Source organism: Trichosurus vulpecula, chromosome 1 (genome assembly GCF_011100635.1).
Source record: "Trichosurus vulpecula isolate mTriVul1 chromosome 1, mTriVul1.pri, whole genome shotgun sequence".
NCBI lineage: Eukaryota > Metazoa > Chordata > Mammalia > Diprotodontia > Phalangeridae > Trichosurus > Trichosurus vulpecula.
Window position 1 is genome coordinate 60761216 of NC_050573.1, and position 66954 is coordinate 60828169.

At 51.6% G+C, this 66954-nt stretch overlaps 2 protein-coding genes across 2 annotated transcripts; both read right to left on the minus strand.

The window, feature by feature from the left end:
* Positions 1-5155: 5155 nt before the first annotated feature.
* Positions 5156-23428, minus strand: MIDN (midnolin). Its single transcript, XM_036740993.1, has 8 exons — positions 23257-23428; positions 20596-21334; positions 18344-18431; positions 17364-17426; positions 12114-12494; positions 11197-11389; positions 10157-10411; positions 5156-7699 (listed from the first exon to the last, which is right to left on the minus strand). Exons 2-8 carry the CDS (start codon positions 20820-20822, stop codon positions 7416-7418), a joined length of 1491 nt encoding a protein of 496 aa, XP_036596888.1. The 5' UTR covers positions 20823-21334; positions 23257-23428; the 3' UTR covers positions 5156-7415.
* Positions 23429-50035: 26607 nt separating this feature from the next.
* On the minus strand, positions 50036-56900 carry ATP5F1D (ATP synthase F1 subunit delta). The gene is made up of 5 exons (XM_036749911.1): positions 56632-56900; positions 55110-55263; positions 53330-53418; positions 51302-51433; positions 50036-50218 (listed from the first exon to the last, which is right to left on the minus strand). Exons 1-4 carry the CDS (start codon positions 56794-56796, stop codon positions 51308-51310), a joined length of 534 nt encoding a protein of 177 aa, XP_036605806.1. The 5' UTR covers positions 56797-56900; the 3' UTR covers positions 50036-50218; positions 51302-51307.
* Between the last annotated feature and the right edge of the window lie 10054 nt (positions 56901-66954).

The window sequence follows — 66954 nt, forward strand, 5'->3', positions numbered from 1 at the left end:
CTCCCTCTGGCCTTACCAGGGAGGAGGTCCTCAGACCAGCAGTTTGCCTTGTGCTGGTGGCTCCAAGGGGCCCCTCCCAAGCCTGGACTGTGGAGGGAGGTGGGGCCTCCCACTTCCCCCTGGAATAGCTACCCTTCTCCCCAAGGGCCCATCCAGAGCACATGGAGGCCTGGGGTAAGGGAAGAGGGCACACATGCAGGCACATAGATGTGTACTTGTGAAAACATACAAAGACCCTCATGCAGACCCTTGATTACAAGCATGCTTGTGCTCAGACGCAGATGGGCACATGCATTAAAACAGAACACACCTGAGCACATAAACACAGACACACTTACCCAGAGACGGAGCCAGACCCGCCCAGAGGCAGCTGTATGTGATGTTAATAAATGTTTATAGAATGGAATCCCTCTACCTTGCCCCCCCCCCCCCACCAGCGGCCTCAACAAGCAAGTCAAGGCAGCAAGCATTTATTAAACACCTACTGTGTGCCAGGCACTATGATTACAAAGAAAAGCAAAACTACTGTGGTCCCTGCTCTCAAAGAGCTCATTGCCTCAGCAGTGGGGAACCTGAGGCCTCAAGGCCACCTGTGGCCTTCTAGCTCCTGGGGGGTGGCCTTTTTGGTTCTGAGAAATTTGGATTCCATCAAAGGGCTGCACTTGAGGACCTAGAGGACAGGCGGCCTTGAGGCTGCAGGTTCCCCACTCCTAGTCTAGCTCCTTGCCTTTAATTAATCCAAGGCCCCTCCCTGGAGTAAACCAACATCCTCCCCCAGGCCTAAAAGCAAAGAGCTTGTATTTTCAACCTTGTAATAAAAAAAAAAATGGAGCTTCCAAATGTAAAAATCGTAATGTAGAAATGCCCCAACAGATCTCAGAGGGAGATGTGGAAAGGAAATGAGATAGATAAAAGAAAGGTAGCTGGGGACACAAAGCCCTGGTCTGCGGGGCAGGTGACTTGGCATTTGGGTTCAGCCTCTGCCCCTTTGGGTCTGACTCACCTGGGGCAAGTTGGGGGGTGGTCCTGGCCTCAGTTTCCCTATCTGTCAGGTAAGCTTATTTAGTTAGGAGTCACTCATCTCCAATGTTCTTCCCATCTCTGATGTTCCAAAATTGTCTCCAGACTTTTAGGAATGGCTAGACACCTTCCCCAAACCCTCCTAATTCCAGTACCTTTCCTCTGTTCATAATTTCCTATTTATCCTATACAGAACTTGCTTTGCATATATTTGTTTGTATGGTATGGGGGTGGGATGGGGTTCTAAAGGCCTTCTCAGCTCTGACATCCTGAGTTCTAAGGGATCTCCCAGCCCTGACATCCTAGGTTCTAAGGGCCCTCCCAGCCCTGACATCCTGTGTTCTGAGGGTCCTCCCAGCTCTGACTTCCTGTGTTCTAAGAGTTCTCCCAGCTCTGACATTCAGTGTTCTAAGGGTCCTCCCAGCTCTGACATTCAGTGTTCTAAGGGTCCTCCCAGCTCTGACATTCTCTGTTCTAAGGTCCCTCTAAGCAGTTTGGGTAAATCAAAGAGGTCCTACGGCAGTCATATTAACAATCTATGAAAGAGAGAATTTGACACTTTGCCCAGGGGGAGAGTCCCAGTCAGACAAGATAGATATGGCTTCTCCCATCCTGCCCCTTGACCTCCTGGGGAAGCTTATTCCTCTACTAGGTTGTGAACTTCATGAGGACAGACTGAGCTTAATCTGTCATCCTCTAGGAAATGAGCAATATTGTGTAACAGTAGGCATAAATATTTGATGAATTCTTTTGTGATTGTTCTGAGTGAAAGGGACCTTTAAACACAGAACACAGAATGTCAAAGCTAGGATGGCCCTTAGAACAGAAAATGTCAGAGCTGGGAGAACCCTTAGAACACTGAATGTCAGAGCTGGGAGGACCCTGAGAACACAGAGTGTCACAGCTGGGAGGGCCCTTAGAACACTGAATGCCAGAGCTAGGAGAGCCCTTAGAACAGAGAATGTCTGGGCTGGAAAGGCCCTTGGGAAACAGTGTTAGCTCTAGGAGGTATCTTAGACTTAGCTCATGATATGTCAGATCAAGGTGGAACCTTAGAACAGAACGACAAAGTTGTAGGTTGCCATAGAAAGCAGAATGTCAGACCATCTAATCCATTGGGTCTTAACCCAGGCTCTGTGAACTTTTAAAAAATATCTATTTTGCTATTGGCATTTTGATAAAACAGGTTTCCTTTGGAATCCTCTGTATTTTATTTTATGCATTTAAAACATGGTTCCAAGGACAGGACTTGGCTTCACCAGATTGCCAAGAGGATTTAGTCAGTCATTCAATAAACATTTATTAAGCACCTACTATGTCCCAGTCACTAATAAACTCCGGGGATAAAAAGAAGAGACAAAGCCCTCAAGGAGCTTACAGTCTAACAGGGGAGATAACAAATATGGTCAAATAAGTTATATGCAGGAAAAATTTAAAAATAATGAAAAGAGCCAAAGGCACCAGGATGAAGAGAGCCTAGACAGAGCTTTGGGATTTTAGTTGACTTAAGATGAGATTTTAGTTGACTTAAAGAAAGCCAGGGAAGCCAATAGTTGGAGAGGAGGAGGGAGAGGGTTCCTGGCATGGGGGACAGGCAGAGAAAATGCCTCGAGTTGAGAGATAGAGTGTATTGTTTAAAGAACAGCCAGGAGGCCAGTATCATCGGATGGAAGAGTATGTGTTGGAGGGGAAGGTGTAAGAAGATTGGAAAGGTAAGGGGAGGGAAACTAGGTCATGAAGGGCTTTGAACACCAAATAGATTTTGCATTTGATCTTGGAGGTGATAGGGAGCTAATGCAGAATGTGGGAGGTGGGGAGAACGGGACATAGACCTACATCTTAGGAAAATCACTTTAGTGGTTGGATGGAGGATGAACTGGAGTGGGGAGAGACTGGAGGCAGGGAGACCTGACCCCCCCACACCTGCCCCCAGCAGTAGTCCACGTATGAGGTAATGAGGTGATAAGGGTCTGTACTAGAGGGGTGGTGGTGTCAGAGGAGAGAAGGGGCAGTATTTGAGAGATGACACAAAGGTGAAATCGACAATCCTTGGCAATAGATTGGATCTGGAGGATGAGAGATAGTGAGGAATCCAGGCTGGCCTCCAGGTTGGAAGGATGGTGTCCTCTACAGTAATAGGGAAGGTTTGAGTGGGGGAAAGATAAAGAGTTTGGTTTGGACATAATGAGTCAAAGATGTCTGCTGGACATAAAGATGTCCAAACATCTGAAAGGCAGTTGGAGATGTGAGACCAGCAAAGAAGTTGAGGCAGGGGAGGTAGATTAGAGAATCATTAGCATCACATCCATAGGAGCCTGTGGGATCACCAAGTGAAGTGCTATTGAGGGAGAAGAGAAGCAGGCCCAGGGACAACCTATGGTGGGACCTGGAGGAGGATCCAGACAAGGGGACCAAGAAGAAGCAGTCAGACAGGGAGGAGGAGAACTGGGGACCCCTGAAAATTTATCGAGAAGAGAGGAGGAAGGAGAGGGTGATCAGCAGTGCCAAAGGCTTCAAAGAGGAGGTAAAGAATGAGGATTGATCCAGGATGCTAAGAAGGCCCCTGATCTAATCTAACTCCTGTTTTATAAATGGGGATAAGGTCAAATGGGTTCTGTCCATAGTATCAAGGGTTTAAGGGGCATCTGCCTGAGTGGAGCCCTCCTACTGGTCACCCTAAGGTCTCAGATCTTGCTCAGGGGTGGGGGATGGTATCTGAGGTCCCCCTTGCCCTTCCTCTCCTCAATCCTCCACAACATCTCGGTCCTTCCCCCTACCCCATCAGCAGCAGCTGCCAACATTTCCTGTCCTGTACCAGGAAGGAAGGGGGCCATGCCTAGCCTGAGGCTCCCCTGTCAGCAACTTCCTGAGCCCTGACCCCAGCCCCATCAGCTAAGAACCTGCCTTCCCGGCAAGGCCGGCCCCTACACCACCCACACTAAGCCCATTTACTTCAGGCAGGCCACCTGGCCTGTTTCTGGTGCTCAGCAGCATCCCCACCCCCACATTCAGAGAAAGTGTGAGAACTCTTGGAAGGGAGGACCCCTGGCCTCTTTCTCGACCTCCTAACATCTGGCTGGACCCCTGTTCCAGGCCCCAGAAGTTTGTAGTGCCCTACCCCCCCATCCAAAAAGAGCAAAGGTAACACTGCCACCCCTCCTCAACTATCCCGGTGGTGCTGCTCTGTGCCAGCTGGGGGACCATGGCCAAATCACCTGCCAGAACGAGAGAGAGGGAGCAGAAGAGAGAAACTCCCAGTCTATCCATGTAAGTACTCCGAAGAAAGACCTGGATGTGTTAGGAGGTGTGTGGACTCAGTTTCCTTATCTATAAAACAGGGATCAGTCCTGCTTACCTCACGATGCTGCTATGGAAACATTAAAAGTGTTCAAGGAACAGGGAAACAGGAGTTGTTTTTCACCTGCCTTTACACCCAGATAACTCTGTTCCAACATCCCTTCCAACTCTGACATCCTGGGTTCTAAGGGCCCTCCCTGGTCTGACATCCCATATTCTAGGGACCCTCCCGGGTCTGAGATTGTATTCTAAAGGACCTCCCTGGTCTGACATCCTATGTTCTAAGGACCCTTCCACATCTGATATTGTGTTCTAAGGACCCTCCCAGCTCTGACATGCTGTGTTCTGAGGGCCACCCCTCCCCCCCCAGCTCTGACCTTTAATTTTGAGACCAAGCGTGACACTTGGTTCTGGATGCCCTGACTACAAGGGTTACTAGGGGGCTTCCGCACACACTCTGGGAAGACATTTGAGCCCCCTGAGGTTGTGGTCTGGGCAGAGCCCTGTGGGGGACATGGCCTGTTTTCAGGCACAGCTGTAAGTAGTAAGTAGAGATGAGTGGTGGCTGGTGTTCAAGTCATCCTACACCTGAGGAACCCAGACTAAACCTGATAGGATCCTTCTTAGGACTGTCAGGTATAGACAGGGAAGAGTGGACAATGGGAGACAGCATTAGCTTGCAGGCTCCCCCGATATCAGCTTAGTGGCTGTTGTTTTGATGGCAGGCCAATCACCTTGTCCTTGACCTCAGCGCTCCCATCCCAAGCCTGGTATGCCCCCCACCCCAAAGTCTAGGCCCCCTGAAGCAGCCAACCCACCCAAATGAGATGACTCCGGGTTGTGTTTCATGGTCTGTTTATTATCTTAAAATCATGGTGGGTAGTTTTCTCCTCTCACTGTCTGGTTTTCACATAGGTAACATGGACAAAGGGAGTGCAGGGGTGAGGGAAGGACGGTTGGGGGGCCAAAGGCTCTGCCCAAACCCACCAGGGAACACTGGGAAATAATGCTCTGCTCGTGAGCCCCCAGCCCTCATGGGCAAGGGACTGTGGCATGGTGTGTGCCTGCTCCCATCCCCCCCTCCAGGTACACCTTGCCAGGACAGGGGAGGTTTGTGAAGCAGGCATCAAAGGAATTCAAACAAAAACAAAACAAAACGAACGCCGGACATTTAAATAGAAATCCAAATCTTAAAAAAAAGAAAAAACACCCCACAAAGCTCGAGTTTTGACTTTTTCTCCCTTTGGAAAAATATTAAGCCTCGAGTGCCCCCCACCCCACCCCCAAAAAAATAATTACAAAACTACAGGAACACACGGATGCTCACATGTGGACATGAGGTGTAGTCACAAGACCAAGGGAAGGGGAGGGGTCTCTAGGCTGGGAGGAAGGCAGGGTAACGATCAGTGAGGTCCTGGCTTTCCCTACTGATGGGAGGATAAGGGGCAGAGAAGGAAGGGAGGGGGATGGGACACAGATGGGGGGGCAGGGTACGCAGGGAAGGACAGAAGGGGGCAGGGCCCAGACAGCTCAGTCCATCTCCGTAAAAAAGAAACAAGTGATTTAATAAAATAAAATCCATTGAAATGGCCCCGTGGGGAGGGAGACTGGGGGGGGGGAGAGAAGTCTCCTACCCCATCCCCATGCCCCCAGCCCTGGCATCTATTTGTCCCCCAGCAGGGGATGTGGCCACTAGGGCGGCAGCAGCGAGCTCAAGAGGGAGAGGGCTCTGAATGGGCCCTCGGGGGCTGGCCAGGCTGGGAAGAAACAGAGGGTGGGGGGGCAAAGGTGGGGCAAGGCCAGGAGGGGCCTGTCCCCTCCCCCAAATGGGGTTAATGCTACAAGGCCATGCCCCTCCCCAACTTGGGCTGGGTGAGGGGGGTTTCTCCCCAGGCCACCTCCTCCCATGGGTAGCTGGTCCCCCTGCCCCCCCAGGGGGAGGGGCAAATAGCAAGCTCCCCCCAAACACAGATCAGGTGAGCAAGAGGAGGAGGGGACAGACAGCACTCCTTCCTCCCCACTCCTTTCTCTCCCAGGGCCTGAGGAGAGGCTCAGATCTGAAACTGGCTCAGTCAGACAGTCAATTTACTCTATAAATACCCCAGCCCAGGCAGGGGGGTCAGAAAACAGGGAGGGGAAGTGGAGTCAGGGCAGGGAGAAGGGTCAAGGCAGGTGGCACATGGGAGAAAGGCTGAGGTGGGTGGGAAGAGACACCTCCAGCCTCCATTCCTGTCCTTTCCCCCTGGGAGGAGTGGAAGGAAGACCCAACTCTAGCCCCACCCCACCCACCTACCCAGGGCAGTACCCTGGAGGAGCAGGAGGTATAAAGGGGATGGGGACGGGTAGAGAGAACTAAAAAATCTCCCCCAGAAGGGAGTCAGTCCCAAGGGCCAGAATCTCCAGCTAAGGGCTTCAAAAACCAAAACAAACCAAAAATCCCAACCCCACGGCAGGACACCTAGGGATCCTGAAATGACCCAAATTTGGGGGGCCCTAGATGCCTTGGCCAGCGTGCGGTGGGTTTTTTGGTTTGATTTGGTTTAAACCTTGTCTGCGGCACTGGCCTGGAGTGGAGGCTGGAGTTCTGGGGAGAAAGCATCCCCCCCACCCCCTCCCCAAATCTGTAAAGTGCACTATGAGTCTGTTCAATTAGGTATCGTCTACTTAGACCTGAATGGGGTGAAGGGTGGGGGTGGGGGCGGGGGTTGGGGCAGGCAGGGGTGGGCTGCTGGTGGAGTCTGTTTAGCTCACTCAAACCATCTGGCACAATGCTACATATGTGGAGGGAGGGAAAGAGGGGAAGGGGCAGCCCCAGGGCAGGGGGGCAAAAGGGGAAAAGAGGAAAGAGAGGGAGGAGGCCAGCCAGAAGGACCAGCCAGTCTGTTGGGGAGAGAGGGGTGAGGCTGGATGCTGAGACCAGGCCTCAGACCGAGGGTCACAACCCTTGGCCCTCCGGCCTGCCAACCCCACCCCCTTTGCCCCTGAGAAATTAAGGGGACACTACTGGGGGCCAGGGGCAAAGACAGGTGGGATAGGTGGACAGAGCCAGCCCTCTGTCCGGACCTGGGGCCGGGAGGAGAATGCCGCTGGGGCAGACCCTAGGCCACCACAAACTCTGACTTGAGATCTGCCTTGACCTCAGGCTTCCAGAGTGAGTCCTCAAAATCGAGGTCTAGGCCTCCAGCATCGCTGGCCCCACTGCTGCTGCTGCCACTGCTGCTGCTGCTGGTTGCCCGGCCTGCCTTGCGGCCGGAAAGCCAGTGGTAGGGGCCTCGGGCATCCCGCCGGGCCTTCCGCCGAAGGCGTTTCTGCTGCAGGAGCAGCTGAAGACGCTCCACCTTACACCGAGTGGCCCGGTTCTCCGTCTGCCGTAGGCGGTCCCCTGTAAATCAAGGATCCAGGATGAACATAAGTGTTTGAGCTCGCCACAGGAGAGGCTTCGAGGGGACCTGGGAGTCAGGAGGGTGAGGGAAAGCTTGGCTCTGCCCTAGCGACTGTTACCCCAGATGGGTGGCTGCCCCTATTCTAAGCCTTGGTAGGATGAGCCTCTGGGTCCCTTCTAAATCTCTCAGCAGCAGAGATCAAAGATCCTTTTCCTGGAAGACTTGGCCAGGAGCGGGGATTATCAGCTTCACAAAACCTCAGGGACCATTTAGTCCAACTCAGCAATTTTTTAGATAAGAAAACAGGCTGAGAGAAGAGGATGCGATTTCTAAGACGCTTGCCCCTAAATGCAGAGAATGCCAGAGCTGGCAAGAAGTTTCAACAATGTAGGCTGTCACTGTCTGCCCTGGCCCATGGACATAACCCTAGAGCGCCCTACTAGGCAAGCTGGGTACTGAGTGGCTTCCCTGGCGCAAAAGCTAGGCCCTCTCCTAGCCCAGGGAGGAGTGGGGCTCTGGTGTGAGTGATCTCTTTGCACTCCCCCGCTCCTAGCCCTAAGCTGGGGAGGTGGGTGGTGGAAGAGGTCCCAGGCAGTCCCCAGAGATCGGCTCTATCTCCTGCCCAAGACAGAGGGCCAGAGGACCACATGGCCTCTCCCAGGGCCTGGGACTGACCCTAGGGATTCCTGAAAAAAGGACATTGGCCCTGTGGTGGGGGAGACAGGACATATCTTGCACAGGCTTGGCTGGGAATTGATGCTCTGTCTCCAAGCCTTGTGGGAGGGAGGGGGCACAGGGTGTTGGTGGAATTTAAAGGCTCTTTGAGGCTAGGGACTGTTCAGAATCAAGAACCTACCCTGCACAGGGTAGGCATTAAGTGTTGAATTTAAAAAGAGCAGCAGTGCTTGCAGTAAGAGATACCTGGGCTTTAATCACGGCCCTGCCACAAAGGAATGTGGCCTCGGATACACTTTCGGCCTCAATATCAATATGAAGATTGGGTCAGGTCAGGGATTCCCAAACTCCTCAAGACAATGGTGGCCCAATGAGTGGCCCATTGAGAGAATGGATCCTGGCATTTCAGTAAATCTGCCGGCCCCCAGACTGGGAAGCTAGTGACTCCAACATTTCAGGTTCATAGAATTCTAGATTTAGAGATGAAAGGGGCCTTAGGGACCATCTGGCTTTGACAGATCGACAAACTAAAGCCCAGGGAAGTGAAGGGCCTTGCCCACAAGAGCATCCAGGAAGGCAAGTCTGAGAGGGGGGATTGGAACCTAGGCCTTCTGACAACAGAACTGAGGCTCTTACCATTGTACAATGCTGGTTCCTCCCAACATTCTCTTTTCTAAGGTTCCTCTCAGCTCTGATTTGGAATTATCCCTTGGAGGTGATCTGGGCAGTCACCATCATTTTACTGCTTTATTGGACTAAATACAGAGTAGGTGCCTACTCAGTGCTGGGCACTGTTACTGGGTACTGGGGGAGACAAAGACCAAACTTGACCTAGAACATCAGGTGATCTAAGGGCTCTCTCAATTTTGCTGTTGTGTTCCAGGGTCCTTTCCTCTTCTGCCATTCTTTGTTCTAAGGGCCCTTCCAGCTCTGACATTCTCCTGTGAGCTAAGGAAGGAATTTTGGGGGAGGGGGGATCCCCTTTAATTCTTCCCTGGTGTAGAACACATCCTGTCTCAGAGAAAGGGCAGATTGTCCCTCTTCCTTCTCTTAATCCAGGCCCCCTCTGACTTCCCCTCCCCCTGCTGCCTCTACCCCCTGCCCCCCTCAATAGGACCTTTGTCTGGCCTGGTGAAGGTGGGGGTGAGGGGGCTGGAATTGGCCTCTCCTCAATCACCCCTGCCAGACACTAACACCCTTCCTCTGCCCCCTCCTTCTTGCACCCAGCACTATGGGGGGAGAGAAGGAAAGGCTAGAAATTAATATATGCAGATTAATTCTCTCTCCCTACCCATCCCCCATCTGAATATGCTCACAGTCCCCTACTGTGATGGGGTGGGGGGGGAGAAGAAAAGAAAAACGAAGCAGATGGGGGAAGGGGATAGAAAGGAACAGACTGGGGGGGGGGGAAGGAAGGAAGGAGGGAGAACCCATTCATAAAAAGCTTGCTAACTTACACTGTGGCCATCTGGCCCCAGGAACCTCAGAGTGTTAACCCCTTGGGGGATGGGGATAGGCTGGGACTTCAGCCCTACTTTCTAAAGGTCTTGAATGCAGGGGGCTGCCCTAACTAGGGAAGCTGACCCCCCTCTCCCCTCCCCTGTCAGGCCAGCTGCTCTCTACTCTGGCCTAGTCCAAGGAGCTCAGACAGAGGAGCCTCCAAGGACTTGTGGGTACCCCAGCTAGGGGAGGGGGAGCTAGTGGCCTCAGCCTGCTTCCTGGAACAGCTGGCCATGCTCTCAGAGACCTGACCCCTCCGGCCCAGGTGGGCAGGCACTCACCGCTGGGCTTGCACATCCGGATCTGGCTCTGGACCACAGAGTGCAGTGGGGACGTCAGCTTCTCACAAGAGGTAGCTTTGGTGGTGAGCTCGGGGGAGGGTGAGCACTGGGTCTGACATCGGAGCTGGGCCAAGGACTGGGGCATTCCCTGGTAGTGCCGTGTGGCACTCAGGAGGTCATTGAGGATCTGCAGGATGGTGCCAATGTCCCGCCGAGGGCGGCCACTGCTGTCCTGGCAGTTTGGATGCAACGTGCCTGTGGGAGGAAAGGAAGTAGATGTGTTGGACTGGACAAAGTCCTTCCCTGGTGCTAGGGAAGGGAGGTGGCTGGCAGAGCCCAGGGGCACAGAGGGAGGAGGTTCTGGGAGGTGGGGAAGGAGGGGTCTGTTATTTACAATCAGCTCACTCCTTCCTTCCCTGGGCCCTGCTTTCTTCCTCTGCAACAGGAAGGAATTGGAAAAGATTTTCCCTAAATGGCCAGGTGGTGACCAAAGATTATGTTCCTCAGGGAAACAGAGGAGCCTGGGAGAGAGAGAATATGGAGGAGGGCAGCTAGGATGGGAGTGTTCAAGACAAATTCAGTCGGAAGAGTGAGAGCCAAGTGGTTATGTGGGAGAAACTCTGGTTCCTCTGGATATCTTGGGGTTTCTCTTCTCCAGGCCTCAGTCTTTCCCTGTATAACAGGAGAGGCTTGGACTAGATCTTTAGGGGGCCCTCCCAGCTCTGACATACTGGGTTCTAAGGACTCTCCCAACTCTGGCCTTCTGGGTTCTAAGGGCCCTCCCAGCCCTGACGTTCTGGATTCCAAGGGCCCTCCCAGCTCTCACATCTTGTGTTCTAAGGGCCCTCCCAGCTGACATTCTCTGTTCTAAGTGCCTTCCCAGCTCTGACATCCTGTGTTCTAGGTTCTTTCCTAGTTCTCATTCTCCATCTTCACTTCTTCTAAGTTCCTATCTCATGAGGGAATGACTGGCTTGAAAATCTCTAGTTGGGGGATTGGGGAGTCCATGAAGCTCAGTGATGGCTAGTGATGGTCCATACCAGAGAAGGTCCCTGAGAAGACTCCTGGAGCATGGTTCACGAAGCTCTCTATGACGGCACCAGGTTTCCGGGAGCGTGTGCTGGGGGCTGGACTGCTGCTGGGTGGGGAGCTGGAACCCGAGGAAGAGGAGGACGAGGAGGAGGAGGAGGAAGAGGAAGGGCTGGTGCTGCTGCTGTGAGAGGCACAATCCACCTGCCAGGAAAGATGGGGTTCAGCTCCAGAGAGTCACAGTCCAACCCCCAGCTCCCAGACACCCTGGCCCCGATCAGGACCTGCAGCATGTCAATGTCTGCAATAGCTTTTCTTTCAACAGCCCTGTCCGATTCATTCAATCTGGCTGTTGCCATTTTACAGATGGACAATTGAGGCTCAAGAGTGAAGTCCCCAGAGTCAATCAGGCAGCAAATATTGAGGCTGGGATTTGAGGCTACTTGGGCTTTTGACTCCCAAGGCACCACAAGCTGCCTCTCTGGACCTGGCAGAGTGACCACAGAAGTCCAGGTTGGAGATGGTGGGGTAAAGATGGAAAGGGAAGTAGGAGGGAGCCAGAGCCAGTCTAGTATAGCAGGGAGAGCCTAGATGTAGAGGACCAATATTCAAAAATCCAGGCTCTACCACTTACTAGCTGTGTGACCTTGGGTCAGTCAATTCCCTCCTCTGGGTCTCACTTGCCCCATCTGCAAAATTAAGGGGTTATACTAGATTACCTCCGAGGTCCGTTTCAGCTCTAGATGCCAAGAGTGACCCCTATGACACCTGGAGTGGCCACCCCGGGCAGAGGCTAGGTTCCTACCCTAAAATGGTTCTAGACTTTTATTTAGGAATCTAAGCTCAGCATATGGGGGATAGGGCCAGCAGTTCCTCCCCCAGTCTTACTCTGCCCTCCCCCAACACTGAAATGTGGGCCCAGAATCACCTCAGAACAGGAGGAGACTGTGCCGCTGTTAACCGTTTGTGTGCTGGTGCCATGGGACCGGAACACACCGGCCGTGACGGGTGAGGGGTGGACAGGGCTGAAGTAGGCGGGTGTGCTGGAGGTGGTGGAGGGGCTGGGCGGGCAGGCAGGCACGGGGACTCGGGCAGTGGTGGCAGCGGTGAGGCTGGATGATCGGCAGGGTGAAGGGTTGCTGGTTGTGGCCCCCGGATCCCCACGCCCTGCGACGAGGTGTTGTCGATGCTGGAGCTGGGAACCTGCAGCTGCCTGCTGGGCAGCCAGTTGTAGCTGCACAAACATCATGTGGTCACCTACTCGGAGGGCCAAGGTGAGCGGGGAACGGCCCGAGAGGAAATCGCTGACCTGCATGGAGAAGGAAAGAAGGAAGCGGTGAGGACAGCAAATCCTGACCCTCCCAGCAAGCTGTGCCCCCTTCCCTCAGACCACAGCCCTTGCTAAAGCCAGGCCCAGGGACTCCACTCATTGGCCCTGACATTGAGAAAGGCCCACCTGGCTCTCAGATTTCCCATCTGTGCAATGAAGAGATTAGATGGGTCCTCCCAGTCCTGACATCCTGGGTTTGGTTCTAAGGGCCCTCCCAGCTCCAACATTCTCTGTTGTAAAGCCATTTTCAGCTCTTTTTTAGCTTCACAAGGTTCCGTCCCAGCTCAGATTTTAGGGTTCTAAGTCTCAATCTCAGAAGGGATCACTACCACAGAACAGTACAGTTCTGAGGGGGCAGGGGAAAAATGGGATAGAGCAAGGTCAGAATGTCCCTTTGGGTTCCCTGTCCTCCCGTCCTTCCTCCAGGGCAGGGCACCCCCATGAAGGTCAAAGCTCTGTGGCACTCCCAGGCCCAGGCCCAGTCACCCCAGACCCACCCAAAAGGAAGATAACCAGGCACAGCTGTTCCCCACTGAGGGCAAAAGGTGGGGAAACCCAAGAGCCAAAGTCCAGGCTGGGAGAGTGACTCCCCTCCATCCCATTTTCCTTTCCTGACTGTCATATTCCCAGACATTGCCAGAGCCAGGGGCCATGGGCAAGAATCTGAGCCTGGGAGGCAGCGGGCCAGGGCCAGCCCCATGCAGGAACACGGTCAATAACTCTACTCTTCTGCCCTGGGCTGCCAGTGTTTCCCTAGGAAGCTTTGTGCTCAGTGACCTCTGGTCACTAAAGGGCAGGAACCTTTCTCCACCCCCACCCCTCCCTCTCTACCCTTTGAAGAACAAGGCCCAGGCAAGACCTCAGACAGAATGCAAGAAGGGAAGGCCCAGACCCAAGGACCCCGGGGCCTGTGCAAAGGGGAACTATCCCATTATACAGAAGTAAGTCCTAACCATACCCATATTGCATCCCCAGCCACTCTCTAGAGGGGCAGGTGTCCCCTATACAATCCTCCTGGCTGATCCCCCAAAAAATCCATGCAGGGGTGGTGTGGGGAAAGAAGAAAAGGTAGAGAACGCGACCTTCTTGGAGGTGGGGGTCCCAGTGAGACAGGCAGATACATGTACATTCATTCACTCACTCTCTCTGTCTCTCTCTTAGATAGGAACTGGATTTATTTCCTTCCCTGACCCTCTCTCATCCCCAGCTCTAGACCACAAGTCCAAGAAGAGAAGCGCTCCCTTCCCCCCATCTATCTGCTAGTTACAGGGACAGGAAAGGTACCAGAGCTAAGCAGAGATAGACGCATTAGCCATTAGAAGCTCTGTCATACCTTCTGCCCTCCCGTACATCCCAGAGTTCCTAAAACCTTTCTCAACCATCTTTTCTGGAAGGGAAGGGAAGGGAAGGGACCCACCCGGTCCTCTTCCTAGGCCACAGAAGCCAGGAATTTGCCTCTTGGCCCCATCCTGGGAACCAGTGGTTGTCAAGGCAGGGTGGCCTTCCAGCCAGGAGGGGTAGCAAAGAGAGTGGGACAGGGGCCCTCTAGCTACCACCCCCTTTTCCTCTTCCTTCATCCCAGCTTCCCACCCTGCCCCCTCTTCCCCCAACCCTGGCCTTAGAAGCCAATGAGTGGGAGGGAAAATTCTTGGACAAATTCTTCTGTTCTAACCTTTGCTTCCTCAAGATAAATATTTATCTGTCCCAGCCTGGCTGAGGCATGGGGGTGTGTGTGTGGGGTGGTGGGGGAGGGCTGATAAATCTAGGCTGGGCTTTGGGGAGAAGTCTAGGACCCACACATAGTGGTCCCCAGACAAAGCCACTTGGATCACTAGGACTGGACACACCAGGCAGGGACCAGGGCAGGGAGTGGAAAGGCCTGTTCCTGGAAGGACCGGGCGTCCCAGGGCTGGCCATTATACTTTCTCTTTCCTCCCTCTCCTCAAATAGAATGGCCTGACCTCTGGTAAAGATCCTATTTCACAGTATATCTGATCCCTAGGAGACACCAGAGAGATCATCCAACCCCCTCATTTCACAAAAGGGGAGGCAAGAGCCTTATCCAAGGTCACCCAGCATACCAGTGCCAAAGACTAGTCTCCACAGGGGCCACAGCTGAACTGTCAGACTGCTCCCACCCAACTTCCACCCCTCAGAGGTGGACCATGTCAGGCAGTCTGAGTGCCCCGGGTCTCAATGCCCCCCCACCCCAAAGCTGGTTCCTGCCCAGGGGAGGGGGGTGGGGCTGGGGGGATAGAGCCCGGCAGTTGGGACCAAGGCAATTTCTTCTATTAGCATCTGCCTCATCTTCCCCAGGGGCTGGGGTGGGGGGGGGGAAGCAGCCCTCTGATTCTCAGAAGTGACAGAGGGGGATGACTCAGAGAACACAGCCTGCTCTACTCGCCTCCTCTGCCCTCCCTCCCTCCTTCCTTCCCTCCCTCTCTTCTGGTAGCTCTGACCAGGCCGGCTAATCTAGAGTGACCTCCTCTGAGGGAGGTCTGCATCCCTCTCCTCTTCCATCCCAGTCCAGCCCAGCTAAGCTTTCGGACAGCTCTCTAAGACCCAGATCCTCTCTGCCTTGGTCTCTCCACCCTTCCCCATCTGGGGTGAGCTGCCCAACTGTCTCACGGGCTGACCTCCACCAAAGAAGGTGCTGAAGCCAGCGAGGTGGGAGTGGGGTGAGGGTGTCCCCAGGTCACAGAGGGAGAAGTGCAGTAAGAGCCGAGAGGAGGCCCTTCTCAGGAACCTCCCTCCCTCCGGGCAGCCCCTGTCCTTCCCCAGCCTCCACCCTCACCCTGCTCACTGGCCTCCACAGCCCATTTCCTCCCACAGGGAGAGATGACACAGTGGCTGTCGGGAAAGCAGCCCTGAGGGAACCCAGTCACAGGCCCAGGTCCTCAGGCGCCTGGACGCTAGCGCACTCACCCCTCCCACCCCGATGAAGCCTGACGCAGGCACGGCTGGGCACGGCTGGAACGGATGTGATGGGGCGAGGCTTCCTCCAGAAAGCCCCCCCTCCCCTTTGCTCCTCCTGCCCTCCCCCTCCACCAGCCAGCGGGAACTGCACCCTGCCCCTGTTCACACACCCTGTGTGTGGTGGGGTGGGGGGGGGAGAGGGCGGAAGTCACCCCTCCCTTTCTCATCTCCTCAAAGACTCCTCCCTCTCCACCCCCAAGGCTGGGGTGCTGGGCCTAGGTCTCCTCTTTGTCCCTGGACTAGGAATCCACCTGGCGTGTAACCTGAGCCCCTTTCCACACACGGCCCCTCCCATTCCTGCCATCTCTGCAGATTACTTACGCCAGGCCTGCTGGCTCTCCCAGGAGGCCCCCCCCCCCCCCCCCCCCCCCCGCAACACAGGCAGAAGGAAGCTTCCTCTGTCCCCCTCCCCCCAACATGAAACTATGAGCCCTGGGGGGGACATGGTGGGGGGGCTAGGGGGAGAGAGGAGCCACTGATGGAAGCGGCAGAACGGGTTTGTGCCTGGCTCTGGGCAAGAAGGCCTTCTCCCACCCACCCACCCACCCCCTCCTCTCTACTTCTGCCTTGCCTTCCCCACCCCCAGAGGCCCTGGCATCCTGAGGATTTCTAAGCACTGTGTCAGCCCAGGCCTCCTCCTCCTCTCTCCCTCCCAAGAGGCTGGAGCCAGGGCCAAGAGGAGAGGGTGGGAGCCCCCGATTCCAAAACAACCCCATTTCCCAAAAGAGAGACCTTGGATACAGTCAGGCAAAACTGGGCACAGAGCTCCCAGGGCAAAGGCAGGAAGGAGGCCGGCCAAGAGAGAAAGGCGAGCCTCGCTGATTACAAAACATTTTCCTAACATCCTGTCCCTACCTCGAGCCATTTCTGGGCCTAGGCCACCCAGAGAAGCACCCAGACACCCAGTTTGGAACTCTGACCTCCTGCCTTCCTGGCATGACAGAGAAGGCCGGGTGGACAAGGAACTAGTTTCCCCCCCACTCCATACACACAGTAAACAAGGTCACAGAAGGGGTTTGGTTTGGGGGGAGGAGAGGAAGGGTTGCTCTTTGCTGACGCACAAACTCTGGGGGTGGAGACTGTCAACAGAGTCAGGGTGGTTGAGAGGGGAAGAGGTACCCTCCCAGGCATGGAGGTCCCTCCCTCTTCTTCCTCTCAGGGGAGGGCTTTTTGCTTCACAAAATTCTAGCAATGAAATCCTCCCAGAAGTCAACAGGAGCTAAATTGGGAGTGGGGGGGAGTAAAACGGGAGGAGATAGTCAATGCAATCCCAGTGGGAAGGGGCCAGACCAGAGATATCCTGGCCCTAGGGAAGAACCAAAGGAACCAGTCCAAGTCTTGGTCAAGAAGTGGAGAAGGGAAGGACTTAGCCCAGAGATATACCGTAACCCCAGAGGAAGAGAGGGTGACCCCCACATCCCAGACTGGCTGCTGAGGCCAAAGGCAGGGAACAAAAGAGACAGACGGGGGTGGAGGTAGTTCAGGACCCAAGGACAAAGGACCAGGCCAGGTGATCACCAAGGGAAAAATCATTAGCTGTAGTCCTCAGTCACATCTCCAACACTCCCACGGCCTGCTCCCCCCACCCCTCCAGTCCATTGCCCCACACCCCAGTGAAATGTGAGAGCGGTCTCACGCTCAGCCCTGTGGGAGGGAAACCTTTGAAGGTCAGAGCTGCTTGGGCAAGGAGGGAGCCCCAGCTCTTCGGGTCAGCAGGTGGGGGAGGTGAAGGCCAGGGTGACCTCGGGCCCCAGCCTGGAACACACCGGTCCCCACCTGCTCCTGAGGCTTCAGGTGAAAACAAAGAGGGGGAGGGGGAGAACTGAGGTTTGGCCACAAGACCCAGGGAGCGGAAGTGGTCCCCTTCCTTACCTGAGTTTCGGTTAAGCTTTCAAGTGCCTGCATTACGGACTGCTCGGGCCGAGAGGCCTGGGACTGAGAGAGAAGAGAAAGCCAAGGTCACTTGGGGTTCCTGCTGACAAAACCACAGGGGTGGGGGGGGAATGGAGGTGGGAAGTTTCACTTCTGCACTTGGGGGAGGTAGGAAAAAGTCACAGCGTGAGAGCCCCAAGTGAGAAGGGAATGAAAGGGGATGAAGGTCAACATACTCCAAGCCCAAGGGCTAGGAATGCAGGGCCACAGAGAACCCAATGGGACCTCCCAGAGAGGGAAAGGACAGGAACAGATCCATAGAGGGAGGTGTGTGATTATGCAGGGAGAGGTGAGAGGGAAAGCCTATGAGGCTGTGTGTGTGTGTGTGTGTGTGTGTGTGTGTGTGTGTGTGCGCGTGCATGAGAGAGAGAGAGGGAGAGAGAGAGAGAGAGAGAGAGAGAGTGTGTGCGTCACAAGCAAAGACTGGGTGACCACATATTGGGTGCTGTAAAGGGCATTTCTGCCCAGGGATGAGTGGACTAGAGGCCAGGTGAGGCCCTTTGCTGAGCATCAGGATATATGTGGATGGGAGGGGGGAGGGGAGGAGGTCACAAATTCCTTTTACAGATGAGGAAACAGGCCCTAGCGTGACTTGTTTGGGTATTAAGTGGCAGAGATTGGATTTGAACCCGGGATGCCAATGCTCTTTGCACAGAACCATAGGGGAGTAGTTAGGTAGGGAGGTGGGAGGAAAGGAAGGAAGGATGGATATAGAGGCGGTCAGAAAGGTGGGGTACAGGGCCACACGGGCGGTCACAAGGTGGGAGGAGATGAGACACAGGCAGGTCAGAAAGGTGGGGTGCAGGAACAGAGGTCAGGAAGTGTGGGAGGGGAGGGGCACACAGGTCAGAAGGGGTGTGCATGAGAGGGACCAGGACAAGCAGGAGGTCAGGGGGTATGCGTGTGGGAGCATCCTTTACCATGAGGCCGGCTTCCACGGTGGGGACGAGCGTCACCTTGCTGCCATCCCCCACACCGAGATCCTGGAGCTTCCCAGAACTGAGGCGTCTGTGCAGGGGGAGGGAGGGAAGAGGAAGAGAGAGGGGTGAGACTGAGTGAGGTGGTGGAGACGGCAACTGTAGCAGAAGGACTGGGGGGGGGGGGGGGAGGATGGCGGGGAAGACAGAATTGGAAAGCTCCCTCTCCCCCCGCCCCCCAGCTCTTACGCCAGGGCAGGGCCCCAGTTGCTTCCAGAGGCAGGAAGCTGGGCTATTATCTAATCCAGACCAGGGCCCTCTGCTCATACTTGCAGAGCCCACTCTCTTAGGACAAAAACAAACCCCAGCGACAGCACCCCCACCCCCACCCCCACCTCAAAAATTTACAAAATAGCTTCAGATTTTGCCAGGGGATTTTTAAATGTCTCACTGGCCAATCACAAAACAACCTGCCCCAAGGAGGCCTCCTGGGGATCATTCTCCCCACTGTGACAGAGAGGAGAAACTGAGGCCCAGGGTAGAGGAAGGATTTGCACAAGTTCACACAGTTGCTTAAAGTCAGGTTTCCAACTGCCCAGGGTGGGCCTGGGGTAGGAAAGGGCTCTCCTCTCCTCAAGGAACCTGCAACCATCAGGAGCCCCAACCCTCCTACCACCTTCCCCTCCCAGGGAGCTGTCCTTGTGAAAGGAAGAAGAAAGACCAGACAAGGAAGGAAGGAGGACTTTGTGCCCTCAACCTGGCTACAAGCTGTGCAGCACTCCATTCCACATCACTACCGAGGTGCCCCAAGGCAGTCTGGGGGTGGGAGGACATGGCCAATTACTGCTCCCCTTCCCCAAGATTCAGTACCCAGTTATGACTGTTCTCTAGATGAGGTTGGTAAGCAGTGTCTCTCCTCCCCCCCATTTCCCGGCCACCAACAGGGCTCCCCTGCAGGATCAGCCCAGGGCTGCTCAGACAAAGGAGACCCCCCCCAAGCCCCTCCCCCACCCCTTGGCCCGCCAGGCCCCACGGGGAAGGCCCCAGCCCAACCGGCCCCCTCCCTCCCTCCTTTTCTCCCTCCTTCTCTCCCCCAGGCCTCAGGTTATTTAAATAAAGGGGGGGGGGGAAGGGGGAGAAGAGGCTCCCAGAGGCAGCCTGAGAGCTCCTACCTCAGAACAAAGGGGGGAGGGGGAGGGGAGACAGAGAGACAGAGAGGCAAACAGGGACAGAGACCCAGAGACAGAGAGAGACTGGGCAGGGACAGAGAAACACAGAGACAGGGGCAAGGCCAGCAAGAGGGAGGCAGGCTCTGAGACAGAAGCTGGAACAGGGACAGAGAGACCCAGAGGCCAGCCACCATGCCTCCCTACAGATCCAGCCCAGGCACCCCCCGGAAACTTTCTGGCACGAAAGGTTCACATTTTCCATTTTTAGCTGTCCGGGTTAAACCGCTGAAGCCTGGAGACTGTCGTTGCCGTCTCCTCCCACCTCCTCCTCCTCTTCCCCTCCCCTCCCGGAAAACTGCCCCCTTCACCCCCCCAGGAGCCACGGGCAGGCAAACCCTGCAGTCGGGAATCAGATTTCGAAAGGGGAAGAGGTGAGGGGGTGGGAGCCACGCATGAGAAAAGGCTGCAGGCTTCAGAGCTAGGCAGGGGGTGGGGGGTGGGGGCATTGGGGGCTGCAGCCTTTGTGCTCGAACGGGGTGGGGGGGAACAGAGAAAGAGAGAAAGGGGGTTAGAGATATGGAGACAAACAGGGTGGGGGGGAGGACAATCGAGACACAAGAGACAGCCGGGGGGGGGGGGCGGGGGAGGGAGGGGAGAAGAGACATTGAGATGAGACACCCTGGGAGACAGGGAAGGAAGACACACAACACACACACACACACACACACACACACACGCGGTGGGGTCGGGGGGACGGACACAGACACGACAGACAGGCGCAGAGGTCGAGAGATGGATAAAGAGGTCTACAGGGACAGGAGCAGCGGAGGGAGACTGGACGTGGGAGAGAGAGCAGGGGCCAAGAGGCAGAGGATAGAGGAGGGCGCGAGCTCACACACCCCTCCAGCCCTCCCCAGAAGCGCCCACCTCCTCCTCCTCCTCCTCTTCCTCTCCTCCCTCCCGGTCTCGCCGCCCCCTTCGCCAAACCCGGAGCCCAGCGCGATATGGCCTTTGTTCGCTTGCGGGAGAGGGGCCCCGGCTGGCTGAGGGGAGATAAAAGGGTCAGGGCATCGCTCCGGCACTTACGTCTCCTTGTAGAGCAGCGCCAGCCGCTCCTTGGGCACCTTCAGGCGCTGAGACAGGCGCCTGCGGAGCCCTTCCACCGTCTCCTCGCCGGGCACTGAGAGCTCATAGCGGGCGCCCGTGGTGGTGTTGATGCACAGATTCATCGGAGGCTCGGCCGCCAGCAGCTCGCAAGGGGCAGCGGGGGCGGCTCCGCGCCGGCAGCTCCGGGCGCTGGGCTGCGGCTCCATCGGCGGACCCAGGATGCAGCCCAGGAGGGCGAGAAGCGAAGCGAACAGAAGTGGCTGAGAGGGTCCCTGCGTCCTGGCCGGGCCCTTGCTTGTTCTTCCCCCGACCCAGCCGCCGCCAGGTCCTCAGTGAAGCTCAGCCGGCTCGCCTACCGGCTAACCCAGCACAACAGTCCGGAGTTGGCAAGAACCGAACCCCTTCGCGGGAAAAGGAGACGGCGGAAAAGAGCGGCACCCTTCAGGGCTATAGCCGAGGACGCGGCCTCCCGACCGGAGGGCGGAGCGTTTAAAGGGCCACTGCCCGGGAGCTGGAGGCTGGAGAGCCCGGGCGCGGGGGTGGGGGGGAGAACAGGCGGAGGGAGGGGAAAAGAGGTTCACAGCCGCCTGCTTTCTCTGGCCTCCTCTCCCCTTCTCCCCGCCCCCCTCTCTTTCTCTGCCTCCAGCCGAACCTAGCAACAGCAGTCGCGGCCGCTCACAGATGCTGCTGCGGCTGCTTCCCGCCGCCGCTCGGAGCTCTGGGGGTGAAAGTAACAAAAAAAAAAGTTATAATGTATCAACGTTCTAAAGGGGCTGAGCCCGCCCCCCTTCCTCCTCGCCTCCCCCCGCCTCAGCTCTCTCATTCACTACTTACTCTGCCGGGCGCCGCTGACCAATCGCAGCGCTCCGAACGCCCCGGCGGCCCCCGCCCTCCACCAATCGCTGCCCAACCGGCTCTCCCCCCCACGTGGCAGCAAGAGCCAACCCCTTCCCCGCCTGTCTGGCAGCAACCCGCCAATCAGCTGGGCTCGGCTGCCCCTCCCCGCCCCCATCCTCTCATCGCCCGTCCTCCCGCCCCTCTAGTCAGTCCCTCCCCTAGCCAGCCTTCCCCCATCTTCCCAGCCATTCATAATCTCCGAGCCCCACAACAAAGAGCTTGCTCGGGGAGCAGGCGAGCTGCGTGGGGAGGGGGCCCGGGAGGGTGTGCGGGGATTTTTCCTTCTCTTCCTTCCCCGATTTAGAATCTAATTAGAGGATAAGTCACCGCCGAGCTCCCAAAAATAAGCGCGGGGGCGAGAGGCGGCCAACACCCCGGCGCTGGGGAAGAAAGGGGGAGCCGCCCACGCAATCTGAGGAAGACACCGAGGTCCGCATGGACCACAGACACTATTGTTCCCAGCATTGGGAAGAAATGGCCTCCCTTACCGCGCCACCGTCCGAGTGTGTGTGTGTGCGTGTGTGTGTGTGTGTGTGTGCGCAAGTAAACGTCAAAATGGGGGCGCCGGGGCCCAGCAGCTTAGGGTCCAAAGCCATTTGTTAGAGGCAGGGAAGGGACAGGGCAAGAACAGTGTGAAGTGGCAGCGGTGCTCAGGGGCGGCGTGGGGGGGGTGTTGCGGGCGGGGCATCCGGGCCACCGGGGATCTCAAATCGCTAGGGGGGGTCTAGGGGGAGGCGCAGGAAGGTTTGCACTAACCCAAGCGTACCCCGCCCTCCCTGCCTCCCTCTTTCAGTGACGTGGCTTGGGCGAAATACTGTGAAGATTTCCCCCCCACACACACGCTTTGAGATCTATGCAACTCCCTCCACAAACAGCCACCGCCCCAGGGTGGGGCGAGAGAGAGGTGGGGGAGAATGGCCTTGAGGGCCTCCCTCACCTCACAATGCTGGGGATCCGAGAGGTGGGGGGGGAGAAATGTGGGATCCTTTAATAGATGGGCTCCCCACCCCCCCACCCCCTCTGCCTAGGAGGCAGTGACGCGCGGCGTCTCTCTGGCAGAGCCAGGGAGCCTGAGTACTGGGGGGAGGGGAACAGAGAAGGGGGTGATCTGGGGCGGGGACCCAGAGCAGCGCTCCCCATGAGTCAGCAACGCGCGAGCGCCCTCTCCCGCCATCTGGAGGGACTTCAGGCCTGAAAGAAGGGGGGCGGGGTGTGTGCTCCCGCGTGCGGGGCTGGAGGAGGGGGTCGGTAGGGTGGGAGAGACAGACAGACTGCAACGGAGGAGGCGGGGAGAAGCAGGAACCCCGCTACCAACCCTAGGAAGGATTCTTCCAGGTTACCTAGCCCAACCCCCTCCTCTGAAAAGAAAGGGGTGGTGGTGGCAGAGAGGGCAAGCAGCTGACCCAAGGTCACAAAGCCGGGACTAGGACCCAAAAGTAGTGTTTGGTCCTCATTCCTACCCTCACTCTTTGGAGTCGAAGACATTCACGTAGTGGCCCACAGACAGACGGACCGTCCCACAAATACACACACACTCCAGCTCCCAGAGTTTTAGGTGCTCGCAGCCCGGGACCGGAGAGTTTCTTGGGCTCTCCTTCCTACATCGGGCATCATGGAGGGGAGTAAACCTCCCAGACGACCTGAGAATTTTTCCTCCGGGGGTCTCCTCGTCCCACCCCAATTCCGCTCTTCGCCACCCCATTCCCCCCACGGACCCGCGGTCCCTGTGCCGAATCCACTCACCGATCAGAACCGGAGCTCCAGTCCCGAATCCCGCAAAAAAATTTAAAAATTAAACGCCCTCCCGAATAATCCACAAAATCCGCTCTGGAAGTACGAGTCAAGGTCCGGGAATCAAGAATCCAGGAAGAGTGGGAGGAGGAGGCCGAGGGTTACACGGCTGCCCAGTGACTGTGGCCTGTTTGGGAAGCGCTGGAAGTTTTTATCCGCCCCCTCCCTCCCTGCCGGGGTGGAGTCTGGGCGGATTCCCGGCCCCCGGGAGCAGAAACGCCCAGGGCTGCCCCGCCGACTCAGCAGCCCGAGAGGGAGCGGGCAGGCGGGTGACGCAACCTTCACCTGGCACCCTGGGTCGGGGGGAGGGGGGTCACTACCCAGATCCAGCCCTGTCTTCCCCTACCCACTCGGACATGGGTCGCTACGCAGTGGCCTGAACCCTCCTCCCCAGTGTCCAGGGCTGGGCCCCTGGCTTCCCTATCTACCCTCTGCCCCTCTGCCCTTTCCTGTCCCCGAGTCTGTGTCTCATGATATCCAGATCTGTTTCCCTATTTGTCCTCCTGTATCTTTGTCTCCCTTTCTCTATGTTTCCAGGTCTTGTGTCTATCTCCAGGTCTATCTCCATGTTTCTATTCTTGGCTGAAGCTATAATGGCCTTGTATCTCCCTATCCCCTTGTCTCTTCCCTATGTGGGCTAGGCTGGGTATCAGGAATCCCAGAATCTGCCCCTGCCTATAGGTGACCTTGTCCTTGGGGTGGGGGGGAGGAGAGGGGCTGTGTTTCTCTCCCCTTCTGTAACACAGCCCAGGGGCTGATGGAGAATGCTTACTAAATAACAAGGCAGAGGTGCCCAGGGAATGACCCCAGGACTGGATCATAGAGTTCAGACTTGGAAGGTACCTTGGAGTCTAAACCTTTCATTTTATAGATGGGAAAACTGAGAAAGAGAAAGAGAGGGGGTCCCAAGGTCATAGAGCTATGCTGCTGCAGACAGGATTTGGACCAATGCCCACTAAGCTGAGCTCTTTCCTCTATGCCTGAGTGCCTGGAAGTCAGGAGACCCAGCTCTCGGCTGAGAAGTCCAAGAGCCAGCCTTGAATGATGGTTTGACCTTGGTCAAGGGCCCTTCCTTCTCTGGGACTCAGTCTCCTTGTTCCTAGACTGACAACTAACCCCCTCCCCAGGTCTGCCATCGTGAGATTCCCTCATTTTAAAGAGAGGGCTCAGTAGTTTTTCTCCCAATTTCCCACCAGCTACAATGCTTTGGGACTTCTCTGGAATTCTCCATCTTGCCCCTCCATTGGGTACTATCTTCCCTCCCCACCCCACATATGTTCTCACCTTCCTTTTGTGTGTTGCCTTCTCCCATTAGATTATAAGCTCCTTGAAGGCAGGGACTGTCTTTGTTTTTATTTGTGTTTGTACACCCAGTTCTTAGCACATAGCTTGGCACACGGTAGACCAGGGGTGGGGAACCTTTGGCCTTAAGGCCACATGTAGCCTTCTAGGTCCTTAGATTTGTCCTTTTGACTGAAACCAAGTCTTACAGAACAAATCCTTTTATAAAGTGGGGTTTGTTCTGTGAAGTTTGGATTCAGTCAAAGGGCTGCACTTGAGGACCTAGAGGACATGTGGCCTTGAGGCTAATTTTTTTAATATATTTTTATTTATTGAGCTAAATATTCCACAACTACGTGTACAAAATGTTAACCATTTTTTTTTCTAAATTTTGAGTTCCAAATTCTCTCCCTCTCCCTCTCCCCTACTCCTTGAGAAGGCAAGCAATTTGATGTCAATTATACTTGTGAAGTCATGCAAAACATTTCCATATTAGCCACGTTGCAAAAGAAAACAGACAAAAAATAAAACAGGAAAAATTAAAAAAGGAAAAGATAGGTTTCATGGATTCAGAGTACATTAGTTCTGTCTCTGGAGGTGGTTAGCATTTTTCGTCATGACTAGTCTGTCAGATCAGGAGAAGATCCAGGTTTTAGTCCAGGTTCTACCACTGATTTGCCTGTGTGACCTTGGACACATCCCTTCCCTCTAGGCCTCAGTTTCCTGATGTGATACATGAAGGGGCTAGATGCCAGGCTGTAAGGGCTCTTAGAGATCTACAGATGAATGTCATTGAATGGAAAGAGTCCTGGGCTGGCAATGAGGAGAAGGCCCAGTTTCAACACTGACTCTAATACTAAATGTGTGGTGATCTTGAACAAATCCCTTCCACTCCCTGGGACTCATTTTCCAAATCTGGAATGACAGGATTGGACTGGAAGATCTCTACGGGGCTGTCTAGCTATGAATCCTATGATTATGCTGTTATTTCCTCTTTCTTCCCCTTCCCCTCCCTCCTTCTCTTGCTACCCCCCATTGGAAATCAGAATTCTCCCTGTTCTAGATTCAAAGCCAGGCATCCTCCTCGGCATGGCCTTCCATCAGATTGTCTGGGGTATCTTAGAGTCTCCTTCTGTCCCTGGAGGGGTTGGTGGTGAGGTTGGGTTATTCTGGGAGCTGAGTTCAGGCCTGGGGGGAGGTGGGGTAGAGAGCTGAGGCAGCCCAGTATCTAAAGGCTGCTTCTCCCTATCAGCCTCCCTTCCCCTGTTCCAGCCTCTCCCAGGGCCCCCCCACCCTGCCCCTTTATCATCTCCACCCACCTTCGTCCCTCCCTGTCTCCCTCCCTCCCTTCTCCAGAAACCAGAATTGACCTTCAAGACTCTGCTGTTTTTCTACCGCAGAAGGACCTAATAGGAAAGCTTAGTATGAAGGACCTTAGGGAACAAGCTGGCATCTCCATTACCCTTTTCAATCATGAAAAGAAAGGGCTTCTGCATACATTATCTCAAGTCAACTTGTCTACAGTGTCACCAACGATTGGCCCAAGATCACAAGGCTACAGAGCTTTGAGGCTGGGCCTTTGGACTTTGGCCCCCTCTGTAGTGGGCCAGGCTGCCAATCTCGACTTCCCAAACTGGAAGTTCACTGAGAGCAAGGGCATCCTCTGCATTCTGAGTGTGCCCACAGTACTGCTACATGTGGGGCTGGCCATGGCGGACAGAGGTGGCTCATGGGGATTTGTTGAATGGACTTCTCCCATTTCCAGAGTGTGCCCCCAAGTGTGGTGAGCAAGCTCCAGGACTTTGCTTCCTGTTTAAAAAAAAATGGGAAAACTGGTTTGAGAAGAAAAGGAACTTTCTCAGGGTCACCCACTAGTTAACAAGTTTAGTCAAGAAGCATTTATTAAGCACCTACTATGTGCTAAACACCAAGAATACAAAGGCAAAAAAAAATGGTCTCTACCCTCAAAGAGTTGGGATTGATAACTAGGTACATGCAATTAGGAGGTGATCTCAGAAGGTATAAATTGGAGGTAATCTCTGAGGGAAGGGCTAGAACAGAGCGCTGAACCTAGAGCCAGGAAGACTTCATATCTGGCCAAAGACACTTCCTAGCTGTGTGACCCTGAACAAATCCCTTAACCCTGCTTGCCTCAGTTTCCTCATTTGTAAAATGAGCTAGAGAAGGAAATGGCAAATTACTCCAGTTATCTTTGCCAAGAAAAGCCCCAGATTGGGTCATGAAGAGTCGGACACTATTAAACAAAAATCTCTGAGGGAAGGCACTAGGTGGGACACAGAATGGTCTCTTGCAGAGGATGGGATTTGATTTGATTTTTGAAGAAGCCAGGGAAGTTAGTAATCAGAGATGAAGGAGGGAGGTATTCCAGGCATTAGGGACAACCAGTGGAGAGGCACACAAATGTGAGGTGGGCTATTATGTTTGAAGAATAGTAGCAAAGAGACCTGTGTAGTTGGATCAGAAAACGCATGGAGCATAAGAAGACTGGAAAGGGGAAGGGACCAGCCAGGTAATGATGTGCTTCAAGTATCCTGGAGGTAATGGGGAGCCATGGAAGTTTATTGAGTGAGGAGGATCTGCCATGGTCAGATTTGCAGGGGATTATGAAGGGTGGAAGGGTTGGATCACTTTAGAAATTGAGTGGAGAATGGCTTATGGAGGGGAGAGCCTTGCAGGAGACTAATTAGGAAGCTATTGTTCTAGTCCCTGGGAGAACGGATGGAGAGCCTGCCTCGACCAGGGTGGTGCCTGGGTGAGAGGAGATTGGTCTTGGAGAGGGGCTGCTGCCCCACCCCAAACTGGACTTTTGCCACTCTACTGGGAAGCCTCTAGTCGGATGAAAAGGATCAATGAATGAAAACCATTGTTAATGTACTTATGATGGGCCAAACCTAGGTATACCCCAAAGCAAGACAGGGCCTGCTGTCTAGAAGCTGACATTCTAATAGGGGAGACAACATATAAAGGCACAGAGGACTGTTGGTGAAGGCAGGAAAGTTTGACCTAGGAAGTCACTGGGGTTGTGAGAGGAGCCACTGGGGAGTTAATTATCACTCAGGCCCTCTCCAAAAGCAATGGCGGAGTTGATCTGATTACTGTTCTAGAGTGAGAGGTACAAATTATGTCAACACGCATTTATTAAGTCTATATGGCACCCAGAGTCAGGAAGACTCATCTTCCTGAGTTCAAATCTGGCTTCATACATTTCCTAGCTGTGTGACCCTGGGCAAGTCCCTTAACCCTGTTTTGTCTCACTGTGCTCATCTGTAAAATGAGCTGGAGAGGGAAATGGCAAACCACTCCAGTATCTTTGCCAAGAAAACCCCAAATGGGGTGACGAAGGGGGTCATGCCTTTGCCTGAAGACCTCCAACAAAAGAGGATTCACCATCTCCTGAGGTAACCCATTCTTTTTGGACAGCTCTAACTCCAGAGTCCTCTTTTATCTTCCAACCTGGTTCTGGTGCTTCGGTTTAACCACTAATTGCTTAATAAATATTCCTTGTTGATGTGGCTTGAAGATCCACTCACTGGGAAGGACCTTGAATCCTCAGCCAGCAGAGGAGACCCTTTGGAACTCTGGGGAGCTGCCCGTCTCCCACCTCACTCCTGGCTGGGGCTTGTTTATTCCCACCTCTGTTTTCCCTGGGCCTCTCCATCCAGGCTTCTGAATTCTCCTGTTGGGTACCCACCTTCCTGGCTGCCTCAGAGGGGAAGAATAGACCTGAGAGAGAGAGCTCTGGGGCCCCTCAATCAACAAATCCATCAGTAAATCCTTAAGCACCTACTATGTATTAGGCACTGTGCTAAGCTCTAGGGCACATAGAAGAACCAAAGACAGTCTTTGCCTTCAGGAACCTTACAATCTAATAGGGGAGACAACACACACATTCGTTAATTATGTATACACTAGATACATACTGTGTATGTGGAGGTAATCTCAGGGGGAGGGCACTAACATTAAGGGGGACTGAAAGAGCTTTTTGCAAAAAGTGAAAGCCTGAACCACTGGCCTCCACCCTCCCTGTGTTCAGTAGAGAAGGACAGGGCGCAGCAGGAAACAGGGAGCCACTGAATATGGAATACAGGGGAGTCAAGGGGCCAGATGCTTTTAGGAAGAATATTTTACATGAATGGAGAATCAGTTGAAGAGGGGAGAAACTGGAAGCAAGGAGCAGACCTGTAAAATGGGATGAGGGGTGGGTCAGACTGCATGATGTTAAAGGGGTCACTTAAGGGGGACAGCTAGGTGGCTTAGTGAATAGAATGCCCAGCCTGGAGTCAGGAAGACCTGAGTTCAAATCTAACTTCAGACACTAACTAGCTGTGTGACCCTGAGCAAGTCACTTAACTCTGCCTCAGTTTCCTCATCTGTAAAATGTTTTAGAGAAGGAAATGGAAAACTATTCCAGTATCTTTGACAAGAAAACCCCGTATGGGGTCAGAAAGAGTCAGACATGACTGAAACGACTGAACAACAGCAAAATATTCTCAAGTCTCTGATCTTGTGAGGGAGTCCTGGGGAGTTAGTAATTTTATACATTCTGTCTGTCTCCCCTACCTACTCTCTCTCTCTCTCTCTCTCTCTCTCTCTCTCTCTCTCTAAGAGAGAGCTTCTGGCCAGGTCTCAAACAGGCAGGGGATCCATGAGCCCTGTAGTACCAGTAGCTGGGGATGCCCTTAGGCTAACATAGGACAAATGGGGCAGGCAGATCTCTGCCCTGAATCAAACTGGCAGGGCCTAGAGTGAGGGCAGGGACTGAGGCAGTGAGAAGTGCCAAGATTAATCTGGAGGAGCCAGACTCAGGGGTCTTCGATCCCAGTCTAGAATCGGGATGGAGGGAGGAGCCTTTGCTATCTCAGGGCTCCCTCCCCTAGTCAGCAAGGAGGAAAGATAGAGTGAAGGGTAAGGGGGGGAGGCTTAGGGTCTGGGCTCTGAGTCAGGGGGGTTGGGGTAATATCAGAATTGAGAATTCTTGTCTGGGAGCAGTACTTGGGGTCAGGATTAGGGTTAGGGGTTGGAATTAGGTTTAGAGTTAATCTTCAGGGTCTGATTTAGCAAGATCAAGGTTAATGTTTAGGGAGAATATTTGGAGTTAACCGTAACTGTTTAGGGGGTAAGATTAGGTTTAGGGTAAATGTTGGGTCTGAGTTTGGTTCAATGCCTTGGGAATGGGCTTGGGTGGGGGAGGGGTCCTGTTCTGTGACATTCTCTTTTCCAGCTCTGGCTAGAGGGGGCAGGTGACTCCCCTTCCCCCATCCCTGCCATGCCATGGATGGCCTCAGCTCTATAAATATCCAGAACTCAGGTCCCTGGGAATGTCTCTGAGCTGAGGGGGAGGGGCAGGGGCATTCTGGGGGCTGGAAGAGGGGGAGGGTAGCTTAGGGGACTGATCAAGGCACCCCCCAGTTCACACTGATGGCCTCAGTTCTATAAATATCCAGAACTCAGGTCCCTGGGAATGTCTCTGAGCTGAGGGGGAGGTGCAGGGGCATTCTGAGGACTGGAGGAGGGGGAGGGTGACTTAGGGGGCTGATCAAAGCACCCCCAGTTCACGATGAGGGCAGAAGTGGGGAGGCATGAGAATCACAGAAGACAAAGATCCCTTGCTTTCTCCAATGGTGTCCTAACTCAAAATTATGGAATTGGGAGGGGGGGATGATTTTGATTGGTTATCCCTTCCTGTGGGGACTGAGGAATGGTCTGGAATTTCTGATGGAGGCCAGGGAAGGGGAGAGGCCCTTGAAAAGTCTGGGATAGAGGCTAAGCTTTATCCTCCCACTATTTCTTGGTATGTTGTTGAGGAGAGAGCTATGGACCTAGAGTGAAGAGAGTCAAATCCTGGTTTCTGCCCATTTGCTACCTTACCTGGGTAACATGAATGAGTTCCTTGAGTACACTCAACCTCAGTATCCTTACGGAAATAATGATCATACTTATCACAGTCTCCCTCGAGGGGGAACTGGGAAGAAAAGACTTGGTAACCCTTTCAGCAGGTTAGAAATGAGAGGAGTGGAGTTGGAACCCCAAGGGATGAGTGGGCAAAGGGGGTGGCCCCTTGGCCCCCCTCCACCTCGGCTCAGCCAGGTGAGGCAGGCCCATATGATGGGCCTGACTCAGGGGCCCAGGGTGGAGTGGAGAGGTGCACACAGTCACACACACACAGGGTCACCCAGACACCCAATCACCCACGGAGACACAGTCACACACTCACCCCACAGGCATCTCCCCTCCTCCCCCCTTTCCCCTTCAGGGTTTCCCCCTTGTCCTCTTTGGCCCAGAGTCAGGAATGCATCCTGACCATCTACACCCTCCCTCCTCTCAAAGACACGTGTGTCAGAGGAGGGTGGGGAAGGGGGATGGGGGCTAAAGACAAACCAAAGAAGATGAATGAAAAAGGCATTTAAATAGGAGTCATGAGATCTGGGTTCTAATTCCAACAGGCTCTGGGACTGTGGACAGCTTCCTTCCCCTTCTGGGACCTCAGTTTTCTAATCAGTACAGAGGGAATTGGATGATCACCAAGGCCCCTCCTAGCTCTGGCTTCCTATGTTCTAATGTCCTTTCCAGCTCTGACAGTATGTCCTAAAGTCCTTCCCAACTCTGACCTTCTATGTGCTAAGGGCCCTCCCAGATCTGACATTCTGGGTTCTAAAGGCCCTGATAGCTCTGACATTCTGGGTTCTAAGGATCCCCTCTAGCTCTGACCGTGTGTTCTAAGGGCCCCCCTAGCCCTGACACTCTGTGTCCTAAGGGCCCTCCCAGTCCTGGCATTCTGGGTCCTAAGGGCCCTCCTAGCCCTGACACTCTGTGTCCTAAGGGCCCTCCCAGCCCTGACATTCTGTGTCCTGAGGTCCTTCCCAGCTTTGACACTATGTGTCCTGAGGTCCTTCCCAGCTCTGACATTCTCTTTTCTATGGGCCCTCCCAGCTCTGATCTTCTGTGTCCTGTGTCATTTAAGGCTTCAGGCACTTCTTTCCAGGGCCAGATACTGATATTCCATCCCTACCCCTCTAGAAAGTAGGTGATTAAATGAGGGTAGGAGGTAGAGAGGTGCCTGAGCCTTCATGCACTGCCCTTACCTGTACCTGAGGCTCCTCCCCTCCCTAAAAATTCTCCTATTGAAGGAAGGGAGCTGGGGAGGACTTTGGGAGGGCAGCTCTCTGCCTATGGGTCCAGGCCTGGAGATTGCTGAGGGGATCAGATGGTGGATGGATGTGTGGGCTTGTCTGGTTTGTTCTCATTACCTGCTCATTAACTCATTATTTTTCCCCCCAAACCCTCCCTCCTTCCTAACTTCCTTATGGCTGTTGAGTGCACAAGCATCATCCCTGTCATCCTGGCTCACCATCTAGGCATCATCTCTGACTCCTCACTCTATCTCACCCTTCCTTATCAGCCTGTGGCCAGGGCCTATTTATTCTACCTTCATAACATCCTTAGTGTATGGCCCCTTCTCTCCTCTGACTCTGTTCCCACCCTGGTCCAGGCCCTCATCGCCTCACAGCTGGACTATTGTAATAGCCGGTGGTGGGTTGCCTGCCTCAAGTCTTTCCCCGCTCCAGTCCATCCTCCATTCAGCTGCCAGAGAATGTTCTTAAATCTAAGGGTTGACCACGTCACCCCATCTAGTCAATGAACTCTGATGACCTCTCCTTGCCCCCAAGATCCAATACATAATCCTCTGTTCCTCTTTCAAAGCCCTTTCTGCCTTCCAAGTCTTCTGTACTTGTGCCCATCCAGTGACAATGGCCTCATTGCCTTTCCTCAAACAGGATACTCCATGCCTCGACTGTCCCCCACACTGGGAATGCTCTCCCTCCTGAGCTCCCCCTTCTGGCTTCCCTGGCTTTCTTCAAGGGATGAAGGGCTGGATCTGGAGTCTGGAAGACCTGCTTTCAGTCACTCCCTGCCTCAGACACATACTTAGCTAGGTGACCCTAGGCTGGGCGACCTCTTTCATCCTTAGTTTCCTCACCTGTAAAGTAAGAATAATGATAGCATTTACCTCACAGGGTTGTTGTGCAGATGGGAGATATATGGGGATAAATAAGATAATACATGGATGGATCATGGGAATCTTATATGTACATATATATTGTGAATCTATATATAGAGTGAATATATTGGGAATCTATATGTAGTGAATATATTATGAATCTATGCATATTGTGAATATATTGTGAATCTATATATAGTGAATATATCATGAATCTATATATAGTAAATCTATTGTGAATCTATATATATAGAAAATATATTGTAAATTTATATATATGGTAAATATATTATTAATCTATATATATAGTGAATATATCATGAATCTATATATATAGTGAATATACTGTGAATCTATATCTATATATATAGTGAATCTATACATATAGTGAATATATCATGAATCTATATATAGTAAATATATTGTGAATCTATATATATAGTAAATATATTATAAATTTATATATATGGTAAATATATTATTAATCTATATATATAGTGAATATATCATGAATCTATATATAGAGTGAATATATTGTGAATCTTAAACTCACATGGAAATGCGCCCTATGGTTATTCTCCTACTTCCTTCAAGTCTTTCCTGGTTCTCCTCCTCCGTACTGCTACTGCCTTCCCTAGGTTGATTGTCTCCAATTTATCTTATGCATATTTCATTTGTAACTAGTTGATTGCATGTTGTCTCCCCTATTAGGCTGGGAGCTTCTTGAGGGAAAGAACTGTCTTTTGCCTTTTTTTGTATCTCCAGAGCTTAGCGTAGTGCCTGGCACTTGGTGCATGTTCAATGAATGCTAGTTAATCTAGATCTGTCTGTGTCCTAGAAAAAGAGATCACAATAAAAAGGAAAGGACAAATAGGACAAAACTATTGATAGCAGTTCTTTTTGTGGTGGCAAAAAATTGGAAATTGAGGGGATGCCCATCAATTGGGGAATGGCTGAACAAGCTGCGGCATATGCTAGTAATGGAATACTATTGTGCTATAAGAAATGATCTCAGAGAAACCTGGGAAGACTTACATGCACTGATGCAAAGTCAAGTGAGCAGAACCAGAAGAATGTATGAAGAAACAGGATGATCAATTGTGAATGACTTAGCTCTTCTCAGCAATACAACGATCCAAAACAATTCCTAAGGACTCGTGATGAAAAATGCTATCTACCTTCAGAGAAAGAACTGGTGGAGTCTGAATGTAGGTTGAAGCATACTTTTTTACTTTCTTTCTTTTGTTTTTTTGGTCTGTGTTTTCTTTTGTAATATGGCTGATATGGAAATATGTTTTGCATGACTGCACATATATCATCTTGGGAAGTTAGGTGGCCCAATGGATAGAGCACCAGTCCTGGAGTCAGGAAGACCTGAGTTCAAATTCGGACTCAGACACTTACTAGCTGTGTGACCCTGGGCAAGTCATTTAACCCTGTTTGCCTCAGTTTCCTCATCTTCTCTAATATCTTTCCCAAGAAAACACCAAATGGGGTCACAAAGAGTCAGGACATGACGGAAGCAACTAAAAAAAACATATAATCTATACCAAAGTGTTTGTCTTCTCAAAGAGGGGGAGAGGAAAAGAATTTAGAACAAAAAAATTTTTTAATGTTAAAAATTATTTTTACATGTAATTGAGTAAAAAATAAATGCTAATTAATTTGACTTGATTTCTGCTGTTACATCTCAGGAGGAGAGAGAAGGCAGGCCCATCAGTGAGGTCTGATGAAAAGGACACTGGATTTGGACGCAGATGTTTTGTGGTTGTTGGATTGTTTTCAGTCATGTCTGCCTCTATGTGATCCTAGATCCTGGAGTTTCCTGGGATTAAGACCTCTACGACTTTGGACAATTTACAACCTCCATGGGGCTCAATTTCCTCATGTATAAAATGAGGGGAGTTGAGTTAGGTGGCCTCTGAGGAGACTCCAGCACTACATCTATGATCTAGAACTGGCCTCTTATGCCAAGTCTGCCATTTACTATTTGTGTGAACTTAGGTAAATCCCTTTCCCTCTCTTGGCCTCAGTTTCCCCATTGAAGATGAAGGGGCTGGCCGGCATGGTCACTAAGGACCTTTCTATCTCTAAAGCCTATGCGCACTCTCTCTCTCTCTCTCTCTCAGCTCCCATGGCTCACAACAATAGTGGTGATATGCAGGGGTAACCCATGGGGATGGGGGAAATGAATCACCAATTTACTGCATCAATTTGCAGGACACACCATCCCCCACTCTGAGTGATTGTCACTCCAGCCTGAATAAGACCAAGCTTCCTGTTTTGCCAAAATCTGCTCCTAAAGCCATTTTTATAGAAAAAGGCAAAAGACAGTCCCTCTGCTCAAGGAGCTAACAATCTAATGGGAGGAGATAACCAGCAAAAAATATATATACAGATAAGCTATATCCAGGATATAATATATAAAATTAAGAGGGGTTGGGAAAACATCCTGTAGAAGGTAGGATTTGAGCTGAGACTTCAGGGAAGCCAGGAGGTGGAGATGAGGAAAAAGAAGATTCCAGGCATTGGAGATAGACAGATAAAATGGCGGGAGCTGGGAGGTGAAGGAGTGTTTGGTCTGTGGAATAGCTAGGAGGTTAATGTTGTTGGATGGAAGATTATATAGGTTTAAGAAGACTAGAAAGGTAGGAGCCAGGTTATGATGGGCTTAGAACAAGGCTGGGGAACCTGCAGCCTGAAGCCACATGTGGCCCTCTGGTCCTCAAGTGCAGCTCTTTCACTGAATCCAAGGGGATTTGTTCTGTGAAGTTTGGATCTGGTCAAAGGGCTGCACTTGAGAACCCAGAGGGCCACAATGTGGCCTCGAGGCTGCAGGTTCCCCAGCCCTGGCTTAGAACATCAAACAGAGGATTTTGGATTTGGGGGAGGGGGAGCATGGTTTATTGTGATATAATTAGGTCTGGGCTTTGGGAAAGTCACTTTGGCTTCTGAGTGGACTGGAATGGGGAGAGACTTGAGGCAGGCAGACCCACAGTAGGTCATTGGAATAATCCAGATGTGGAGTGATGAGGGTCTGCAACAGAAAGGTGGCAGCATCAGAGAAGAAAAGGGGGCATATCTGAGAGATATTGCAAAGTGAAATCCACAGGCCTTAGCAACAGCTTGGATATTGGTGGTGAGAGGGAGTGAGGAGCCAAGGATGACCCCTAGATTTCAAGCCTGAGGGACAGGCAGGATGGTGATGCCCTCACCATGCCCTCTACAATGAGTTCAGTTTTGGATATGTTGAGGTTAAGCTGTGCACTGAACATCCAGATATTGAGATGTCTGAAAGGCAGCTGGAGATGTGAGTCTAGGACAGCATAGCTAGCTTTGAGAATCATCCGTATAGAGATTAGAATGAATCCACAGGAACTGATCAAATGACTAAGTAGGCTAGAGGGAGAAGAGAAGACAGGCCACAGTAGAATCCTGCGGGACACCTATGGTTAGAGGGTGTGATCTGGAGGAGGATCCAGCAAAGGAGACAGAGGAGGAGTGGTCAGATGTGTAGGAGGAGAACCAGGAGAGAGCAGTATCCTGAAAATTTATGGAGAAGAGGGTGATCAACAGTGTCAGAGGCTGCAGAAAGGAGGTCAGGAATGAAGATGAAGAGAAGGCCACTGGATTTGGCCATCAGGACATTGCTGGCAACTGGGGAAAGGGCAGTTTTGGTGGACTGATGAGATCAGAAGGTGGATTGTAGGGGGTTAAGAAGAGAAATGGAGGTATGCATTGTCCATGGCCTTCTCAAGTTCAGTCACAAAGGGAGGAAGACAGAGGAGAGATAAGGAGATACTGCATAATGTCAGGGCTGGAAGCATCAGGTGAAGGTTTTTGGAGAATAAGGAAGCCCTAGGCATGTTTATAGGCAACAGAGAAGGAACCAGGAAACAGGGTGAGATAGAAAATGAGTGTTGAAGTCAGGGTGACAGGGGGTGCAGTCTGTTGGAGACAAGATGGAAGGGGTTGATTGTTCAGGTAGAGAGGTTTACCTAAAGGTCTGAGATGAAGTCAGAAAGAGCGCAGGCTGGAAGTTAGAAAACCTGAGCTTGGTTCCCAGGTTGGTGACTAACTGGTTGGGAGGTTTGGGGCAAGTCACTTCCATGTCTCTAGAAAAGACCTTTAGACCTCAGTTTCCCCCACTGTAAAATGAGGGAATTGGACTAGAGGAGCTCTAAGATCTCTCTCCATTCTGACATTCTTTGGTCTAAGGCTTTTCCCAGCTTGGAACTTCTGCGTTCTAAGGGCCCTCCCAGCTCTGACATCCAGTGTTCTAAGGGCCCTCCCAGCCCTGACACTGTATTCTAAGGGCCCTCCCAGCTCTGACATCCAGTGTTCTAAGGGCCCTCCCAGCCCTGACACTGTATTCTAAGGGCCCTCCTAGCTCTGACATCCAGTGTTCTAAGGGCCCTCCCAGCTCTGACACTGTGTGTTCTAAGGCCCAGCTCTCATATTCAGAGTCCTTCTCTTCAGGCACTATTTTCTTCAAAAAGCTTTTCTGGACTTTCCTAACTTCTAGCAGCCTCCTTCCCAACCTACTTTGTATGTATTTGGAATTGTTAACTTTATGTTTATGCTGGATATATTTCAGATGCCCTTGCTGTATCTTTGTTCCTTGAGAGTGGGATCGTTTTCAACTTTGTTCCTGTACCCCCAACACCTAGCTCCATGCCCTGCACAGAGTAGGCTCTTGATACTTGCAAACTGATTGGTTTTTGGTTGGAAGGTCCCTCCCAGCTCTGACTTTCTATAGAGCTGGGAGGCAGGGAGAGGAGCAGGGTGTTGGTCTTGGGCGGGCCTGGTGCTGCCTTAGGTAGGCCCCAAGCTTGAGTGGGCCTGGGGCAGGGCCAGCTGGAGTGTGTGGGGAGGAGCAGGAGTCAGGCTCTCTCCTGCCCCAGGCCAAAGGGCCCTATCTCAGCTTGTGCCCCTTTTCCAGGGAAAGAGCTCCTTTCTTTCCAGCAGGCTGAGGGGCTGGAATCCAGAGGACTAGGAAGCTTCAGAATAGGGTGGAGAGGGGAGGAAAGACCTGAGGTCACTGGAGGGACACTAGAATGTCTCCCCTCCTCCCCCCACTTTTTTTTTTTCACAGAACCTGAGGCCCAGGATGTTAAGTGATTTAGTGAAAGCCACACAGGTATTTATCATCAGTATGGAAGGATTTGAACTCAGGTCCTTTGTTCCCCAATCCAATAAGACCCCATTAGGCCTACTTACCCTCTCTACCCACACAGACCTAAGTGTAGAATGCACCAAAGATTCGACCCCCTTCCACGGTTAGGTTATAGAGGAGGAGACCCCGGCCCAGCATCAAGCCAGTGGCAGACCTGAGTTGCTTCCATAGAGTCCTTGGCCTAGTCACCTCCCCTAGAGGGCAGGCATCGATTTTATAGTGTCTGCAGCTCATATTCCCCAGTGGCCTCACCTTTCCGATTTCCCAACTCTTTGGTGGAGAAGGAGGGGCTGAGATGGAGTGGGCAGAAACAAAAGATGCCACCAGAGACATGTATAAAGGACACCCTGACTCCAGTCCAGGGCTCCTGACTTCCAGACTAAGCAGGTAAGCAAGGCTCTTTGCCTGTGGGAGGGAGACAAGGACACCATCTGCATGTGTGTTTGGGTGTGGTGGGGGAGATGGGGAGCCCCCAAAGGTTGGGGCTCAGCAGGGCTGGATTCCAGAGCCCCAGGTGAGCAGGGCTTGTGGGGACAGGGATGAGGAGCCAGAAGGGGCCGCCAGCAGGTGGGAGTCCCTGAATAGAGCTGATGGGAGCCCAGAGACAGACATGCCTGGACAGGACAGGCAGGGCAGGTGAGAGGGAGCCTGGCGGGCAGGTGAGGGAGGGGTAGGCTGGTGGGGCAGGCAAGGGGCCCACACCGATCCCCAGGGGCACCCCGCTGGACTGCCCAGCCTGGCCCTGACCTGCCTGGCCTAGCCCTGGGAACCCAGGTGAGGCTTTCACATCTAAGCCAGGGTACATCCAAGATGGTGTGGGAGCGTGAGGGGGCAGAGAAAGAATGGCCACTACGCTTCCTGAAGCCATGACTAGGGAAGATGTCCCAGAACACCCACAAGCCCAGAAACACAAAAACAACACACAGACCCAAATGCATACAGACACAGACACGTAGAGACTGTTTTGGAAGAGTGGAAATTTGGCTTTGGAGTCAGAGAAGGCTTTGGTCGGAATCCCACTTCTCGCTGCCTTACTTTCCTCACCTGTACAATGGGGCTTATAATATTTCTGGCTGCCCCTCACTGGGTTGGTTGCGAGATGAAATACTGCATGCCCGGAGATCCTGGCAAACCTAAAAGTGCCACATAATGTCTGCTCTTCCTATTATGACTGCAGGCCCAGACGCCCAACATCTGCACCCCCAGACACATTTGCACCCCCCCCTCCAATGTGGCCATGTGCACTCATCACATGGGGCCAGCTGCGCTAGCTCCCAATCCCTCCCACATCTGGCCAGCTCCCTGGCTCCAGGCACATTCCCACGGACACGTGCCCAAGAGCTCCGCAGAGGACCAGAGCCCAGGCCCCAGGCTGCCCCTGCCAGCGTCACCCGAACCCACCCTCACGTCCACACCCACACCCCCTCCTCTCCCGAGGGGCTGGCCCGAGGCTCGGGGATAGCTCTGTGGGATGGGCTGCAGGAAGGAGGGGGCACCTGGCCGCCTCCGGCAGGCAGCCCTCAGAGATTGGGATATTTCCTCCCCCACTCCTACCCCTCCCCTCAAAGCCCCGGGGTCACCAAACCACGTGGGCTGGCCCTGGGACCCCGCCAAAGTTTGTAGCCGGGCCTGGCAGCCCAGTCCTTTAACGACGGAGGGGTTAGAAGGGATGGCTGGGCGGGTTCTGGAGCGGACAGCAGCCCAAGACCCAGATCCTGGGCGGGGCTTGGGGGGATCCTCCCCTGACCTGGCTGTGGGCCCCTTCCCCCTCCCCGCGTGCTCTGGGTGGCGCCTGCATCTCTTCATCCCCCTCCGCCCCCAGCCTGGGCGCACCCTGTCATTACCCTGCAGCTTGCAGGCCCGCCCGGGCAGGGCCAAGCTGGGCAGGGGCTGCTCGCTCTGGGAGGGGGCGGTGGGAAGGGAAGGGAGGGGAGGACAGGGCAGGGGGCCCAGTCTGGAAACACACCGACAGCTTCGTGCAAAGAGCCCACTGTGTGCCGCCCCTAACCTCTCTGGGGAAGGGGCTGCGGATCTGCCGATTCTATACCCCGCCACCCCCAGATTTCCCTGACTCCTGGCATGGGTAGTGTGGTGCCCACGGTGGAGTCGGGGCAGCTGGCTTCTGAAACTTCCTAAACGGGTGCCCTTGGGCAGATCCCCTCTGCCCTGCACCTCCTAACGCTCCCACGGGATCGAGAACTGGAAGAGACCCAAGAGAGATCGCCGGGTCCCAAACCTTTCGTTTTACAGAAGGGACGCAGAGAGGGGGAAGAAGGAAGCAGCGGGGCACTGATTTGAGCCCTGGACTTCTGACCCGGGCTCACATCCTCCCTCACAGGGTTGTGAGAAAAGTACTTTGTAAACAGCCTTAGGAGCCCAGGCAATGCCAGGGTTTTTTCAGAATAGTAACTGACGTTGACATCCAGAGTGCCTTCAGTGTTTGCAAAGCGTGCTATTATCCCACTGTGCAGAGGGAAAGACTGAGGCTCAGAAAGCTTCAGTTAATTCCACACGGTCATAAGCCAGTGTCAGAGGCAGTATGGGAACCCTGGTCCCTCCTAACTTCAAACGCAGATTTTTCTGGGACCCCAAATGCTTCCCTTATCATTAGTATTCTTTGGGGGGAGGCAGGTGCCAGAGACTTTGGTGTCAGCTTCCTCTGTCTTGAAAAGGGGGCACATGGAGGTGATGCTGGGGGACATGAGGCATAGTATCCCACTGAGAAGAGCAAAGGGCCAGGCTCTTCTGGAATCAGAGCTAGGGAGTGTCTGGGGGGAAGTGGCTAGAAGTCTGGTAAAATCTCCTTCTGGAGGAAGGGACTGGGTCACAGACTGTCTCCGGAAGGCTGTCTAAAGATGCCTAGCTCCACGGGCCTGCTTGTGGCAAAAGAACTTGGCTCTCCCTTCTCAGGCAGCAAAAGACCCCCAAACCAAAGGTTTGGGTCATCGGATTTCAAGCTAGAAGGGATTGTAAACCAGATAGACCAACCCCGCCCACCCCCCATCTGACAGATAAACAAAGGGAGGGAGAAGCTTCCCAAAGATGGCAGGATCACAGAGCTGGATACAAAGTAAAAGACCACGTCATTTGAGCTTGGGAGCTAAAATCTTATCTGGGGAAAGATTCAAACTTGGGTGCCCTGACTCCAGCTCAGTGTCCCGTTCTGTTGCAGGCTGCTTTTCCATACCAGATCGGGATCAGGGGCATGCTTGTCCCTCTAGGTCCTGCCTCATGGAGCATCCCACTCACTTCTGAGCCAGGGTCCCCTCTTGGGAGGGCAGGTACCCATGCCTCTGTGGCTCTCTGGGTGAGGTCACTTCTCCGAAGGGGGAGGGGAGGGAAGGTCCTAGGCTGGGGCCAGACAGGGCACTAGCCCTCCTTTCTCCTCCTTTGCCTGCCATCCTGGGGCGGGGCCTCTGCCCTGGCAAAGTGGTTCATTACCATGGCGACCGCCTGGTGTGCAGCCTCCCTGGGAACCTGGCCCAGGGCCACCTCATTCCTGCCAGGCTTAATAGACAACCTTCCAGCCTGGCACTGTCACCACTGTGGGGAGTGGGAGGCCCCCTCACCTCCAGGGCCACCTGGGCCCAAGCCTTAGTAAGGCCTCCACCTTCCCCCAGAGCCATCCAGAAGATCCTGAATCATCAACCAAGCCTTAGGAGGGCAATCGAGAAGGAACCTAAGGGCCCCATAGATGTGGGGCTGGGGCCCAGCCTACAGGTCACTTGGTCCAACTTCCTTCTGTAGAGATGAGAGTAGTGAGTAGCAGCAGCAGGTTTTGAACCCAAGGCCTATCAATTCCACTTCTTGGGAATCTTGACCTTTTGCTCCTCCAGATGAAGAGTTCTTTACCTTGTTTTGGGGGCGGGGAGGGGGAAGCCCATGGCCCCCTTCCCAAAATCATGTATTTAAAATATGTAAAATTGGGGCAGCTAGGTGGTGCAGTGGATAGAGCACCAGCTCACACAGCAAGAGGACTGAGTTCAAATCCTGCCTCAGACACTTAACACTAGCCATGTGACCCTGGGCAAGTCGCTTAACCTTGATTGCCTCAAAAAATGTTTTAAAAATAAAATTAAACATAGAGGATTCCAAAAGAGACCAATTCTATTGAAATGCAGTTTTTGAAATAATAAGTTCATAGACCCACAGGTTAAGGACCCCTGGATGAGATGAATTTTGTGATTATTTTTTTGTAGCTCTCTAAAGTAATCATTTGGTAGCTGGCATTGAATAAGTAGGTCCTATTAACCCTAAACCCACTGTTATCTACGACCTCCTTTACACCACCCAGCACTACTGTTGGCCTGGAAATTCTACAGGCGAGGAAACTGAAGTCCAGCTAGGGAAAGTGACTAGCCCAAGGTCACAGAGCTACAGAAAGGCAGTCAGAATGTGGGCCCGGTGCCCCTATTCCCAGGCCCAGGCTCTTTCCACGGTCAGCACCGGAAGCAGTTTCAGAAAGACTTAAGAGTTCAAACTCTTCCTCTGTGCAGGGGAGGCAGAGAATGGTTGGGAGCTACCAAAGATCAGAGAGGCTCCTGAGGACTGAGCTAGGGCTGCTTTCTGTCAAGGTGAGGGGCCTGGCCACGTTCTGGAAGCCTGGCTCTTCATCCCCCTCCTCTACTTCTCCATCCTGGAGTCTTTGCTGAGCCCCCACAATGCATAGCCTTAGAGGGAGGGGGATGCAGAGGAGTAGAAGCCCGGTCACACCTCCCACCCCCACCCCCACTCCCCAGGCCAGCTTGCTCTGGAGAAGAACCACCCCCACACAGAACAATTAGGAATTAAATGCTTGGCTTAGTGGTGGGAGTGGGCTGGCTGATGTGGGCTTTTTTGGGTGGAGGGACTAAATTGTCTTCTCTGGTGCCTGACATTAAGACACCCTTAGTAGGTGTTTTACTGCATTATAATTCATTTGAGGGCAGGGCCTAGTGTAGGAGGGAGAGTCTCCAGTCACCTCCCAGTTCCACCTAACCTCCAACCCCAGCCCATCCTACGTGAACTCCCTTTGCTCACCCTTAGCCTCTGGCCTTTATTCGGCTTGGCCTTATTTTCCTTTCTTTGTAGCCCTAGCACTCCGCACAGTGCCCAGAGCTTAGTACCTGCTAAACGACTGATGTCTGTTCCCTCTCTCAGCCTCCTCTCCAACCACAAACGAAGGAGGTATCCTGACTTTCTTGGGGATGGCGGGAGGGAAGGAGGTCTGGACCAGAGATTTCTGGAGTGCCAGGAATTCCTCCTGTGGAAACTCCCTCCATAGATCCAGATCACCTCAGCCCTTCAGAGAGTGGCTTAGAGGACAGACTAGGGCGGCAGCAGGAACTGAACTCAGGGCTTCTCAGCGCTGTGCCTGGGCCCCTATCCACTCTGCCACACAGCCTTTCTAAGGTTTAGTTAACACTAACAACAACAGTGACTGGTGTTCATAAGGTTTGCAAAGTTCTTTACAAACATTTTACCCCAACCGTCTGGGGGTAGATGTTGCTCTTACTGGCCAGAGAAGACCCCTCCAGGCATCTTGCCCACCCGGCCTGCCCACCTCCTCAAGGGCTGGGCAGCTGCAGTTAAGTTGGCCCCTCTCCCACTTGATTATGACTGACCCTCCCATCATCCATCCCTCCCTCCCTCCTTTTTTCTCTCCCTCCTTCCTTCTTTCCTTCCCTCCCTCTCTTCCTTTCCTTTTTCCTTCCCTCCCTTCTTTCTTTCCTCTCTGTCTTCCTTTCTTTCTTGCCCTGGGGCATCATCCACTCATCAGCCCAGTCCCACTGTGGATGGGCCCAGGACCGCCCATCCAGTTCTCTTATGTGGGTTGGTTCAGCCCTCCTGGGGCTCCCAGAGTCTTACCTATGTAGGTCTTGGTTTGCATACCTGAAGGGGTTTAGCCAAACTACAGCTCAGAATTGCCAGGGTCAATGGCTCCACAGCCCCTGCCTTCCCAGCAGCAGGGCCTATAGGCCATCACTACTCCAAAGCCTTCCTTGACCAATGGAACCTGTCCAGCTACCATCCTCATTCTCTCTTCTCTCCCGCCCCCTTCACTGGTAAGCTTCCTGAGAAAGGTATGACGTCCCTGCTTTCCAAGCTCTTCTCACTCCCTTGCAATCCAGATTCTGGCCCACCTTCCCTCTGCTGAAACTGCTTTCTTTAAGGTCATCAATGGCCTAATTGCTACATCTAGCAGCTTTCCCCTCCTTGGATCCTCCCTGTAGCTTTTGACATGGTTGGGCAATGTCCTCCCCTTTCAAGAGAACAGCCACCACACTCTCTGTTTTGACTTTTCTCTCTTCTTCTCACCTTCTTCCTAACATCTTTTTCTTTAAGGCAATCAGGGTTAAGTGACTTGCCCAGGGTCACACAGTTAGTGAGTGTCTGAAGCCACATTTGAACTCAGGTCCTCCTGACTGCAGGGCTCTATCTGCTGCATCACCTAGCTGCCCCCTCTTCCTAACCTCTTGATAGGGATGGTCCCCCAAGGTCTGTTCTTGGTGCTTTCCCCCTCCATGTATCATTTTCCCTGGCAGTCTCATTCACTCCAGTCTCCCTGCAGATAACCCTTGGGTCTTTATCACCAGTACTACTTTCTCTTCTAATCTTTACACTTGTATCTCCAACTGCCTACAGGACACAGGAAAGAAAGGACCTTAGGGCCTCCACTTGATCCAGCCTCTTCATTTTAACTGAGCTGTAGGAGGTAAAGTGACTAGTCCAAGGTCACATGGTTAGTGACAGAAGCAGGCTCTGGACCCAAGTTTCCTGTTTTCAAAGTCTGTTTTTTATCCACATCTCCACCTGAATGCCCCACCAAAAACCAACAATTCCAAAATGGAGCTCATTACTCCAGTCCTTAACTCTGCTCCATCAGGATCGATGTCAGGAAAACACTCCTAGCAATTGGAGCTTTCTAGGAGATTAATGGGGTCGCCACAGGAGGTAGTGAGTTACCCTCCACCACGGGTCTTCAGGCCAAGGCTGGGTGACCTGGTGTGTTGGAGCAGGGTATTCTTGCCCAGGAATGGGTTGGTCTAGGTGGCCTCCAAGGGTCCTTCTAGCTCTGGAATTCTGTGGTGACTTCCACTCCCAGAGGAGGTATCAGGGGAGGGTTTTAATAGAGAACCAGGATGGGGGGAGCAGAGGGGGAGAGCAGCCAGAAGCCCAGGTGGGAGGGCAGAGGTCAAGGTGATGGAGCAGGCTACAAGGACAGTCCCATAGTGGAAGACGGAGTGATCCAACCATCCTCACCTCTGTGGGACAGAGGGAGGCAGCTTTAAGAGAGCTTAGAGACAGGGACAGGAACCATAATAGTGGAGCGGGGTCACCCAGGGGCAGCCCTGGTTCCAGAGTCACAGGGTCTGGGTTCAAATCTTGCCTCTGATGTTTCCAGCCTGGCCCTCAGTTTCCCAGACAGGGGTCACAAAGAAGATATCTAGATGATGTATTTGCATGGAAGCTTCTTGAGGGGAGGGATGGCTTTGATCACGCATTGTCTTTGCAGTGTAAGTACAATCCCTAGGCTTGGAGATGGATTGCTAAATCCAAACCTCTTCCTCTCTATTTCTGCCACCAAGTTCCCACGTCCAAAACGTGTGTGGTTTTTCTGTTCTTTCTGCCTCATTTCTCATAGTCAGTTAGTTACCAGGTCCTGGCTGACCCACCTCGGCACTGTCTCCCCTACTCTGCCATCTTTCTCTACTGAGTTCTGGCCAAATGCCTGTTTCTGCTTTAAATCCTTCTGTGGTTCGTTGTCTGCTGAGTCAAGGCCAAATTCTTCTGCCTGGCATTCAAGGCTGTCCACAAGCTGGTGCCTCTCCCCTGTCCCAGCTGTGTCCCAGCCATGACTCATCGGACTCTGTTCTGAGAAACTCCCTGCCGCTGTCATACTCCCCATGCCCTCTGACCTCCATGCATTCCCTGGATGGTCCCCCCTGCTCATTGTCACCTCCTTGGCACTCAAAGCCAGCCTCCTCCTTGGAGCAGCCTTCCCAATGGTCCTGGCTCAGGACTTTCTCCCAGACCTCCTGGAATACTCTTTATTGTACTTCACAGGTTAGCTTTTCTATCTCATCATTATTCGGCAGAGACAGCAGGCTGCAATGGGCAGAACTGTCTTCAGAGCCAGAAAAACCTGGGTTTTCATCCTGCCTTTGACACATGCCAGCTTCCTGACCTTGCCTAAATTAATCTCTCAGGGTTCAAGGCAAATTCTCTAAGCTGTAGAAAGGTGCCAACTAGCACAGGTGGAGGTATCTTCTTCGTCTGGGAGTTTCCTATATCATTGAAATCAGGTTCAGTTTCTATTGCTAGTTAAATATTTGTGTCTTAACTGGACTGCAAAAATGGCCTGGCAAGTTCAAATGCATTTAATATTGTGACTTAGGAGCCTAGAAGACCTCACAGACAGATGGTTAAGTGGATAGAGCGCTGTGCCTGGAGTCAGAAAGGCCCAAGTCCAAATATAACCTCAGATACTGCCTGGCTGTAAGACCCTGGGCAAGTGACTTAATCTGCCTCAGTTTCCTCATCTGTAAAAAGGAGATACCTACCTCTTTTAGAGCAGGTATATATAAAGCATTCTGCAACCCAGAGTCGTAGAGAAATTGTCAGCTGTTTTTGTTACATAGGTGTTTGCCGTATCCCACAAACATTGGCTGAACTGAAGGTGCCATCTTGGGTCTCCCATTAGGCTGTGAGGTCCTTCAGATCAGGTTTTTTTGCCTTCCTTTGTATCTCCAGTATTTAGTACAGTGCCCAGCATTTAGTAGGTGCTTAATAAATGCTAGGTAACCAACACGTAGAGCTCCTACCTGCCACGCTCCTAGCTAACCTGGGCTTGGCCATGTGACCCAGCCAGTGGGGATGCATGGAACTATCTAGAACCTCCCACTGTGACCAAGAACACATTGGCCCAGACAGCCATTTGAAGAGAAGGTACACCTTGTGCTCAAATTAGGCTAACTCTCTCCTGGGGTAGGACCAGAAGCTCCCTGGACTCTCAGAGCCAGAAAAGACCCCAGGGGGCATCTAATTCAGACCTGTGCCAGAAAGCCCTCCAGCAACATCTTTGACACATGCTTAGGCAGCCTCCCTCCAGTGGCAGAAACATCAGTATCAAGGCAGCGCATTCATTCCATTCCGAATGGTTCTCATTGTTTAGAACTTTTCACCTCACAGGACTGGGAAGAAATCTGACCCCTCTGCAATTTAGAACCATTCCTGAGAACAAATCCAAGCCCTCTTCCAGGTGCCCTAAACACTGGAACTTGTCCTACCCCGTTTCTCCTCCAGGATGAAGGACCCAGGGTCTTCAGTGGGTCATCATGGGGCATGGTGTGGTCTCTAGCTTCTTTACCATCTTGGTTACTCTTTTACGGAAATCCTCCAGCTAAAATGAGGCCCTACAGAACTGAACATGCCATTTTAGAGGTCTGACCAGGACTCTGTTATCAGTTTTACCACCACCATTCTGAGACCTTAGGCCTTCTCTAGCAACACAAGCTCCCATCAGCAATCCTCTTCTGAGCTGCTGTCCCTGTAACTCCTATTTGAACCACTTTGACCGTGGCCTCAGGAGAAAACAGGCCTCAGTGCTCCAAGCGGAAGTCCCCAAGCATCCCCAACTTGTCATGGAGGGAGCCCTGGGCTTGAGGTCAGGGTCCTTGGTTCCTAAATCCCGGGTCTACTTCTTATTCACTGGGTGACTAGGAACCAGTCACTTCCTCTCTGGTCTGCTTCCTATTCTGGAGGGCCCAGCTCATGGTTCCTGCCTAGCCTCCTTCACAGGGCCCATGCAAAGGCTGAACGGACACATAAAACACTTCTATAAAGTGGAACGCGCTAAGCCAATGGTGGAGCTTGAAATCTTTGACCTTTCTTTGGGCCAGAGGAGGAACAATTTAATTCTGGTGAGAGGCCACCATTCCTGGGCCCAGGACCCCTGCACGTACCTGGGACCCTTTCAACCAGTCACACATCTTACTAATTAATAATTAAGTTAGGGAGCCTGGATAGCTCAGTCGGTAGAGCATTAGACTTTTAGGGAGCCTGGATAGCTAATTAATAATTAAGTTGCTGGTTGAAGACAAACTTGGGGAGAAAGAACATCGGGGTCTGCAAGAGCAAGGCTCATCGGGCAGCCCAGGGTGGGGCTACACCCTCAGGTGGGTCTTCCTGGGACAGCTTGCTCTCTCCCTCTTGCCCCTGGCTAGTGCTGTCAGGCCTTCCTTCTTCCTTGCACCTCAATCACAGACAGGGCCCCACGGGAGAGCAGAGCAGGGAGCCTGGCCTGGCTCTTTGGGCCCGTTTCCTCATCTGGAAAAAGGGTTGGGCCAAGCCACCTCAGAGAACCCATCCAACTCGAATAGTCAATCTCATGAAGTCCTTTCCGGATTGAGCAAATTACTTCCCCCTCTCAGGGCCTCTTGTCTCCTCTTTGGGACCAGGCCTTGAGGTTCCTTCCAGTCAACATTGGGTTCTAGCGTCTCTTCTAATGCGGGAAGGTCATTTGAAGCCCGAGCCCATTTTCTTGCCTGTACAATGGGGGGGATGGTGTCAGACTAGGATGTCAAAGGTCATTCTGGTTCTTCATCTAGAATTATGGGCTCTAAGAACCAGCTTGGTCTCTTCTCAGCCCCAGGGTGGTGAGGGAAGGATGGAGGGGCAGGGCCATAGGATAACAGAAGTGGCTGTTGTTATAAGCTATCCTGAGAGGTAGTCATGAGCTTTGCTGAGGGTTATTCTGTACCAACAGTACTTCATTCGATCCTCCCAGGAACCTTAGGAGCCTGAACTTGTAGCTCACTTAACAGTGCCCCAGGTAGCGTCAGGATGCTAGGAGGGCAGTGCCGGGATTAGAATCCAGTCTTTCTGGACCACCTCCACTGCACCATAACCCCTTTAGAAAATGCCTCATCTGAGGACCTTAGGACACAGGACGTCAGAGCTGGGGGTGCCGAGTGTGCTGAAATGCAGTCGTCCAAATCCTCAATTTCAAGTTCACAGACGGGAAGCTGGAGGAAGGGGAGGCCAGCCCGGGGTTTCCTGGGGTCTTCCAGAAGTCTGTCAGTCTGGTCTCCTCAGCCTTGGCACCAGCCCTCATGCTAAGGTGTTCTGAAGACTGACTGGAGAATCTCTGCCATTTCTTCCAGCTCTTCTAGTGGGAATGCCGAGGCCCTGGAGTTCAAGGAGCCCCATGAGTGGCCGGCCTGCTTCCCAATCAGGACATAAGGCCAACTCTCCACTTCCACTAAGACAGCAGCTGGCAGGTCAGCTCTGCCTGGGGAGGTGGGGTGGGGCGGAGATAAACAAGCAGCACCTGCTCTCAGCTGGAAGGGACAGGAAAGGAGTGGACACCTCTCCCAAAGGCCAGATAAGGTAAAGGCCTAAAAATAAAAGGTGAGAGAGGTGGGGGCTGCTCTGCCCCTCCCTCTCCCCCAAGGAAGAGCACCCACATCACAGGAGCTGCTGTTTAGGCGCTCGGGGAACTGTTCTGGTGCCTGTCTCCAGTTACCTGGAGAAGCATTTGTCATAAGGAGCAGATTTCTCTACTCGGTCCCAGAGGGTAGAGCTAGGAATGAGGTGCGCAGGGTTTTTGGAAGGCAGTGAACTCCCCATCACTGGTGGCACTGAAGAAGCCCACCTTTAAGGGAGGCCTCTGGGAGGATTACTGCCCGGTTTGGGAGGGCAGACTAGGTGATTGCTAAGGTCCCCTCCAGCTCTGCTATTAGGAGGGGCCTATGACCCTGGAAGCCAATGTTCTTTCTGCTCCACAGTCTGCTGATTTCTCCACTCATGCCCTAAGGGCAAAGGTAATAAACAATAAAACACAATTGGGGGTATCTGGAGTGGAGAGGGGGAGGGCTGCACAGGGAGACACCAACCCCTAGCTTCAGGCCCCTCAGGAGGAAGAGAGGCAGGGGTGGCAGGTCCCTGGGAAGGACCCTTTCCTGCAGACTATTCCGTGGCTCTCCTGCTTTACTTCCTGGTGGGGAGCACAGGGGATCTGTCCCCTAATCCCTGACCTTCCTGCAGGCTGGGACTGGAGGGGGGAAGCGGCTAAGGCAGCAGAAGCCAGGGCTCCTGGCACTAGACTGGGCAGAGACCAGGCTAGGGCCTGGAATTCCTCCCCAACCCTGGGGGCTTTCTCAGACTTGGCCCAGCTTCTCCTCCCCCCACCCTCCCAGAAAACAAGGGGAAAAAAAGAGTCTGAGCTTAGGGTTTTTGCCCATCACCAGACGACCAGGAATGAAGCTGCCAAATAAAAGTCCAGAACCCTTGTGGTTTTTAATCTGTGTGTGGAGGGCAGGGGGGGTAGGCAGGAAGAGGGACTGGGGGGTAGGCATCCTCTTCCCTCCTGGGTATTTCCTGGTCTCTTCAGCTCAAGGTGAGCGCCACGGAGCAGAATGGCACACCATCTCTGGAGGACTCCAACGGTTTGGCTCCTATGGGGAAGTGGGGCAGGCAGTGTTAACAACAAGGGACCTGGGGGCCCACGTCTGGCCCTGGGGAGCCCCACAGGGACCAGCAGTGGGAGGGAGAGTCCAAGCCTTCTCACTCCCTGACTCCTGCAAATGTCACAGCTGGTAACTTTTCCCCAGACAGATTAACCAGCCGGGGCAAACAGAGTCCCCTAACTTTCAAGGACCATTGCGAGGGTCAGGGGGAAAAAAACCACAAGTGTCCAATTTTCTAATTCCTCAGTTCTAAACCAAGTGGCAACTTTATGTAGCTTTGAGGGCTTGGGGACAGGAGCCAAGAGGCTGCACTTCTGGGGTCCAGGAAAAGCACCCTAAGTTGGGAGGAGGACGACCTACACCCACCTCCAGGCTCGATACTTCCTATCTGTGTGACTGGCCAAGTCACTCTCTGGGACTCAGTTTACCTATCTGTAAAATGAGAAGACTGGTGTCAGCTGGGTCCCCTGTATAGTCTAGGAGTGTGCACCAACCATTCACCCAACAAATGCTTATTAAGCACCTACTGGGTGAAGAGAACTCTGCTAGGCACTCAGGAGAGACAAAGTGAAGAAACCGTCTATTGCAGGAGGCCAAGATCCTGAGCTTCCTCCATTGTCCTCTACCATGGCCATCGATGAGCATGAACTGCTTTGTACTGCCCCCCTGTGGCCAATGGCAAGGCCAGGTTCGGTTCTGTCTCTCAGAATCACAGCGTCTCCTACTAAGCAGGAAGGACCTTGCGGGAGGGATCTTGGAGAGACTGTGGTCCAAGTCCTTCCTTTCGCAGAATCAGAAACTGATGCCCAGAGAGGCTGCCTAAGGTCAGATCCGAAACTAAATATGCTGTGTCCACTCTGTTCAATCCACCCCGAGGTCTTAAATCTGACCTAGTAAAAGAATCCCCTCAAGCAGGATCAGGAACACAGAAATGGAGCCTGAACACCTCCAACCACGGGAAGCCCATTACCTTCGGGGCACCTCCTCTCATTAGTGAGCCCTTAGGCCTCCCAGCACTGGCTTCTTCCCCACCCACCGAGTGGTCCTTTCCCTGCCTCGGGAGTCACTCACCCCAGCTCATGATTCCAGCGCTTTCACAATAGCTTCATTGGCTTCTATCCTGATCTGAACCTCGGCCCGGGCTGCCTCATCTGATGCCCCCGACAGCTCTGAGTGTGCCTTTTCCAGGTTGGATCTGGCGGCCTGAGAATCAAACAACAGGACTATGGGTGAAAAAACAGGAGGTTCTGGGAGGGCTGCCCCCATCAGCAAGAGCAGGGCAGAGGTGTCACCCACAATGAGGTCGGGCAACACACTTTCATGGGGCACTCCTGCAACCAGGGGAGAGTGATTGAACCCTGGCTCCCCATCCTGCTCAGATAAAATACAAGCACCTGTTTGGCTGGGAAACGCTTTACAACTTGGTCAAAGCCATTTCCCACCACTCCCATTCACCCTCTCTACGGGCCAGACGAGCCGGCCTCCCTGCCGCTCTTCACATGTGACCATCCATCTGGACACTGTGCCCCACGCTCAGAATGTACTCTCTCCTCTCCTCCCCTCCCCTCCAAGGTCACCTTAACTTCTCCATGAGGCTGTTCCTGGTCCCTGAGCCACTCCCACCTCCCTTGTTTTTCCTTCTATGTGTGTATAAAATCCTCCCAACTGAAGCTAAGTTTTTCCAAGTAGGGACTGTTTCATCCTTGCTAGCACCTAGCACAGTGCCTGGCACATGGCAGGTCAATGCTTGTCGACTGACTGAATTCTCCCGTCAGAGAGGAAGGCCTCCTGGGACCCACCTGGGGAGCCAGGGTTCAAAGCAGGAAAGCTGGAGCAGGATGGAGTACAAGGCCTGCCTCAAAGCGGTGCCCAGCATCCCCAAGCCAGGAGGGAGAGGCAGTCAGGCCTCCGGAGAGGAGACAAAGGACTGAGAAGCAGGAGCCAGGCGTCTGCTCTGAGGCTGAGTCAGCCAGGCCCTGTTGCCAGGTAGGTGTTGATGGGTTGCCCGGCTGCGGGGGAGGTGGGGAAGAGAAGCTGCAGCTGCTCCTGCAGATCCCAGGTGGGGTAGCCTCAGCACCATCCGGGGATCTAGGCTAAGGGGGGAGGGCTGCAGGGGGACTCATGCCAGGACCTCCTAGAGGGTTGTGAACATGTGCCCAGATGACGCCTCCATTCGGTGAACTTTTATGCTAGGTCTTCCGCTGGGCACAGATGGAGATAACAAAGGTGGGAAAAGACAGTGCTTGGCCTCAAGAGGCTTACAGTGGGAGCAGGAGGCAGAAAGCCTCTTACCATCACCCCAACATAGGCTTCTGGAATCATTTTTCAAAATCTCAGCTTTGGTCGTGTACCTGACATACTCAGACACTGTCCAGAGCTCCCCATGGCCACTGGCAGGATGTCCAAACTCCCCAGCCTGGCATGGGACTCTCCTATGGCCTGGTTCTCACAACCTTCTTCCTGTTCTTTCATTCTCACCTCACATACCAACTCTCCAACTGCTCATCATTCCTTAAACACACCTCCACAGTTGCCCTTGGAATGATCCCCTCCCCTTCTCCAGAAAGCCTTCCTCCCTTCGTCCACTGCTGCCTCCTTCAGACGAGGCCCCCCAGCTCCAGGCCTGTCTCCTCATCTAATGCTAGTGATTCCCCTCTCTAGAGAAGATATTATGAATTCATTTATAGAGCCAGCAGGGAAGGGTGTGCAAATACTTCTGTTCCCATTTTAGAGATAAGACTGAGTTTTCAAGAGGGCATCACAGTGGCAGAAAACCAAAGAGTGGACCATTAAAAGCCAGATCTTCTGAACAGAAGGTCAGCCCTCCTTTGCACTGCATCATGACATTTCTATCATGCCTCGCAATGCAGATGTTTGCCCATGGTTTATCTCATCTCTTAGACCGTGAGCTCCCCCAGAAGTACAGAGGGGCCCTCATTTACCCCCTTTCTTCTACAGATGTGGGTGTAAGGCCCTGGGGAGAGACAGAGACAAAGACTGAAGGATGGAGTGAATGGAAAGCCTTCCTGACAAAGGCTCTTTTCAGTAAGGGGCCCACCACCTGGGGCGAACCCTCTCAGGGAGGGGGATGGGACTCACCGCCACGTCCAGCATGTCCAGAGCCACGGCTTCTTCTGCCAGCAGCTGCACCGAGGAATCGGCATTCACTGTGACAGAACCACTGCTCACTGGGGGCGAAGCAGAGCACAGGGGCCCAATGAGGCGTGATGGGGAGGGGCTGCACCAGACTCGGGGCTTCTGAGAAGTGGAAGGGCCTCAGAGATCTCCTGGCTGAACAGGAATCTCCTCAACACGTCTCTGACAAATGACCAGCTAGGGACCTGAAGACCTCCTGTGAAGGGAACCCGACCCCCTCTCGGGGTGGCTCCATTCACTGGGACACGTACCCGGCCATGGAGCCAAGGTTGGCCCCTCTGGCTCCCACCCATGCTGTTGGTACTCCCCTGAGGCTGAGCAAGACAAATCAAATTGGTGTTGCAGCAGCCTCACGTACAAAAACAGCTCGTGTCTCCCAAGTCCCCTTCTCTCCGCTGAGGATTCCAAGCTGCTTTCACTGGTCTCCAGGCCCCTCCTTATCCAGGCCTTCCTCCTCAGAACATGGCTGAGTCTATCACTGTGCTTCCCAAAGTGTGGTCCAAAGCAGAGAACAGGAGGAGGGGACCGGGGGAAGCCTAGCACTGGAATCAGCCTGCTGAGTTCTCCAAGGGGGAACCAGAGGTACTGGAAGGCCCTCCTGGGGAGGCTGGGGTGGCAAATGAATCACAGCTAGCATTTACATGGCGCTTTAAGGTTTGCAAAGACAAATACTGTCTCATTTTATCCTAACAACTCTGGGAGGGAGGTGCTGTTATTACCCCATTTCAGAGAAGAGGAAACCAAGGCAGAAAGTTAAACGATTTGCCCAGGGTCACATGGTGTGTGTGTGTGTGTGTGTGTGTGTGTGTGTGTGTGTGTGTGTGTGTGTGTGTGTTGCTTCTGAGAATGTTAGAGCTAAAAGCACCTCTATCTCTACCCAGAGTGAGTTCTCTGAATTATCCTAGTTCCAACCCTGTCATTTCACAAAGGTGGAAACCGAAGATGACATCATTTGTTGTTCAGTCGTGTGACCCCATTGGGGTTTCCTTGGTAGAGATACTAGAGTGGTTGCCATTTTCTTCTCTAGATCATTTTATGGAAAAAGGGCTGGAGCAAACAGGGTCAAGTGACTTGTCCAAGGTCACCTGAGGCCAGATTTGGACTCTGGTCCTCCTGAGTTCAGGTCCCACACTGCCCACTGTGACACCTTGCTGCCCCAGAGGTTTTCCAGCTGAGCCAAAGAGCTCCCCCTCTGCCCCTGCACTCTCAGAAGCTCTTGGTGAGCCTCTCCAGGAAGCAGGATCCTTGCCTCTGGGAGCATCCCGGACCACGAGGGCTAGAGGGTTCTTCTGGACACTGAGCATAAACCTGCCTCTCCAATGTTCCTGATCCTGCCCTTTGGGGCCAGGCAGAACAAGCCTAATCCCTCCTCCACAAAGAAGGAACAGAACCTAATCAGTGTCAGACACAAGGACCCCAAGAGGCCCGAACCAGATTAAAATGAAATTGGGAAATATTTAATGAGATAAAAACCAAATAAAACAAAGCCAATATTACTTTTTAAGACTAAGCCATGGATTGGCGGCTCCCAATTCATTCTGGGTTTGACATTACTTTCCTAGATCACAGAAGGAGTTGGTGGCAGAGCCAGACAGGACTAAAGCTTCCTTTTCCTGACTACAAATCCAATGTTCTTTCCCACACTACTGCTAACTGATTAAAAAAAAAATCTTATTTTTCAAAGCTGATAAAGGCCTGAAAGTGCTGTCAAACATTCACATACCAAAATACTTGGTGGTGGTGCCATCCTCGGCATGAACGGTCACCACGCCTGGCTTCAGCACCTGCAGGGTGGGGACGTGGGCAGCGAGGATCCCAAAGGCCCCACTCTGGGTTGGGACATCCACCTGCTTCACATTGGCCTCGTTGAAATACACCTGGAGAGTCAAGGGGAGGAAAGGGCAAAGGATCAGGGGCTGGCCTTGGCCGAGTGAGGGAAGAGAAGGAATGCTCCTGGCTTTTTGTCCTCTTGCTCCCAGCCTATGAGGAGCACCGCCCCCTAAAAGGAACGGGCAACCAGGATGAGGAGAATAGATGACAATGCGGAGAGAAACTTACTTTCCTCAAGTAGTGTTACACGCACTACAAAGGTCAGAAAAGGTGACTCATTTGCTCATGGTCACCCAGCTGAAAGACTGGGGCATGGATGGAATGATCTTCTGTCCAAGAAACTGCCATTTCTGCTCTGTTCTAAGATGGGGGAAGGTGTATCCTCTGGAAGCCCAAGGAAGGCAGAGCAGAGGCAGCTCGGGGAAGTGACCAGAGAGCTGGCCCTGAAGCTGGAAGACCTGGGTTCAAGTCCTGCCTCTGACTCATAATGGCTATGTGACCCTCTCAGTGCTCCAGGCAACTCTTTCAAAGGGATGGAGAAGACCCTGACCTACTCTGGCCGAGGGAGTTTCCTCAACCTAGACCAAAAAAATCACAGGATCTGTCTCAATCCCGAACAACCAACAGTTGAGAAGGGACCATAAAACATGCAATGTCAGAGCAGGGAGGGCCCTTAGAACACAGGATGTCAGAGCTGGGAGGGCCCTTAGAACACAGGATGTCAGAGATGAGAGGACCTTTATAACGTGGAATGTCAGAGATAGGAGTACCCTCAGAACACAGAGGGTCAGAGCTGAGAGGACTTTTAGAATATGAAATGCCAGAGCTGGGAGGGCTCTTAAGAACATAGAATGTCAGAGGTAGGAGAGCCCTTAGGACACAGAATGTTAGAACTTGGAGCTTTCTTAGAATATGGAATATCAGGGCTGGGAGGGTTGTTAGAACATGTAATGTCAGAGCTAGGAGTCTTTAGGACACAGAATGTCAGGGCTGGGAAAGCCATTAGAACATGCCAAGTCAGAGTTGGGGGAGTCCCTAGAACCCAGGACATCAGAGCTGGGGTGGGGAGTCCCTAGAACCCAGGACATCGGAGCTGGGGGAGTCTCTAGAACCCAGGATATCAGAGCTGGGGGGGAGGGCCTAGACCCCAGACTGTGACAAGTGACGTCCTTGGACCCCACCATGCACGAGCTGGGGGGCCTGGAGGGCCACGGAGCCCTGGCTTCTCGTTTCACAGAAGGGAAGGAGGCGCAGAGGGTAAAGGTCGCGTCCCGGGGCGCCCCCCGCCCACGCGGAGGTCCTTCGAAGGTCAAGGCTGGGAGGCCCCTCGCGCTTTGAACCGCCCCCCCACGGCCCGTGGCCCCCCCGGGTCCGTCCCCGGGATCCCCCCGCCCCAGCTGTCCCAGAGGCCGCACCTGCGTCGGGGAGGCGAAGGTGAAGGACATCTGGCCGGGGACGCCGGCGGCGGCGGCCGGAGCGGCCTCGGCGTAGGCGCGGGCCGGAAGGGCCGCAGGGGCCGGGACGCGGGCTTGGCGCAGCAGACGGGGGCCGCAGCGGCGGAGCAGGGCGGTGGGCAGCATGGCGGCAGCGGCGGCGAGGGCGGACAGGCCGGGTGCAGCGGGAGCAGGCAAACGGGCTGCTGGGCCAAGGACGGAGAGGTGGGCCGCGCAGTGGAGCCTGGGAAAGGCGACGCGGACTACGGCTCCCAGCAGGCCGCGGGGCGACCTCGGGCGCAGAGGTCATGACGCCTGCCGCACGGGCTGTCGGGAGTCGTAGTTCTCCCTCCGGCGAGCCCTGCAGACATCTGACTTCAGCGCGGGGAAATGACTCAGATGACGGTCTGAAGATAAACCTTCCAAATATTTTCTTAGTACTCTTTCCCTTTTATATCACTGCCACTCCCAAGCTCACCTCACCCCCATCTCTGTCTTAGAACCCCTCTTTTTCACAAATCAGTACAGCCAAACAGAACTGGGCCTACCTGAAGATGTCTGCCTCATTTTGCGCCCCTTGGCCCCCTGGGACATGGGGGTGGGGAGACCTTCACCCACGAGGCTTCTTGGTCACTCCGTTGAGCAGAGTGCTGACGTCCTTAACGTCCTTTTGCTTTCTATTAACAGGATTATCCTGTAAATGATTCCACTGGCTTGGCCACTTTGCCCTGCATCAGTTCAGACAAGTCTTCCCATGTTTCTTTGAATCTCTTCGTGTTCAGAACCTCAGATCTTAGGATCGTGGAGAGAATGAGAATGGCAGAATTAGGAGGAACCTAGGAAGAGAGACTGGCAGTGCTGGGAAGGCTCACAGAAGAGCCGGAAAGGACCCAAGAGGTCAATTAGCTCAATCCTCTCTTTTTACAGATGAGGAAACGGAGGCCTAGAAGGGTAAAGTGGCGTGGAAAGGGCCTTAGAGATCGTATTCTGACCCCAACAAAGGGAGAAACTGAGATACAGAGACATAATAGGTTCAAGGGATTTAGAGCTGAAAGGGATCTCAAGATCATCTTCTCTTGTGAATAAGGGAATCAAGGGGAAGTGGGGAAGGGACTTTCCATAGTCTGTCAGAACCAAAGCTGGGGCTAGAACCTTGGTCTCCTGACTCCAAGGGCTCTTTCCAAGCCCACAATAATAATTCAGTGAGATCAGTTTTATAGGATTGACACAATTTTAAAAATTAAGACAAATCTTTTACTAAATGCTTATTAGGTGCAAGGTCCAGGGAGTAGGATCTTGGGTGTTGACCTTCATTATAGGTCATTCCCCAATTGATTAATGGTCAAAGGATATGAACAGGCAGTTTTCAGAGGAAGAAATTAAAGTTATCTATAGTCATATGAAAAAATGCTCTAAATCACTATTGATTAAAGAAATGCAAATCAAAACAACTCTTAGGTACCATATCACACCTGTCAGATTGGCTAACATGACAAAACAGGAAAACTATAAATGCTGGAGAAGATGTGGGAAAATTGGAACACTAATGCATTATTGGTGGAGTTGTGAACTGATCCAATCATTTTGGAGAACAATTTGGAACTATGCCCAAAGGGCTATAAAAATGTGCACATCCTTTTATCCAGCAATACCACTTTTAGGGCTGTATCCCAAAGAGATCATACAAATGGGAAAAGGACCCACATGCACAAAAATATTTATAGCAGCTCTTTTTGTGGTGGCAAAGAATTGGAAATTGAGGGGATACCCATCAATTGGGGAATGGCTGAACAAGTTGTGGTATGTGAATGTAATGGAACACTGTTGTGCTATATGAAATGATGAGCAGGCAGACTTCAGAAAAACCTGGAAAGACTTATATGAACTGATTCTGAGTGAGGGGAGCAGAACCAGGAAAGCATTGTACACAGTTGTGTACACATTGTGCAATGGCTAACTTTGATAGATTTGGCTCTTCTCAGCAATGCGAGGTTCTAAGACAACTCCAAAAGACACATGATGGAAAATGCTATCCACATCCAGAGAAAGAATTGCAGAATATGAATGCAGATTGAAGCATACTATTTGCTCTCTCTCTCTTTTTTGTTGTTTCTTCTTTCTTGTGGTTTATTCCATTGGTTATAATTCTTCTTTGAAACATGACTAATGTGAAAATATGTTTAATGTGAATGTATACATAGAGCCTATATTGGATTGCATGCCATCTTAGGGAGGGGGGAGGGGAAGGAGGGGAGAAAATTTGGAACTCAAAAGCTTGTGGAACTGAATGTTGTAAACTAAAAAGAAATAAATAAATATTTTTTTTTTCACGGTTACTATTGCTAACTGTATTTCTCTCCATCCTATTCCTCCCACCCCCTTATTCTGTTGTCTCTCCATTCACTCTGTCCCTCAAAAGTGTTTTGTTTCTGATTACCCTCTCCCCCAATCTACCCTCTTTTTTATCATCCCACCCCCTTCTCTTATCCCTTCTCCTACTCTCCTGATAGATTTCTATACCCAGCTGAGCGTGTATTTTATTCCTTCTTTGAGCCAATTCTGATGAGAGTAAGGTTCACTCATTCTCCTTCACTTCCCCCTCTTCCTTTCCACTGTAAAAGCTTTTTCTTGCCTCTTTTATGTGAGATAATTTACCCTATCTCTCCTTTTCCCTTTGTCCCAGTACATTTATTCTTTCTCAATCCTTAATTTTTTTTTTAGATATCATCCCTTCATATTCAACGCATACCTGTGCCCTCTGTCTATATATATTCCTTCTAACTGCCTTAATAATGAGAGAGTTCTTATGGGTTACAAGTACCATCTTCTCTTGTAGGAATATAAACAGTTTAATCTTATTAAGTCCCTTATGATTTCCATTTTTATGCTTCTCTTGAGTGTTTTATTTGAAAGTCAAATTTCTTATTCAGCTCTGGTCTTTTCATCAAGAATGCTTGAAAGTCTTCTATTTCATTAAATATCCATTTTTTCCCCCTGAAGGATTATACTCAGTTTTGCTGGGTAGGTGATTCTTGGTTGTGATACTAATTCCTTTGCCCTCCAGAATATCATATTCCAAGCCCTCTGATCCTTTAATGTAGAAACCGCTAAATCTTGTGTTATCCAGACTGTGGCTCCATGATTCTTGAATGGTTTCTTTTTGGCTGCCTGCAATATTTTCTCCTTGACTTGGGAGCTCTGGAATTTGGCTATAACTTTCTTAGGAGTTTTCATTTTGGGATTTCTTTCAGGAGGTGATCAGTGGATTCTTTCAATTTCTATCTTACTCTCTGGTTCTTAGAACATGTTTTCCATAAAAACTTCTTGAAAGATGATGTCTAGGCTCTTTTTTTGATCATAGCTTTCAGGTAGTTGAATAATTTTAAGTTATTTGTCCTGGATCTATTTTCCAGGTCATTTGTTTTTCCAATGAGATATTTCACTGTCTTCTCTTTCATTTTTTTGGTTTTGTTTTATTGTTTCTTGATTTATCATAATGTCATTAGTTTCCACTTGCTCAATTCTAAATTTTAAGGAATTATTTTCTTCAGTGAGTTTTTGTACCTCCTTTTTCATTTACCCAATTCTATGTTTTAAGGAGTTTTTTTCTCCAGTGAATTTTTGTGCCCTTTTTTTTTCCCATTTGTCCAGTTCTGCTTTTTAAGGCATTCTTCTCCATGTTGACTTTTTGTACCTCTTTTACCATTTGGCCTAGTCTGTTTTTAGGATGTTATTTTCTTCAGTATTTTGTGTGTGTGTGTGTGTGTGTGTGTGTGTGTGTCTCCTTTACCAAGCAGTTTGCTCCTCTTTCATGATTTTCTTGCATCACTCTCATTTCTCTTCCCAATTTTTCCTCTACCTCTCTTACTTGATTTTCAAAATTCTTTTTGAGCTCTTCCATTTATATTTTTCTTTGAGGCTTTGGATGAAGGAGTTTTGACTTTGTTATTTTCTTCTGAGTGTGTGTTTTGCTCTTCCTTGTTACCATAGTAACTTTCTACAGTCAGATTTTTTTTTTCTGTTGTTTGCTCATTTTTCCAGTCTGTTAAAGTAGGGCTCTGCTTCCAGGATGGAGGGCACACTGTTCCAAGCTTCAGGGATTTTGTTTTCAGAGACACTTCTAGACCTGTAAGTTTTCAGTTCTTCCAAGGTGGTATGATCCAAGGAGAGGTGTTTACTACTTTTCTGGCCTGTGCTGTGGTCTGTGAGTGACCACAAGCACTCTTTTCTGCCCTGGAACTGTGAGGAGGGTCCCTGCTGTACTGTGGCCTACAAGCTTTGCCATGCTAGTGCTCTTCCTGTCCTGGGGACTACCACCCAGGACTGCGACCTATATCCGAGTATGGGCAAAGCAACAGAGTCCTGCCTCAGTGCTAGCAAAGAGACCCCTGTAATCTCCTTCTGACCAATTGTTTGACCCCCTTACCGTCTATGGGCTGAGCTCTAGAAGCAGCCACTGTAGCTGCCACTGCTGATTCCATCACTCCCAACACCTGCTCCTGGCTTGCTGGGGCTGGGGCTGTGCCAGCATGACCTGTACTGTCACTGTGTTCTTTTCTCACCCAAGTGTGACAGACTTTTCTTGCTGACCTTCTAAGCTGAATTTGGTGTCTGTGAGCTGAGAGGTCTGGAAACTGCCACTGCTGCCAGTCATTCAGTGGCCCCGAGGTCTGCTCCTAGTTTGCCGGGGCCAGGTCTGGCATGGCATGGCCTGTGCAGGACTTTATTCCTCTCAGCCAAACTTTTAAATTGTCTTGGGCTGCAAAATTGTTTCTCTCCATCTTTTTGTGGGCTCTGCCGCTCTAGAATTTGTTTAGAGTCATTATTTAAAGGTATTCGGAGAGGTTTGGGGGAGAGCTCGTGTGAATCCTTGCTTTTACTTGGCCATCTTGGCTCCGCCCTCTGTATTGCTTCTTCTGATCATCATGTGAATGTTGCCTCATGTGAGTTCTCCATAAAAGAGTTTTTTAGGCAAGCATATGTTTGGCATTGAAATGTGACCAGCCCATCAGAGTTGCACTCTCTGCTGCAGAGTTTGAATGCTTGGCAATTTAGCTCAAGAAAGGACCTTGGTGTCTGGTACCTTATCCTGCCAGGTGGTCTTCAGAATCTTCCTAGATAATTCAAATGGAAGCGATTCAATTTCCTGGCATGGCGCTGGTAGACTGTCCAGGTTTCACAGGCATACAACAATGAGGTCAGCACAATGGCTGGTAGACCTTCAGTTTGGTAGGCAGCCTAATTCTTCTACTTTCCCACACTTTCCTTCAGAGCCTCCCAGACACTGAGCTAGCTCTGGCAATGTGTATGTAAACCTCGTTATCTGTGTGTACATCCCTGGAAAGTATGCTGCCAAGGTGAGTGGACTTATCCATAATATTCAAAACTTCTCCATTTGCTATGACCAATAGTTTCACATACAGATGGTGCGGTGCTGGCTGGTGGAGCACCTGTGAATTCTTGGTGTTAATCATTAGGCCAAAATTAGCACAAGCAGCAGAGAATCGATCCATTCTTTATTGTATCTCAGCTTCAGAGGCTGCATTGAGTGCACATTCATTTGCAAACAAAAAAGCACATACCGACTCTCCTTCTACTTTAGTCTTGGCTTGTAGCCTTTTCAAGTTAGATAATTCACCACCATCCAAGTAGCCGACCTCGATGCCACACTCATCCTCACTGAAGGCATCTGACTACATTGTTGAAAACATCATGCTAAAAAGCTCCACCTTTTATGGAAAAGGAGATCGAAGACTAGGGAGGAGGAATGACTCGTCCACAGTCACTGAGGCCGAAAGCAACATTGACAACATTCGAACCTGGATCCTCCCATTCTAAACGGAAGTCTCTTTCCAAACCACGTGACCCCTCCTGCCAGCTTCCAGGATGTCTAGTCCAAAGGCCTCATTTTATAGATAGGGAAACAAGTCTAGAGAGGAAGAGATTTGCTTAAAATTATACAGATGCCAAAATAATCATTCATTGATTAGAGCATATTAACTATTCTGTTTGAAAATCTTCAGCCAAAGTTCAGATTTATCTATTTCAGGGCATTCGTGGTCCTGTACACTGTAGCAATGGTGGCTACACTAGAGTGCTAGGCCTAATGCCAGAAGACCTCGGTTCACATTCTGGTTCTGACACTAGCTGAGTTGTCTCTCTGACCCTCAGTTTGTTCATCTCTAAAACGGGAATACCAGTGACTCTCTGTGAAGAGCTGCCATGTGGAAGGGGAGGCTAAACTTGCTCCTTTCTGTCCCTAGAGGGCATAACTAGGAGCAATGGAAGTTCGGTAATGCTTACGGATGTAATTTGCTTAGATATTAGCAAAGTGTTTGACAAAGTTTCTCATGTTAACCTTTTAAAAAAATATGAGAGCGTGAGGGCCGGATGACAGTAGGGTTATGTAGATTTGGATCCAGTGGAGTGACTGGACCCAAAGGTAGCTCTGATTGTCGATGTTGTCTTAGAAGGAGGTTTCTGGTGAAGTGCCTCAAGGATCTGTACTGGAATCCTGTCCTGTTTAATACTTTTTATCACTAACTTGGATGCCTTAGGCCTAAATGACCTATTTATCAGATTTGCAGATGACAGAGATGGGAGAACTAGGGAAGGAATAGCGAAGATATTGGACAACAGGATCCAAAAAGGACTGACAAAAACACTGGGGCCTAACCTAAAAAGGTGGGCTGGGAGGGCGGAGAGAAGATCCTGTGGAGAGAAGAACTCCTGGTGTTTCTTCCACAGATAAAATTCCTTCCGCTGACAAAAATCTACAAGTCTTCTGTAATTTATAGTCTCAGACGGTTGCTTAGGGCGTGGAGAGGTTAGGTGAGTTGTCCGTGATCATACGGCTGTTACTTGTCAGAGGCAGGACTGGATCCCAGGCCTTTCTGATTCCAAGGCTGGCCCTTTATGCAGTCTTCTATGCTGTATTATTACAAGCTGAAATTTAATAAGGACATTGAAATGTAAAGTCTTAAATAACTGTGAAAACCTTAAGAACCCTCATTAATTACCACCATGAATACAGAGGGCTAATGATCAAACATTCTACCCATTTCCTGGGTGGAATGGAGGGGAGGATGGGAGGGATAGATTCAAGAGGCAAAATAAGACATATATTTTTTGGACATGACTAGTGTGGAAATTTGTTTTCCTTGAATGTGTGTATTTGCTAAAAAAAGATTTTTGCCATCACCACCACCACCACCCATGAATGGGAATATAGCAAAGAGAGAAATTGAAAAAAATTAACAAACATTTTTAATGTTAAGTCTTTCACTTGACTTTGAAAAAACAAACAACAAAAACACCCTCACAGCTAGATGTGGTGGGGGGTAGGTTGCCAAGAGGCTAAGGCTGGTGGATCACTTGAGCTCAGGAAGTTTGAGTTGCAGTAGTGTCAACACCAAGTCAGGCACCAATATGGTGAGCCTCCCCTTCCAGCCACCCCTCCCCGCCCCAAGAATGCAGGGTCACCAGGCTGCCTGGGGAGTGGGGGCTAGAAAACCATGCCTGGTTGGAAATGGAACAGGCTAAAGCTTCCTTGCCAATCAGCATCGGTGTGGGACCCATGAGTGGCTGCTGCATTTCCAGGTTGGGCAAGATAGAGGTATCCAGTCTCAAAAACAACAAAACAAAATTCACAAGAAGAAGATGAGACGAGACCTCAGTTTGTCGGAAAAGGATATGAGCATTTTAGTGAACCGAATAAACCCTCGAATAATGACAGAGAAAAGAGTTCAAGACTCAAGAGAGTTAGTCTGTATCTATGCTGGTCTGGTCCTAACACATCTGGGGTATAATGTTCAGTTCTGGGGTCATGTTTTAAGAGGGACATTGATAAGATGGAAATCATCCAGAGGAGGATGACCCAAGTAGTATAGGCTTTGAGACTATACCTGGATTTTTTGAAGGAACTGGGCTGTTTAGCCTAGAGAAGAGAAAGCTTAAGTTGGCCAGCCAATCGATAAGCATGTATTAAACAGCTACTATGTGCCAGGCTTAAGGGAACGTGCTACCTGTCTTCAGGTACTTGAGCTGTTTCAAGGAAGAGGACTTAGGTTTGTGCTGCTTGGATCAACAGGGCCAGAGGGCAGAGTGAAAAGCATTGGGAAGCAGATTCAAAGAGGCAGATGGACTTGGCGGAGGGAGAAAATTTTTAACCGTTGAAGCTAGCAAGAAACAGAGCAGGCTACCTTGGGGTGGGAGGCAGTGGGTTTGGTCTCACCAGAGTCTTCAAATGGAGTATTCATGAGCACTTGTCTCTGTTGGGTTAGAAAGTCAATCAGAATACCAACCGGGATTTGTTAAGTGCCTGCTGTGTGCCAGGCTCTGTGCCAGGCTCTGTGCTAAGGGATAGGGACACAAAGAAAAGCATAAGACAGTCCCTGCCCTCAAGAAGCTCTAAGTCTAATGGGGGAGACAACATGCAAACGACCAAATACAAACAAGGTATTTGTCAACAGGATAAATTGGAGATAATAGAGGAAAGGGACTATCATTTTTGGGAGGGACTATCATTAAGGAGGATCAGGAAAGGCTTCTTGTAGAAGGTAGGACTGTAGCTGAGATTTGAATGAAGCCGGAGAAGCAAGGAGGTAGAGATGAGCAGGGAGAGCATTCTAGGAATAGGTGACAGCCAGGGAAAAGGCATAGAATCAGGGGATGGAAATGTCTTGGATCAGAAACAGGAATTAGGCTACTGTCACTGGATTGAAGAGTATGTATGTATACGGTGAAAGAAGTCTGGAAAGGTGTGTGTGGGTGATGAGCAGATTATGAAGGTCTCTGAATGCCAAACAGAAGATTTTATATTTGATCCTAGAAGTGATAGATCATTTATTGAGCAGGGTGCCATGGTCAAAATGGTACTTTAGGAAGATCCATTTGACATCTGAATGGAGGCTGGACTGGAGAGGCAGGAAGACCAGTTAGTAAAGAAGAATTATAATCAATGGAATTAATCATGAGAAAGAAGAAACAAAACCAACAAAGAAGAAAAAATAAAAAAAAAGACCAGCTAGTAATAGCTATAGGAATAGTCTAAGAGTGAGGGGATGAGGCCCACACCAAGGTAATAACAGTGTTAGAGAAGAGAAGGGTGCATATTTGAACAATGCTATGAAGGTAAATTTGACAGGCCTTGAAACAGATTGGATTTGATGGAGTTCGAGATAGTGAAGAATTGAGGTTGACATCTAGGTTTTGAACTTGTGTGACTGGGAGGGTGGTGGTGCTCTCAGGAAGGGGGAAAGGGCTTCTAGGGGAAAATAATGAGTTAATAAGAAGATAATGAGCAGAACAAACCAAAGAAGCCTCCCACATCTACCACCTGGACACATATGTGTCCCCTGAGGTCCTCCAAGATCCTGTAGCATCAAACTATCTCATAGGGTTGTTGTAAAGTTTTAGAAACATTCAATTTTGAGGCCAAGGATTTGTAATCTGGGATGTGCAAATTTTATACACACAAATGTGTACACATTACATGTGTGTATCCAACTATATGTATATGTACATTGATAACTGCATTTCAACACAATTAATTTCCTTTGGAATCTTATATGTTTTATTTTATGCATTTAAAAATCTCATCCTAAGAAGGGATCCCTGGGCTTCTCAGGATTGACTGCTAAAAGGGTTCAGGACACAAACAATGTTAAAGACCCCCGCTCTATGTTCCGCTATTATGACTTTTCCTGGCCCCATCTCAGATTAGCAGGTGTGTTCGTCTATGCTCCAGCAAACCAGATGATTCTGGGTCCTCAAACACGAAGACTCACATCCTTGCCTTTTCTTCTACGTTCTTTTGATGCGAAGCCCATACCTGGGCTTTATAGCCCAACTCCAAAGTCACTTCCTTCAGGAAGCCTTCCCTTGATGCCCTGGGCTGGCTGACCCTCAGACTTTACAAGGTACCCTTTTCAAAAGTGCTTTACATCACAGGTATCCTACAATACTTTAGGGTTTAGTTTTTCAGATTCTGGTCTGTCTTACTAACCTGCGACCTCTGTGAGGGCAGGGACTATACAGGTTTTCTAGAAATTTTATACAAGGTGTTTTTTTTTTTTACTCCAATAATTCATGATACTGTCAAGGAGGACCAAGAGGAAGATATTTTGAGTCCCCAAAGGATCACAGACTGTGAGATCTGGGAGAGTCCTTAGAACACAGAATATCAGAGCTGGAGGGGCCCTTAGAACATTATCAGAGCTGACGGGAGGGTCCTTAGAACACAGAATATCACAGGAGGTATCTTAGAACATATAATATTGGGGCTTCGAGAGACCTCAGAAAATG

Bases quoted from the DNA above. Each gene is read 5' to 3' on its own strand.
- ATP5F1D (XM_036749911.1), bottom strand. From the start codon at position 56,796: ATGCTGCCCACCGCCCTGCTCCGCCGCTGCGGCCCCCGTCTGCTGCGC. The intron at 55,264-56,631 runs GTGCGGCCTCTG...TTGACTCTCCAG, and splicing joins CCTTCGCCTCCCCGACGCAG to GTGTATTTCAACGAGGCCAA. The intron at 53,419-55,109 runs GTATGTGAATGT...CTTCGCCCCCAG, and splicing joins CACCACCACCAAGTATTTTG to TGAGCAGTGGTTCTGTCACA.
- MIDN (XM_036740993.1), bottom strand. From the start codon at position 20,822: ATGGAGCCGCAGCCCAGCGCCCGGAGCTGCCGGCGCGGAGCCGCCCCC. The intron at 18,432-20,595 runs GTAAGTGCCGGA...CCCCCTGCACAG, and splicing joins GCGCTGCTCTACAAGGAGAC to ACGCCTCAGTTCTGGGAAGC. The intron at 17,427-18,343 runs GTAAAGGATGCT...CTTCTCTCTCAG, and splicing joins CCGTGGAAGCCGGCCTCATG to TCCCAGGCCTCTCGGCCCGA.